Source organism: Copadichromis virginalis, linkage group LG3, assembly GCF_057382275.1.
Source record: "Copadichromis virginalis isolate Kocher_CV1m ecotype Utaka linkage group LG3, C_Virginalis_male_GT1.1, whole genome shotgun sequence".
Classification (NCBI taxonomy): Eukaryota; Metazoa; Chordata; class Actinopteri; order Cichliformes; family Cichlidae; genus Copadichromis; species Copadichromis virginalis.
In genome coordinates this window covers 52,908,051-52,976,821 of record NC_140620.1, presented here as the reverse complement: position 1 = coordinate 52,976,821, position 68,771 = coordinate 52,908,051, and the positions used below count along the sequence as shown (strand labels likewise).

At 39.5% G+C, this 68,771-nt stretch overlaps 7 protein-coding genes and 1 pseudogene across 14 annotated transcripts; 1 reads left to right on the top strand and 7 right to left on the bottom strand.

Annotated features, from left to right (window-relative positions):
- Window positions 1-5,454: 5,454 nt before the first annotated feature.
- On the bottom strand, window positions 5,455-7,226 carry LOC146715234 (uncharacterized). The gene is made up of 5 exons (XM_085451656.1): window positions 7,157-7,226; window positions 6,355-7,062; window positions 6,051-6,176; window positions 5,921-5,964; window positions 5,455-5,824 (listed from the first exon to the last, which is right to left on the bottom strand). Exons 1-5 carry the CDS (start codon window positions 7,209-7,211, stop codon window positions 5,705-5,707), a joined length of 1,053 nt encoding a protein of 350 aa, XP_085307782.1. The 5' UTR covers window positions 7,212-7,226; the 3' UTR covers window positions 5,455-5,704.
- A 3,030-nt stretch (window positions 7,227-10,256) lies between these two features.
- Window positions 10,257-12,696, bottom strand: LOC146715233 (uncharacterized). Its single transcript, XM_085452805.1, has 5 exons — window positions 12,639-12,696; window positions 11,819-12,526; window positions 11,589-11,696; window positions 11,324-11,361; window positions 10,257-11,203 (listed from the first exon to the last, which is right to left on the bottom strand). The coding sequence occupies exons 1-5, from the start codon at window positions 12,685-12,687 to the stop codon at window positions 11,078-11,080; spliced, it is 1,029 nt and encodes a 342-aa protein (XP_085308931.1). The 5' UTR covers window positions 12,688-12,696; the 3' UTR covers window positions 10,257-11,077.
- Window positions 12,697-14,729: 2,033 nt separating this feature from the next.
- LOC146715232 (uncharacterized) lies at window positions 14,730-17,460 on the bottom strand. Its single transcript, XM_085452804.1, has 5 exons — window positions 17,402-17,460; window positions 16,600-17,310; window positions 16,385-16,507; window positions 16,250-16,293; window positions 14,730-15,574 (listed from the first exon to the last, which is right to left on the bottom strand). The coding sequence occupies exons 1-5, from the start codon at window positions 17,454-17,456 to the stop codon at window positions 15,455-15,457; spliced, it is 1,053 nt and encodes a 350-aa protein (XP_085308930.1). The 5' UTR covers window positions 17,457-17,460; the 3' UTR covers window positions 14,730-15,454.
- A 1,601-nt stretch (window positions 17,461-19,061) lies between these two features.
- LOC146715231 (uncharacterized) lies at window positions 19,062-21,287 on the bottom strand. Of its 2 annotated transcripts, none has more exons than XM_085451654.1 (5): window positions 21,224-21,287; window positions 20,414-21,112; window positions 20,193-20,318; window positions 19,609-19,652; window positions 19,062-19,318 (listed from the first exon to the last, which is right to left on the bottom strand). In XM_085451654.1, the coding sequence occupies exons 1-5, from the start codon at window positions 21,276-21,278 to the stop codon at window positions 19,199-19,201; spliced, it is 1,044 nt and encodes a 347-aa protein (XP_085307780.1). In that variant the 5' UTR covers window positions 21,279-21,287; the 3' UTR covers window positions 19,062-19,198. The 2 variants fall into 2 exon arrangements, with proteins under 2 accessions (XP_085307780.1, XP_085307781.1); XM_085451655.1 differs by having other exon boundaries at window positions 20,193-20,315.
- Window positions 21,288-24,527: 3,240 nt separating this feature from the next.
- LOC146715230 (protein amalgam-like) lies at window positions 24,528-26,038 on the bottom strand. 2 transcript variants are annotated; one of them, XM_085452801.1, is made up of 5 exons: window positions 25,986-26,038; window positions 25,176-25,874; window positions 24,966-25,082; window positions 24,845-24,888; window positions 24,528-24,717 (listed from the first exon to the last, which is right to left on the bottom strand). In XM_085452801.1, the coding sequence occupies exons 1-5, from the start codon at window positions 26,026-26,028 to the stop codon at window positions 24,592-24,594; spliced, it is 1,029 nt and encodes a 342-aa protein (XP_085308927.1). In that variant the 5' UTR covers window positions 26,029-26,038; the 3' UTR covers window positions 24,528-24,591. The 2 variants fall into 2 exon arrangements, with proteins under 2 accessions (XP_085308927.1, XP_085308928.1); XM_085452802.1 differs by having other exon boundaries at window positions 24,845-24,885.
- Window positions 26,039-49,362: 23,324 nt separating this feature from the next.
- LOC146715228 (G protein-coupled receptor 4) lies at window positions 49,363-58,609 on the bottom strand. 4 transcript variants are annotated; one of them, XR_014918936.1, is made up of 5 exons: window positions 56,997-58,609; window positions 56,055-56,920; window positions 53,030-55,907; window positions 52,892-52,947; window positions 49,363-52,696 (listed from the first exon to the last, which is right to left on the bottom strand). XR_014918936.1 is itself a non-coding variant. In XM_085451653.1 (3 exons), exons 2-3 carry the CDS (start codon window positions 56,633-56,635, stop codon window positions 55,484-55,486), a joined length of 1,005 nt encoding a protein of 334 aa, XP_085307779.1. In that variant the 5' UTR covers window positions 56,636-56,920; window positions 56,997-58,609; the 3' UTR covers window positions 49,363-55,483. The 4 variants fall into 4 exon arrangements, 1 of the variants encoding a protein (XP_085307779.1); XR_014918937.1 differs by having other exon boundaries at window positions 52,892-55,673; window positions 55,761-55,907; XR_014918935.1 differs by having other exon boundaries at window positions 52,892-55,907.
- On the top strand, window positions 51,679-52,768 carry LOC146715229 (prostaglandin D2 receptor 2-like). The gene has a single exon (XM_085451652.1). The coding sequence runs from the start codon at window positions 51,679-51,681 to the stop codon at window positions 52,762-52,764; it is 1,086 nt and encodes a 361-aa protein (XP_085307778.1). The 3' UTR covers window positions 52,765-52,768.
- Window positions 58,610-60,228: 1,619 nt separating the features above from the next.
- On the bottom strand, window positions 60,229-67,547 carry LOC146715227 (UDP-glucuronosyltransferase 2C1 pseudogene; annotated as a pseudogene). 2 transcript variants are annotated; one of them, XR_014918933.1, is made up of 2 exons: window positions 67,469-67,547; window positions 60,229-63,044 (listed from the first exon to the last, which is right to left on the bottom strand). The product of XR_014918933.1 is annotated as a UDP-glucuronosyltransferase 2C1 pseudogene, transcript variant X1 (transcript). The 2 variants fall into 2 exon arrangements; XR_014918934.1 differs by lacking the exon at window positions 67,469-67,547 and adding an exon at window positions 65,023-65,053.
- Between the last annotated feature and the right edge of the window lie 1,224 nt (window positions 67,548-68,771).

The window sequence follows — 68,771 nt, the reverse complement described above, 5'->3', positions numbered from 1 at the left end:
TCAAATGAAAAGAATCTTGATGCTTTCTCCACTCTGAAGACCCAAGACTGATCTTGATTGGCCAGTCTACAGTGACACTGTACGTCCTACTGTGGAAACATAATCACATGTTCACAACCACCTATGGTGTAAAGTTCATAATATCATGAGTATATATGAAAAGCATTGAGGCTCTTGACTAGTGCAGTATATGTTCACTAAGGAAAATTACATTAATGTCATTAGTTTACAGCTTAGAGACTGGTGCCACCTTAGAGTGGATTCTGCTCAGTATTTGTCACTGAAACATGAATGTTTAGAGTGTGCATTGTAATTGTCCAAACGGCTTATTAAAGCAGAAAGACCAACATATTTGAAAATTTTAAATCACAAATTGAAATCATTGCATCCCAAATACTTTTCAAATTAATCTTTTATTTCACTTTTAAATTTTATGTGAAATTCAATAATTTTTATAGAAATGCTTTTTTTGAAATGTGTTGTTTTTTCTTTGCTTTGAGCAGCAGGGAACAAAAAGCTGTGTTAGGGTAGTAAGATAGTGGTACAAACACAACCCACACACAAAACCTCCAAATGTGCATAGGTATAATGGCAGTAGTCGTAATGGTAATGCAATTCAAGTGATGTGATTTCATCAGCTGAATAGTTTTAAATTATCTGCCAAGGAACTTGGATGTTATGTTCGATTTATTTTTGTTGGTTTTTTATTTTATTTTTGCTCATTGGAACACAAATACCCCTGTTCAACTAGTCTGTTCTCTTCACTGATGTAAATATTACTCTAAATATTTCACCCAAGTAGTATTACGATACCTGAAAATCCACCACTTTTGGTGGCATGTTTAAAGGTGCTAATGGTGTATTTATGTGGGTGTGGAACTACCTTTACATCCTGCACAAAAACCACACGAGCTGCTGCACAAACAGAGACAGACTTCTTCTTTTCTGCATTCACACTGATGCAAGTCAAAGCTTGTAGCTGTAGAGCACTTGACTATTATGGCTCATCTTAAATGCTATCCAAATTGAATGAGTAGATTTTATCTTGTGTTTCCTCAGCCCAGCAGCCAGAGCTGTGTGCCTTTGTTTGTCAGATTCTAGAGATTTAGTTATGGACACTTTGTTCTACTTCTTAAACACAGAGGATCCGTCTCTCATGAAACCCTTCTGCAGCCAGTAAACATCGTCCTGGGCTTCCAACCTTCTTTTTGAATGGAAGGTTCTCTTTACATGCTTTTTTAATCGTATACCCAAATGTTAATAGTATTAAGGTGCGACAGTGGCACGCTCAATGGTTTCTGTCATACTGGTACTGGGGATGGTGAGTAGAGCTGTGTTAATGTCTGCAAGATTTTCTTCTGGTAGAAGTTTGTCAGTGAGACAGTTAAGTCTTGGACATTTCTGTAGAAGAAGCGTTATTTATAAGAGGTGGTTGGGTTTCATCTATATCAGGGGTCTCAAACTCAATTTAGCTGGCCCGCTGAAGGCACAGTCAGCTTGAGGCTGTGTTGCACAAGGTTTTCCACAAGAAAACTATTGTTAAAAAATTCCCATAGTCTCAAATCTATTATCTATAACACAAAAATAAATGAACAAATTAAGAGTTAATAAGTTGTGGTTTCTTCAGTCTTCTATATTTGCTGTATTCAGATTCAAATGTCTGTATTAACAGTTCTTTAACCTTTAACCTTCTTTTGAACATGAATGGAACAGTGAAGAACATGAGCTGTTCATCTGAACGTGTCTCGCCTACTCCTTGCAGCTAGAGACCTGGCAGGGCTTCCTTTCGCATAGCCCAGCCACATTTTCAATCAATCCATCAATCACCTTTATTTATAAAACACTTTAAACCAACCACAGCTGACACAAAGCGCTGTACATTGGAACCATAAAATAAAATTACAGAACATATAAATAAAAGCCAAAGAAAACAAAGAAAAAATAATTAATTAAATAACTAATTTCATTTCAACTGAAAACTAAGTCTCACTGAGATTAAAAGCCAAAGAATAAAAGTGGGTTTTGAGACGCGATTTAAAAGTGGACAGTGAAGGGCTCTCTCTAACGTGCCAGGGCGAATTATTCCATAATTTTTGAGCCACGATAGAGAGTTTCCAGGATCTCAGTACCTCCAGGAGCAGCTGGTCAGCTGACCTGAGAGACCGACAGGGCCAACCAAGCTTTAATGTCATATAGGCATGTCATGAGAGGTTTGGCCTGAGGGAGGAAGCAGTTGAGATCCTCAGTATGTCTTAAAGATGTTCATCAGTAAGTCTGGTCTTGTACTTGGACTTATTGAAGTTCAAGGTGGAGAAGAGCTTTTCGCTGAAGTACGTGCTTCTAAAAAGGCACATGGGCCGCTTGAACATTCAGGAAAGCCGAAGGAAGCTAGGGGTCAGTTCTCTCAAAAAATGCCCAAGCTAGTCGGCTTTTCCACTCACCTCCCTGATCTTCACTTTGAGTTGCACTGCAGTTTAATGAGCTTCATCTGAAGCACACAAGGGGCATCATCATCAAAGGAGATGGGGCTAGCAAAAATTTGAAATGTGACTCTGTGCGTCTTGAAGTCTGCAAATCTGTGATCAAAACCTCTTGTAGCCTCAAAATGACATCAACATACTTCTCACCACTGAATGGTGTGCCTGCATCCACAAGTGCCTTGCAATGCTGGGAAATGTCAGGAACGTCTGAGAGAGCTGGGTTTTCCAAAACACACGTTTTGTGGAGAATGCTTTCTTGTTGTCATAGGCAGCACTGACAAGTTGCCCCTGGCCTTGTAAGTTCTTGTTCAGTGCATTAAGCTTATATCTGATATCAACAAGAAAAGCTAAGTCCATGAGCCATTTGGGATCACTTAGCACAGGAAAAGCCACTCCATCTTTCTCCGTGAAGGCTTTCACTTCTGCTATCAACTCCAAAAAATCTTTTCAATACGTTTCCCCTGCTAAGCCAATGTGCTTCAGTGAAGTAGAGCACATCCTATATTGTGACTCCACTTCCTCTAAAAAAGCATGGAACCCTTCAGTGCTTTAAGCTCCTGGATCTGATTTGGTTGATGCATTTTGAAATGTTTACATCACTTTGTCAAACTTCAGGTGTTTGCTGCAAAGGACCTGATGATGGATAATGCAGTGCAGAGCAATAGCCTCCTCCACACCCTCCTTACCAGTCCATTTTTCCTCCCCGTCATTGATGGCGTTCCATCAGTTGTTATTCCAACAAACCTCTTCCATGGCATCACACAGCTTGTGACATATCTCCTGAGCGGTGGTCTGGCCATGCATTGGAATTGCTGTAAGTAAGTACTCCATCACCTCAAAGCAGTCAACAACACCTCGGACATACACTGCGAGCTGAGCAGTATCGGTGATATCTGTGGCCTCATCAAGAGCAACTGAAACACTGAAACATTTGGCTTTCTCGCACAGTTGCTCTTAAATGTCACTTGACAGGTCAGAAATGCTGATGTTGGCAGAAAGGCTGATGTTGCTAAACTGACCTTTCTTTTCTGGACAGACTATATTTACAGCCTGCAATATGCACTTTTTGACAAATTCACCTTTGTGAATGGCTTTCCTGCTTTAGCAATCATCTCACTAACCACATAGCTAGCTTTCACTGCTGCATTATTCTTTTTGGTTGCTTTCTTGAAGAAATCTTGTAGCCTCAGTAGATGTTTTAAGATTGGCAACCTGGTTGGCTTTCTCGTCTCCCTGGTATTTTGCATACACCGCAGCATGTCTAGTTGTGTAATGACGATTCAAATTGTATTTCTTGTGCACTGCAACTTTCTCTGTGCAAATATGACACGCTGCTGTGCTCAACAAAGAAATATTGCATTTCTCACTTTTCCTGATATTGTCTGTGCTCATCACCAACCTTTTTCTTCACTGCAGGCTTTGAAAAAGAAATGTTTGGGGCTATGCAATATGTACGTAATTCTACTTGGTGTCATTGTCGCATTGAAGTTTCAATCCAATGTTTAGCCAAAGCACAGGAACGTCTAAATGCATAGAGAATGTAATTTCAGCGTCTTTTTCTTGTAACCGCAGCATGGCGATCGGCGGATTAAAGCCCGGTAGCAGTCTCCTTTGTTTTTACCCTCGATGTTCATATCTTTCAGGATGACATTAACACCATGGCAGTTGTAGATGGTAGAATGTAGAGGGTTAGCGAGAACAAAAAGGCGACTGTTCACGGACTGTTATCTGTCGTGCTGTTGTTACAGGGAAAAAAAGCAGAAATGACACCGTGCTGTTGTTGATGTCATTTTTTTTGACTACTTTTACAATATATATAAATATATGTAATGTACATTGTATGAGGACTTGTACCTATGCCACCGGCATGTTGGTTAGCACTGTTGCTTCACAGCTAGAAAGTCCTGAGTTCAATTCCACCATCAGACCAGGGTCTTTCTGTGTGGAGTTTGCATGTTCTCCTTGTGTTTGTGTGGGTTCTCTCTGGGTACTCCAGCTTTCTCCCACAGTCCTACAACTTAAGTAAGCTCCAAGACTCACAAAGAGCAATAGCTTGAAGCAAATGCTTTCTGTATCAGTCTCTCACACTGTTGTAGAGAAATTTTAGCTAACTCTTCCTTACAATTTTGCTTTAGTTCATCATAGTTTGGGGTATTTGGGCATGCACTTCTCTCTTGCAAAACCTTGATTCTTTTATCATTTAGCGGTTCCGCTGTAGATTTGCTATGTTTGGGTCACTGTCCTGTTGCATAATACAGTTAAAGCCAAGCTTTAGCTGTTGGACACGCCTGACATTGACACCCCCCCCCCCCCCCCCTCCTCAAATAATCAACACCCCTTCGACTTGACAATTATTGCCAGGTGTTTTGTGCTGATGCTATGTTTGGTTTTCAATGACAGTGGTGTTGTGCCAAACATATCCATTTTGATTTACTCTGTCTAATAGACATTATTGAACAAGACATGTTGTTTATTCTAATGCAACTTCCCAAAAAATATCCCACGCTGATGGGTTCCTTTTAAAAAGGACTTTTTTCCTGGCAACCCTTCAAAAAACCTAAACTTGGTCTGTTTTTTGTGATCATGTTCTCAAGAACATTTCGTATGCTAACTGAAAGTTTTTGGCTTTGTAGAGGTGGTCACACTTACTGATCACCTAATGAAGTGTGTTTCACTGTCAGCACCTGGCAGCTACTTCCCCTTAGTTCCTATGAAGGCAAAATCCGAGACTAGTGATAATAACCTATAGAGAAAGTAAATCTCAACAACACACTTTTAATGTTTAAACTACATGCCCAGTATTTAGAGTTATTAAAGTGTCAAAATAATTATTGGCAGCTTTTCTGGTCACAGCCACCTCCTAATTCCACTGCTGGTCTGGGATAAGTGAGGACTGTCACATGTACTGTACGATACACAGGGAGCAACCAGATACCCAAAAGAAGTAAACACGCATTCGCTCAAGTTCTTCATAATGACATTTACTTTATTTTGTGATTAAACACATGGCAAGAATTCCAGAGCATTAAACGAAATGCATCAAAATCAAGAAATATGTGATATATTTCATCTGTCAAGTCTATAAATCACTATAAAGGAATAATATTAGGATATCCATCATGAAATTCCAAACAAAAACAAACAAAAAAGACCCAGAAACCGTTTTTAAAATCAAAATTGTACAAGTACTTCTCTGTAACAACTATAAAGAAAGCAAAAGACAGTCATTGCTTTACACTGGAGTACACACATTCACTCATGGTGTCATCCTTAAGTCTTCTTGATTGTTTTCTCTGGTTTACACGTAAAGCGGCATAATGCAGGCTGTCTGCATCGTAACCCTGCTAACAAAATAATATATTAATACATTGTAACTGCTTCTCATGTGCATTGTACTGGAAGATTTGTGCTTGTGAAAGTTACACTCCAGTGATATTTACCTCTGCATTGGTTGTGTGAGGAGATGACTGTCCTACATGAGACTCTGAAGGTAAAAGTTGAAGAAAAAGTTATTTTTTTACCAAAAAAGAAAATACAGATTAAGCTTTTAACAATGAAAATACACTGTACCTGAATATTGGCTGCAGTTTCTCCCATTCATCTTGCATATCAGGAAAGCCAGAAAGCCAGAAAGAATCATGACGAATATCAAAGCACCACCCAAAAAATACACCAAACCCAGTGAGTCCACGTCCCCTGTAAAACGTGAAAACAAGTTCACAACTTTTTTTACAAAGTTAAAATAAATACTATTGAGTAAAAACAGACCATTCCTGGTAGAAAATCTGCTCACTTTGAAAGTCCAACTTTGTCCCATTCCCTGTTGGGGAGGATCTACAGTATTTTTAGTAAGCTTAGCCTTGACGTTACTCACGTTCAAAGTCCAGTTTTGTCCCCTTTCCAAACAGTATGTGTCCACATGAGGCAACAGCACAGTAGTAGGTCCCAGCATGAGACAGATTCAGACCGTTCATCGGCAGGGTGTAGACGCAGGTGTTAGTTTGTGTTTTAGTTTTTCTCTCGCACTGATCATTCCCACCTCCATGGGTGTAAATAAGTCCTGTTTGTTGAGATTCTTCTGTTTTTCTGAACCAGTAAATGCTGCGTTCTCCATCACAGGTCCCAGTGTGTACTGTACAGTTTAGAGTCACAGAGCCTCCAGGCTGGATGGTTTCAGAAGCAGACTGCTGGACTAGAGCTTTGATGCTCAAACCTTGACTCTTTACAATGACTTTGGTACCCTCTCCAAATTCAAACACAAATGAAAGACCACTTGCACAGAAGTAAGTTGCTGTATCTATGATTTGTACGTTGGAAATTTGTAAGTGATTTATACCCACATCAGTTTCCAATGTAAAGCGTGGATTGTCCTTGAACTCATCATAAAAAGTTCCATTTTTGTCAAATTTATAGGTATTGGAAATAAGCTGTAGCTTCTGTCCCAGTAGTTGCTTGTACCAGTAATACTTTGCAGCATCACTGTCATGAAAACATCGCAAAATCAACGAGTCTCCAACATTAGGAGATATCAATCCTTTCTCTTGATGTAAATTTCTGGGTTGTTTTAAATGATTCATCTGAGCTAAATGGGGTAAAGAGCAGAATTATTTTTAACCAGAATGATACATTTAAAACATAAATAGTTGTTCTTGTTTTTTAAATAAAATGCAACTTACTAAATTCCACCAAGAAGAGGCATGTCAGATAGAAGACAAGCTTCGGAGGTGTCATCTTGTTGAAATTGCCGTGTTGAGTGAAAAGCACTGCTCTACATCCTCACTCTCTTCAGAGACAAGACTGTTTTGATTGGCCAGGAGGGTAGATGATCACATCCACCTACAGAGGCAATCTTAGCTCTATGAGAAGAATCAGTTGGGTGAAACTATTTGACGTACTTTAAGGCTTCTGACACTTTTTCAAATCACTTATAAATAATTGAGCTTTATGCAACATATTAGAATAGAAAGCAGAGTTCTTTGGCACTAGAATTAACATCATATTTTTCTACAGAATAACTGCAGTCAGTAATTATATACATGGCTTATCCTGTGAAAGTATATTTCCGGACATCAGCAACACATTGAAAGGCATCAAACAACCCGTCTGTAAAAGTGAACTAAAAAAAACACAGTTTCCAGTTTTTCATAGATTTTATGTAAAATATTGATTTAGCTAGCGTGACATTATCCATTAGATAGCAAAGTCCTATTGTAAATTCTCAAGTTAAGTCTTCTAAACACACACAACTGAGCCAAGAATTCTCCAGACTTCATGTAACAATGTAAACAATGGCTAGTTAGCTATCTTAGTTCTCACCAATTCCAAAACAAATTCACTAAACCAGCGGCAAAAGAAAACCACAAATGTGCTAAGACAGAAATTTGCTTACCAGACTGGTTTCCTCCGCTGTAACCAATAGCCGCTGTAGTTCTGGATAATGGCTGTGGTAACCAGTGTTGGTCAAGTTACTTGAAAAAAGTAATCAGTAACTAATTACTGATTACTTCCCCCAAAAGTAATCCCGTTACTTTACTGATTACTTAATTTCAAAAGTAATTAATTACTTAGTTACTTAGTTACTTTTTAAAAACACGATTTACAACCTGAAGAGGTGATAAAGCGATAGATCTTTCAGCCCAATTCTACTTTTTCTGCATAATCCATCATATAAAATGTAATCAAATGGAAAAGTCTCTTTTTTTAACTTGTTTTATCAGTTTTAATCTTTTAACTTTATGCATCAAGCAAAAATTTAATTATATGCAACATTCTCTGACTTGAATAAATTAGTTTAACATTTAAACCTATTTTCTACACATTCCAGCACATAAAATAAAATATTTTTTGTGTTTACACTCACTCTTTCAAATAGATGCAAGTAAAACACAGCAGAAAATGAATAAAGTCAAAGACTCAGCGGTCCTGTTGCTCTATTTTCACCTGTAAAGCAGGACTGTGGTAGGCGGAGGTTTACCCTGGTGCAGGTGTGCCGCGGTCAATGGAAGAATCCGCGAGTTTCTCTGTGAATTTCCCATTACGTCATAGCTACTCGGTGCTTGCTCGGAAGTTTAGGGGTTTTTTCGCTGTAAAACGAAGTTTTCTTCCCACACACAACGGACGCTAATGTTTTTGTCACTTTTTATGGTATCAAACTCAAAGTAAGGTCAGTACTTCCACGCTTTAAACGCTGCACGCTCATACTCTCTCCCGCACTCGATATGTGATCCATTGTTGATCTGCACACAGCTGTTGTCACTAACGGCGCACTCGCAGTAACGCAGCGTTCCTACGGGAAAGTAACGGTAATCTAATTACCGTTTTTGCAATAGTAATCCCTTACTTTACTCGTTACTTGAAAAAAGTAATCAGATTACAGTAACGCATTACTGCCCATCTCTGGTGGTAACACAATGCATCAGAGCAACTTCCATCAATAATCGCCATCTTAGGCCCAGTTAAGGACACGTGACTGGACAGATGTCATAAATTTGGGGTCACGTGGGGTCTGGTCTTGCAACTTCTGGCATCATCAAAAGGTGTAAATCAAACAAATCGTCCAATAGAAGCCGAAGCTACAGCTCCTCAGAGTTTAAAGCACCAGAGGCTGTTTAACCTTCACATGTACAACGTTTTAAAAAACAGTTTCATGGTACAAAACACTGCATTTTTTTCTCCTTAGATAATTTGCTGCTTTATAATAACTATATGGGGAAGACATTTGCTTACTTTTTAGGCCTAAAGTTTGGACAGATGCCCTAAGAGTGGCCAACAGGCCTCTGTAGTCTATACAAGGTCTCATCTCCACGTTTGTCAAAGAACTGCAAAGAATTCTATTGGCTGACATTTGACATAATGCCTTCTCTCTTTGGATTGTTTTATGGTCTATAAAGGTTTATTGGTTATTTGCATGTGGTCTTTAGGGCTTGCATTTTAACACCTCAGAGGTAAATTAGATAATATACCCACAAAGTCCATTTACTTTGTGGTTTAATGCAGTTTTCTTTAAGACTGACTCCCCACTAAAGTACTTACACCTCTTCATTCTTCTGAAACCCACAAAGACCACTACAGTTTAACTTGGCTAACATAAGTCTCACTGAAATGATTGCTTGAGTTTGACCTTGTGTTTACAGAAGAAACTATGACGGGGTGGAATTTTTTGTGAACACATTTTCTTAAGCATAATAAATCTATGCACATGTGTATGCATAAAAAGAGGTGTGACTATATTGAGTGACAGGTATTTATAGTTTTTTCTTGTTTAATGTTTACTTCAAGATTTTGGGTATTCAGTTTGTTCAACCCCTTAGACTTACTAAGCTGGTAACTCCGAAGCTCTACTCTCTGGTCCAAATATGTGTTTTGATGTTTTAAAAAACATGGCAACATCCAAAATACCAAAGTAATCCACACAAACCAGTGGGTAACATCACTGTAACACACAATCACTGCTTCTTAAACCAAGAAGTCTTGAGTTCTATGTCTTTGTTATACAAGATAAGATTTGTAAGTTATGTAGAATTTAAAAAAGACCATTTTGGTGTGTTTATGAGGACAGGCAGCTAATGGGGAAAAACAAAGATTTAAGACTTACCAAGTCTTGTATATCAGTTATTTCAGTCATATCAGGGTGGAGTGCTGAATTGCCAGCTAATGTTAGCAAGCTGTATTCATAAATTGTACAGGTGCAACACAAAGACACAGCTATCTTCCAAACAGTCAGCAGGAAAGAAAATAACCCAAATAAGCATCTTGTATGGTGTGTAATATATTTTATTTGTCAGAAAATTCCATTAAAACCGTGCAAAATACACCAGCACAGCAAGAAGGCCCTTCATAGAGCTCATGCAACTTTTGGCAGATCATTTATTCACAAGTAGGTAGCTCCATTTTAATTTTTTCTAACTTTTGCAATTTCAGAGAAATACTCCATTCATCTCTCCTCCTGGAATCGAACCGGAAATCTTTCACCCGTTGAACACGTAAACCACTACACTATGGAAAAATAGCCGTGCTGCAAACTTTCAGCAGAGTTAGTTCAAAAGTGCTAATTGCATTAACCTTGTTGTTTTAGCCAGTATACGGCTGCAATGGTGGAAAAGTAGTGGAGGCTTCCTGTTTGCAACTACACAGACACAAAAACAAAAGAGCAGATGGTTTGTTTTTGTTGTTTGTTTTATCTTTGAATCACCCAGACATATAGAGATTTAACTTTATGACTTTTTTTAAACTTCAGACCTTAATCTAAGCTATAAAAAGATTCCTAAATATGTAACCACAATATGAAAAGATAAACAGATATTCCCCAGTAGAGAGCACTCATTACATTGTACATTGTATTTCTTGTGACATAAACTGGCTTATATTTATGGTGATGTGGCACAGTGTGTTATGCACATGTTCAGAAAGGTTGGCTTCGTAAAGTAACATGTTTTCTCACTGTTTTTCTTACCCCTGAGAATCAACAAGTATACTGATAATGGAAATGTAGCACCTTTGTAACCAAGGCTTTGTACTGATTATCTTCACAACAGATCTCAAAACACACGCTAACAAAACCACATCTTACGCTGAAACAAAGTCTAGATGAAACAGGTTCAAATCTGCTGCCTTACACTGGAGTACACACAGTGATTCATGGTGTCATTCATCTGCCTCCTTTGCCGGTTGGACTTTTGTGTCTGTACGGCAGCATAGTGAAGGTTGTCTGCATCTTGGTATCCCTGGTACAAAAATACACGAGTCAATAAATGTTACAGAAAAAAAATCAAGTGCTACAGTGTAATATATGTATTGGTAGCTGTTCAAAAGATAATTTGATATATATCAAAAAATATAGTCACCTCTGCATTAGCTGCATCTGAACATCTTGCTTGTGACTCTATTGTGAAACACAAAAAATATAAAAGCCTTTGTCTGTAAATACACGCTGTTCAAGAAAACAATATTATAGTTTGGTACTTATATAATGTGTATCCAGTCTTACTAACAAATCAAAGCACTTTACACTGTAAGCCGCATGTGCCCTTTCATACACCCTTGCAACTGTTTTTTGTGCACTATATCTAACCATGTTTGGACTGACTGCAAGTGTAAGTGACTGGTTACCTTTATTCATCTTCCACACTAGAAAACCCATTAAAAGACTCAAAGTGGTGGTGAATGCCAAGACTCCACTTAAAACATGCACAAGAAAGTCAGGAAAGGTCACCTCATCTGTAGAGAACCAAACATCCATCAACCATCAGTGTTGTTAATATGTTTCCATTAAAAGCTGAATGAGAGAGTATTAAAGACTGTTTAGCAAATGTGAGACAGGCTACTAGAATGCCACTTACCCTCCGAGCCCAGCTTGGTCCCATTACCAAACAGTATGTGTCCACAAGAGGCAACAGCACAGTAATACATCCCATTATCAGACAAATTCAAGCTCTTTATTGGCAAATTGTAGACACACGTGTTTGTTTGTGTGTTAGCTTTCCTCTCGCAGCGATTGTTCCTGCCTCCATGGGTGTAAATGAGTCCTGGATGGGATTTTTCTGAGCTTTTGAACCAGTAAACACTGTGTTCTTCATCACAAGTCCCAGTGTGGACTGTACAGTTCAGAGTCAAAGAGGCTCCTAGCTGGACGGTTGCAGAAGACAGCTGATGGACTGAAGTTTGAAGGTTCAAATCCGAACCCTTCACATGGATTGTGGTGCCCTCTGCAAATTCAAACTTGTAAGCATAGCAGCTTATGCAGTAATACATTGCTGAGTCAGACATTTGTAAATTCCAGATTGTCAAGTGGTTCTTTCCATTTTTACTGTCCAAAGAAAATCTTGGATTGTTCTTGAAATCCTCGCTAAAAGTGCCATTTTTGTCATGTTTGTAGAAGCTAGAGATGAGCTTTGGCTTTTGTCCCAGGGTTTGTTTGTACCAGTAAAACATAGCTGCAACATCACCTTCGTAGAAACATCGCAAAGTTACATTGTCCCCAACATTAGCTGATATAAAGCCGCTCTCTTGACGAACATTTGAGGAGAGCTGAATATTAGTTACCCGGTCTGTAAAGAGAACACCATGAATGTTTGCACTTAAAATCACAATAAAAGCCTAATCACTCTATAAGTGAGATTTAATTTATATTTTTAAGAATTTAAGGTATTCCCAACTTACCAATTTTCCAGAAGACCAGGCAAATCAAAGCAAAATTCAGAGATGTCATTGTGATCAAAAGGTCTTGACCAATGTAGAAAACCTCCATACGTCCTCTAGTCTTAGAGACAAGGCTCCGTTTGATTGGCTAACCAAAAGTGACTCTGAACTACTTTTGAAACAGGGTACAAAAGTTTAACGCCCCCTTCATTATGAATTTTGGTTCTCGCAGCAAGAGATGTGGAAAACAATACCAGAGTTATAGTATTACATTATTTTAACCATTAAAACCCCAAAAATCAATAATGTGAGTGAGAGCAAACTTGGCCAAGGTTAGGATGTTTCCGGTTAGTGTGAAAAGTAATTTAGCGCTACTTATTGTCTTAAGAACAGTGAAATGAACCAAGATCTGATTGAAAGACGCCACAGACATTAGTTATTGTAGTGGTTGTGTGTATGCCATATCTGGTGATGCAAGTTTTCTTACTTCAGTGAGCCATATCCTTTTTAAATGCTCTATGAAGAGATCATATTTCTTATTTTTAACTTCCCGTCATTCATACATTTGGATATGTTTCAGTGTTTCTCTTGCTGGTCCCACCTTCACATTTCTAATTGTCTAGCATGCTTAGAGAGAAATGCATCAAAATTCGATTTTCTAGGCTTCTGTTCTGTTAGTAGTTTATATACATCTTTTCATTGTCTTTTCGGTTGCAATAATATGAGTGGCCACTGGGGAAAATTAGGGCAATAATCGTAAATGGACGGGTTCTTATATAGCGCTTTTCTACTCTTCTGGGCACTCAAAGTGCTTTACACAACTTGTGCATTCACACCCATATTCGCACAAGCACATTTTCCTAGGTGCTTTCTAAGTAACATTCACACACACACTCATACTCTGATGCATGCAATTTGGTGTTAGTATCTTGCTCAAGGATATTTGGCATGCAGACTAGGGGAAGCCTTCTGATCAGTAGATGACCTGCTCTACCGCCTGAGCTACAGCCACCCCCACATGAGGGCATCATGTGACTTACTCACAATACAACCATCAATGTCCACCCAATGGGGGCCATAAATGGACTTGCTGCAATCGTTGAGATATATGAATCTGAATCAAAGTGGTGCGTTTGGTGATAAAAAAAACTTAAATAACATGAAAAATCCAGAAAATTAATGGAAAATCTGTGAAAATCCAATTGCCCAGACCTGAAACTTGCTGTTTAAACATTAACAGCAATGTCATGAAAGCGACGCTATCCCACACTGAGAGCCATGAGTTGAAGCTTGCATGTTGACTAGATGTAAATTAAATAATATCAAGCGTATATTCCTTGAAAAGACTCAAGGACTGAACATTACGCGATAAAAAATTGAATTTTGAGTATAGGAGAGAAGGAAGTACTGCAGCTGCAAACAGATCAGCTTTCATCCCCATCACTGACTTTTCCACCCTGTTGACACGTGTAACGACCTGCATCTTCATAGCTGTTTTCTACCAGAGTCTAGCAATGGAGGTACAACTAGAAAGGTGATGTTACAAAATTTTACAAAGACGATTTAATTGAGGCGTCATCACATTGGTAGGTGTAGTGGTTGGTAGTTCACTCTTGTTGTCTCTCACACAGCTGCCTCCTACAGCTACTGTCACTTTTATTGAACTCTCACTCACTAAGTCTCAGTCATTTATGTTAATTGGGTTCATACTGGATCTCAATACAGTTCTTTTGGTTAAGGAGGTCAAAAACGTCCTGCATTCGTATTCACTGTCCTCTAGTAAAGGCTAAAAGCCAAAAAAAAAGGATATTAAAAAAGCAGTGGGGCCATGGACATAACGGTTTTTGATATTTGGTTCATGTTTTAGCCATAAGGAAATGTTTATATTGCACCAAATTACATTTATTTTTATTTACATTTCATTTACATTTATTTTATTTTTCATGTCTGTCATAGAATTGTGTTAGTTAAAATGTGTGTGAACCTTATTGACTGAAAGGCCACAAGAGCTTGGGCTTCACTGGTTTTGTGTGGGTAAGAAGCAATATAGTTATAGAGTGCATCCTATTTGAATAAAATGAATAAAACAAAGACAATGTGATTGATTGCATTTTGATTTATTTTAATATTTTGATGTAGTCTACTGAAGAAACTTGAGCATCATTAATACTGCATGGCTGCAGTCCATAAACACACTGCAGACACTTCCTGTCTGAAACCAGAAAGACAAAGTGAGCTGGGTGTTCTTCAAAGCACTTTGAAAGTCAGTCATTTGACTGTTGACCACACAGAAGCTACATACAGAGTCTCACTTCTCTGGTTTCAGGTGTGCAAACAACACCAAATGGAACAACATTCTGCAAATGCAGTTGTGAAAGATGTATGACATGTCTTAAATTATCAGAAGATTATCACTGATAAATTGTTTCCTGTCATGTTCAGCGTAACTGCATATTTAGAAGTTAAGTGCCTGCTTACCACAACACTGCTATGAGAAGGCACAGGCCTGCTGTTTCTGTGCGTGCAGTCTCATCTCTGAAGGCCACACTTAGAGACTGCAGAGACGTTCTGTTTATGACCCTTTCGCATTACTGAGTTTGTAATATTTGTAATATGAGCTTGCTAGCTTATGTTCCTCACAGTTCTACTGGCTTTTATGTAGCAATCTTTCTCTTTTACCTTTCTTTATCTCTGGCTTGTAGTTCTCTTCTTACCATACACAATATATTACAACAATGCTTCAACAATCAACAAATCGAAAAAACAAACAAAAAACAAATGCTTTAAAGACACAGTTCTTCTTACAGGACAACATGGCTACAAATGAAATTCCAGGTTTACTGTTTGACACTGGAGTACACACATTCGGTGTTTGTGTTGTCTCTTTGTCTCTTGGATCGGTTGACCTTGTGGTCCCTCAAAGCAGCATAATGGAGGTTGTCTGAATCTTGGTTACCCTGATAATAACATAAGAATTTAAAATTAGTACTTTATTAATCTTTATTGCCACTACAACATAATGGCACATTGCTAAGGACATCTACACACCTGGAAGAATAAATGCATCATCAAATGCTCTGCTTTGCATTCAGTAGCAGGCAGGTGCAGTTGATGGTGGGAATCTCACAGTTCATACCAGACTTCATTTGCAATATATATACATTTATATTGTGTCTCACGTCTCCTTGTACCACAGAAATGTGTCAAAGTTGCCAACTCTCTGCTGACCTAATAACTGCAGAGTTTCAAACCTCCTCTGGTATTTACATCAACACAAAAACTGCACCGGGAGCTTCATGGCATGTTTTGTTATAGCCGAGCAACTCTTCTGGTTCTAATGTTTAGATGGCCCAGTACTTTTGTCCATATACAGTATTACTGATATCTTCCACTTTGTCAAACTTGATAACTTCCAATGGTTGGTCATTATGTTGATGGAAGCCATAACTGTATCTACCAATGTTTCCTCTTATTTGTTTTTAAAGATTATTTTTAGTAAACATAGGTCCAAACATAATTTTCTGTTGCTTAAGATAGTAGAAATGCAAAGATTGCAACATCACAAACTAGAAAACTGGTGTACCCTACTTCTGTCTATCTACATACAGTTAGACTGGCAGATTAGTACTCACTTCTGTATTTGGAGTTGAGGCATTTGCAGATCTTGCTTGAGAGTCTGGTTATGAAGGTTGGAGACAAAGTTGCTTTTTAAGTCTTTATGACTGTATATGCTACCTAAACATGGGTGAAAAGTAACCACAGCCTACCTGAACTTTGGCGTTTCATTTTGATATTAATTCTCAGTGCTGCATATGACAGCATAAGCAGCAGGATAATGGTAAATATCAACGCTCCACTCAGGAAATACACCAAGACAACAGAGTGCTCATCTGCAAGTTAAGATGAGTAAAGCAAACATTTTTGAACATGCTTTGTGTGTAAAACAGTCACAGTCATGCAAATATTTTGTATTGCTACTTACGCTCTAAGTGGAGCTCTTCCCGGTCTCCAAACAGTATGTGTCCACATGAGGCAACAGCACAGTAGCTCGAAGCATCAGAGAGATTAGGACTTTTCATGGGCAAGTTGTAGAAGCAGGTGTGTGTTTGTGTCGTAGGCCTCTTCTCATACTCATCACTCCTGACTCCGTTGGCATAAATGAGTCCAGGATGAGATTCGACAGAATCCTGGAACCAGTAAACTCTGTGGCCTCCATCATAGGTATGTTTGTGTATAATACAGTTCAGAGCAGAGCCTCCAGGCTGAATGGTTTCGGATGGAACCATCGTCTCAGACTGATGGAGCAAAGTTTGGATGTTTATCCCTGAACCCTCTACACTGACAGTAACACCTTCAGAAAATTCAAAATCGTATACATAGATACCAATGCAGTAATAAGTAGCTGAGTCCGAAATCTGTAGATCTGAAATGATCAAGTGATTGTTACCATTTCCAGTGTCTAGTGAGAAACGAGAATTGTTTTCAAACTCACTGTAAAACGTGCCATTTTTTTCATGTTTATAAAATTTAGACACAAGCTTTGGATTCTGTCCCAGAGATTGTTTATACCAGTAAAACATCACTGCGTCTTCTTCGTAGAAACATTGCAAAGTCACTTTGTCACCAACGCTAGGCGACACAAAACCACTTTCTTGACGCACATAAACTGAGGATTTCAGGTTAGTCTTCTGAGCTGATGAGGAAAAAAACACTGATTTTAAAAGATTGTGTATATCAGTATATATATGCGTTCTATACAGCTGTATTTAGAAGAGACAACTTACCTACACTACCCAGTCCCAGGCATGTTAGACACAAAGCAAACTTTAAAGGCATCATCGTGTCCACATCGTATCCTGTTGAATGTACTGACTCTCACCAAGCTCTTTATTCCTCTGAGTGGACTGCATTTGATTGGCTAACGAGAAGTAACGCCTAGGAGCATCAAGACTTGTGATGTTCCACACCGATTTCTGTCCCTTTAATTTCAACTTAAATGTAATCAGGTACACTATGACATTGCTTTAACTATTGTTACTCTCATTACTTGATGTTCTGTAAATTGCTGTTTTTGATCACAACATATCAGAAAATGACAAACTGTAACAATGAATGGTACGTTAACTATTTTCATGTATTGCACCTCTGCATAATTATACCCCTGCATTATCTTCTCCAGTAACAAAAAAAGTCTTGGTCCATAAAGAAAAATCTGATTTTATATTAAATGTATTAGCAACAGCTGGGTGTGTCTATGTTAGCTAATTGTGGGCAACACTTTCTTTTAATACTCTGCACAAGTGCCAGCGCTAACACAGACAGAAAACCTGAAGAGGTAACCAATGAGTCCTAGAAGAATATGGTAATATGAATATGAAAACCGTTATGTCAAGATAACATTAGTAAATATATAAAATATATATTTTTTACATTGTGCAAATTTTACAGGGGTATTCACTGCTTCATATATGAAGGACTCATGTTTAAGAGCTGATATATGGGGCGGAGCACAAATAGATTTGCTGGGAGTCATTAAAAGAAGCTCAGGCTAATCTCTAAATAGCTGATATTTGCAGTTGGTGGTAATGTTTACTTATATTATACATGCACAGAGTGTGCAGTATGCACAAATGTTAGCTATTAAAATGACTATTAATAATATTAGCTATTTTATTAGTACAGGGCACTTGCTCATCAGGGAAACTGCAAACAAACTATTGTAATTACCAGATTGTTGTCTTTTTTTAACTACCTAAAAGAGTAATTGGTAAGCCGAGTTAAACTGTGTGGCTGCAATGTACAAAAACAATGCAGAGACTTCCTGTTTGAGACCACAAAGAGTGCAAAGGGTCCTACAGGAGTGCATGGCTGAAGTATACTGACAGCTATGTTTTTGCCTATCAACCACACAGACGCTGAAAAAAGACTCCCTCAGCTCTGCTGTGCGCAGACGACACATTTAGAGTAAACAACCTGCAAAGGCTTTCAGATGCCATCGATACATTTAGGGCAGATAATCTGGAAGATTTGTGTATGTCACATAATCATTTTAGACTTTGCAATAAGGCGGGATTTGTTGTTGTGAAATGGTTGCCGCTTTGTGTGAGCAACCTACCACACCTGGAAGAAGACTGTGTTGTATGCGTCACATCTGCAGTGCCATGCCGGTTGTTTCCTCCTGACTCAGATTGTGTTAATGAGAGTGTTTCATTCAAAAATAGATCTAGAATCAAATAATGTGTGTTGAACTAGAGGGTGAAGTGCTAATTATGCGCAGGCTTTGTGAAATATAGAGGGCTGTTCAGATCTTAAGCTCTGCAACACAAAGGTGCATTGTGTGCATACACACAACTGTGTGTATGTCGCTCGCTGTACATCGTGAATGCAATGTAAGTACAGCGACAATGGAAATATCACACCTGTGACAAAAGAACCTGGCTCAGCTGCAGTTAAGCAAACATGTCTGTTTATTTTGTAAGGCACAGATTTACATTTAGTTTAGGAGGAGAAAACCACACAAACAAAAAAGCAAAAAATGTGTCATTTTTCTCACAGAGACTACAAAGAAAACATGTCCAACTTTATTGCTTCACACTAGAATAAACACATTGGCTAAGGGTGTCCTCTTGCTGCCTTCTTGATCTGGTGGCCTTGTTTACCTTCAAAGCAGCATAATGGAGATGGTCTGCATCTTGAGATGCCTGTTTAGAAAAAAAGAAAGAAAAATGTTACCCTCGAACCAGCGAGCATAACCACTGGATGGCACATTAAAAGAAAACCTCACTTATAATAAAATTAATTTCAAAACAACAGAACTCCAAGTGAAAACTGGACATTGTGACCTTCGCAAGAATATGTAATACTGCAATGCATTGAATTGTTAAGGTGCTCTTCATTCTGTGTTTTTTTCCTTCCATTGTGAGGTCTCGAAAAACAGTTAATTTATTCACTGATATTTTTTTAAAAATTAGAACATTACACAAAACCTTACGTCTCCATTTGGATCCGAGGTCCCTGAAGACTCCGCGCGAGGGTCTGTTTATAAAAAAGAAAGAAAAAAATGATCCTTCTTTTAACTCAGTTGGCGCAGTCACGACAAAATGACTCTCCATATGTAGTCAACACAGAATTGCAGAGGACACTTTAATATACTGAACAACTGAAGCACTAAGATTGTTTCAGTAAACCACCGATGACTTAATAATAAATTAGGTATGTCCTGAGCTAATTCATTTCATTCCAGTAAACAAAATAAATAAATAACTACATTTAAGATTTTTTTTTTACATCTTTGCAATTGACAGTAAGACAAAGTACAAATTGCATTTATGTAGTAAACATATTTATGAAATGACTTTGTTAAAAAGAAAAATGAAAGAAAGAAATGTACTTGTTGTACACATTATCTGGACTTTAAGCGAGTCGACCAAAAATTTCAACCAAGTGTGCTGAAGAAACACCAGTTGATGTCTTCAGTTAATGTAACAATGAGCATTATGACTACTTAACAACTTATTAATGTCTTTCTTCCTTGTTATCACATTCAGTTAAATGTAAAGAAGTCAGTTAACCCACCTGTGCATTTGCAGTTTTTTCTCTTGTACAAGGTATAGGCTGCATAAGCCAGGAAAACCAACAGACTTGAGTTGAACGCCAAAGCTCCGCTCAAGGCGTACACATAGATAAAAGATTCCCCCTCTTCTGTAGAGAACCAGACATTAAAAGACACCACATACATCATATTTGATTAGAAACTATTGTTACTGTTTAACAAAAGAGGCAGGAGCGGTAGCTACCCTCAATGTTCAGCTTGGCCCCATTTCCAAACAGTATATGTCCACATGAAGCCACGGCACAGTAGTAGGTCCCAGCATGAGACCGATTGAGACTCTCCATTCGCAGGTTGTACACACAGGTTTGGGTCTGTGAGCTGCGATTCCTCTCACATTGATCATTTCTGCCTCCGTGGGTGTAGATGAGTCCAGGGTGAGATTCTTCAGAGTTTTTGAACCAGTAAACACTGTGTTTTTCACTACAGGTTCCAGCGTGCACTGTACAGTTCAGCATCACAGAGCCTCCAGACTGGATGGTCTCAGGTGTTGATTGGTGAACTGAAGCTTGGAAAACCAAATCTGAATCCTTCACTTGGATGATAATCCCCTCCAAAAATTCATACACATATGAATAGCCACTTATGCAGTAGTAAGCAGCAGAGTCTGACATTTGTGCTTTTGAGATCTTCAAGTTGTTTTTATAGTTCATAGTTTCCAGTTCAAAGCGAGACTCATTCTTAAATTCATCAGTGAAAGTGCCATCTTTGTCATGCTTATAGAATTTCGACACCAGCTGTGGTTTCTGTCCCAGAGGTTGCTTATACCAGTAAAACATCACTGCAACAGTAGTTTGATTGAATGAACAATTTAAAGTTAAATCCTGACCAGCTTTAACAAATGTGATATTTAATGATGGTGATAGCTTCAGAGCTGCCAAATGAACTGAAAATAAAAGAAAATACACAGTGAACTTAATATAATAACTGGATAAGTATTGGAATTTATGAGAGACATTGTGTAGCTGTCAACAAAATTATTTAAGATGCTACTTACCTATTGATCCTGAGAGTAGATATGTCACATAGAAGGATAACAGCGAGGGTGTCATTTTGTTCAAATTGCTGTGGATCATTGAGAGAAGGTCTTTACGTTCTCTACTTATCAGAGACAAGACTGTTTTTGATTGGTCACTCAGAATGACTGAAAGATCACATGCTCAGTGCCCCCTGTAGGGTTCATTTAGGTCTATGAGACGATCTACAAAGGAGGTAATCAAAGCAGATTTGAAAAACTTTACTTCAAAGAGCAAGTTATGCAGATTTACTGAAGAAAATGCACATCCAGTTTACATTATGGCAGGCTCTGCCTGCACATGTGACCAATCACATGAGTACTACTGAATAATTTACTCATCACTCAATTAATGTTATTCTACCAGTAAAGGTGCTTTGCAACCTGCAGCATATGTAAATGTTCACCATTAGCATTGGCTAGTTAACATTAGCATTCTTTGAAGGTCTGAATCTATTATGCATGTTTGGTAGCCAGGTCTCACCTCTTGAGTTTGTCACCGTAATGTTTATGAACAAGAATAAACTTGCAGACGGAGCCTTCACAGACTTTACAATAAACGTATCTTTGGTCATATTGTATAATGTTTAGATTGGTGTTTTTTTTGTGATTTTTTCAGTGTTCATATGGATAAAAACTGAGAGATTTAGTGCTTTATTTTGTACAGCTTGTGTCGTTATGCAATGTCATGCAAACAAAACAGCATAAGGAGATCTATTTAATCATGGTAGAGGTGTTTTGTTTTTAATTAACACCATATGGTTCAACATGTAGAAAAGGAAGAGAAAGCATAACAGAAATGTTTCATGTGGTATTTTTAACATAGACTATATATGCATATAACCACTGTGATGTCACCCACTGTACTACCAGAAATACACTGTCACATAGCTGACTGACACAAATCTCTGTCCTACTAAGGACATGCGTATGTCCAGTCTTTTAAAATACAAACAACAACACAAAGATGCTTCATAGCAACTGTGTCTGTTATTAAACTGCAGGAACGTGCAGAAATAGAAGCTACAGTGAGACAACTCTGTTGATGACTGCACTGATTTTTTACTCTTTGAAGATCGGGCTCTGGCTCCTGGGCTGGCGTTGACATACACTCACTCTGGGTTCTTTGTTAGCTTTGTGTTAGCACGCTGTGTGTGCGGATACTTGCAAAGAGCCAGTGTAATGCCGGTGGCTGTTTCTGTTCTAGATGCAATGTACACTTTACGTAGAAACTCGTGTCCTTTTGTGCAATAAAGATAAAAGTAATATCAATATCACCACTCCTCAAACGTTAGACTGGACCACCTTTTTCTGTCTCCCTGCACATAAATGCAGGATGAAAAATACACGTTTGATGTTTTTTCCCCCCTTACTATCTATTGATTGTGCAGATAATTGAAAAACCTAATCATATCATTCTTATTGTAACTTCCTATTTCTGAATTTAGTAGAGTAATCTGCATTATAATGTATCACATTCTATTACTGTGTTAACAAAAAGTGTCATTTTTGACATAGTAACATATTATGATATGGCACATTGCCTCCAAGTCTGTATACTATATATTTTCAGTGTTAGCAGTTTGAAAATATGGATGTTTTTTAAGTGATCACAACTGACTGTATATGGCTAAACTATATTACCATGCTTGGTTCATAAATTAGCATAAACCAGTAGAACAAAGAAACGTTGTAATTAGTAACATAAATAAGACAAAATAGCATCACTCTGCTCACAAAACTGAGGCCTAGCAGACAGCTATTAGTGGTTATTGGCTAGCACACCTATCAACCTATTGCGTGAGTGAGCCTAAATGACATTCAAACATCTTATTCATTTAAAAACAGATCATTTGTAATGATGGTAACGATTACCTATAATATCTCTGACAGAAGTTAGGTATTTCAAATTAGGAGACTATGGAAATTACTTCACTTTTGAAGTGGCCATGGAAGAATTGCATTATTTTGTTCTTTTTCTAAACTATTGAAAGTTGCTGCTTTATGTGGAAATACTATTTCTGAGGAATCTTGTCACAGTAACAAGGAGGTTGCTCGGTGCATGAATGGAAGCCCCCAGCAGACGAGGCCTACTTTAGAGTAACTAAAGGAGAGTTCAGGGTTACATGTTCCAGCTATATACTTTATCAAAAAGGAACATTTTAAGCCTAACCTTGAGAACCTAAAGTAGAGAGGTTGTCCCTCTCCTGAATCCAAAGTGGGAGCTGGTTCCACAGATGAGAGGCCTGTCCCAACAGCCCCAAGTGGTCACGGCAGATCACTAGCTGTCCCTGAGCCTGGTTCTATTGCGGGTTTCTTCTCATTAAAAGGAAGTTTGAGCACTTAGCAACAACTAAGTGCTTGTTCAAAGGTGGTTGTCGTTGGGGTTTGTCTGTATTATTGCAGAGGCTTAGACCTTACAATAAAGGGCCTTGATGTGGCTGTTGTTGTGATTTGGCACTATATAAATAAAACTGAACTGATTTGAAAAAGTAAGCCTGCAGTCTGAGAGCAAACTGTTGTACTGGGTCGAGATGCTACTGTTACCCACCATTTAGTTTGAAATGTTAGAAACATAAAACATGTTTTTGTTTTGTTTTAATGAATGGATGCTCAGTTCATTGCAAATAATGCAGGGCCACAACTCTGGCTCTGGGTTTTATTTTTTAATATTTTATGTATTTTACAAAAACAACTAAGCAGCAGATAACTTTAAACTATAATGACTTTCCTAAAAAGTGAAGCTTTGGGTCAAGCTTCTGTACTTTTAGGGAACTGAAACTGTTCAGCAGTTATGGATGACTGCTGTTTTTACAAAGGAGCAGCTTCCTGTGCAGCAAGAAATGCATTCACACAGTTGAAGCTGAAGGTATGTAAAAGAAATCCATCTCCTTCAATCTTTTTTTCATAATCGTAGTTTATTGCCGATTGCTTTTAGTTTTTCACGTACACAGCAGGTCTTGTGAGAGTGGGCTTGCAAACATGAGAGGTTATGTGGCCAGGGGGCAACAGCCGGGTCTTCCTGTGTTTAAGCTCTCGTAGGACTTGTGTTTCCACCAGTGGAAACTTATACTCTGTCGCTCACATCACCTTGACCACAGAAGTGAAAGGTAAACAGTGAGAACTTACTGTAGCTGTGACCTGCATTTACGAAGGTATTAATAGATCGTGGGGGGGTTATATGCTTCTCTACACTACATTTGGGTTCAGTTTGATAGTCTATGTATAACAATGCTGAGCTATGTGATTTTGCTGAGCTCACAAAAGTCATTAGTCATCCAGCTGGTACATACAAAATATATTTTATTTTACATGATTTTACATTTGGCAGTGTGTATCTTTGCATCCATTCACACTTTTCTGCTCTTTACTCTAGAGTACACACAAATATTATCCAAGTTTTCTTCTTGACGATGTTGTTTACTGCTCCTCTTCAGACTCAGAGCTGCATAGTGGAGGCTGTCTGCATCTTGGCTCTGTTAGTGACGGACAAATGGGAGGATTGTGTTAAAATATAACTGGAAACATATCATATCTAATATAAATATAGCATCTGCTTCTATTAAAAACATGTGAGCAGATTATATAGGCTTTTTCACCTACCACTGCATCTGAGACTGTACAGGTTTGATGAGGAACAGCTCCTGCTAATCAAAGAAAGTAAATAAGCATGCTAGTCACATAGTTAGAGGATTATTATCATTAGAGATGGCAGAGACCTCACCTTTGCAGACAGAGCACAGGTTTTTCCTAAGCTTGTACATGATGAAAGCCAAGACAAAGAGCACAATAAAGGAACCTCCTAATGCCGCGCTCAGGAGATAAACTAAGACAGGGGAACCTAACACACACACAAAACAGATGTTACACAGTCGGTGTTTCACAGATTGCTTGAAACAGTAGTATGAAGTCACCCTCCTGCAGTATCACCTACCTGCAATCTCAACCTTTGTTCCATTTCCAAAAATAATCTCTCCACAGGAGGCCAAAGCACAGTAGTAGATCCCAGCATCAGCAGAGCTCACTGACTTTATTGCAAGATTTAAAGTGCAATTTCTCCTGTGAGGTGTTTCCTGTGAGATGTCTGCACACACGTGTCCCTCGCTGGGATACATGACTGTAGACTGAGAAGCTCCATGCCTGAACCAGTAAAGGTTCAGCTCTCCTGCACATGGTTCAGCTTCCACTGTACAGGTCAAGTTCAAAGAGTCCCCCAAGCGAAGCGGCTTCAACGTTGGCTGGTCTATTGCAGATCCAATGCTGGTCGCTGGTGATTTGACATGAAGGAAAACTCCTTGTCCAAATTCAATAGCGTTAAAGACTAAAACCCCACAGTAATACGTCCCTGAATCTGACAGGCTGAGGTTTGTGATTTTGAGATATTCTTTTTTACCTTCTACAAGGACTTTAAACCTGTCTTTATACTGTGCATAGATATCAGCTTCTGGGCTGTGCTTCATCCGAGTTGATATGATGTTAGGTTTGCCACCCAGGCTTTGCTGGTACCAAGAAAGGAAAGTTACAGCATCATCTTGACAAACGCATGTTATTGTTACATTCTCCCCGACTTTAGCAATCTTGATTCCACTCTCCTGAATTACACTTGAGGTCTTGTGAGCAGCTAGCACCTGACCTGGACAGAAGTGCATACAATTGTTTTAATTATATCTTTAACATCTCATCAGTCTCTTTAGAATTTACATCCTTGAAAAAAGAAACTGTGAAAAAAATGCAAAATACTCACAGATTTTATAGAGAATTGCAAGAAAAACACAAAGAGGCATCATCTCTGAAGCTCTGCAGTATGTATCGTGTGCCTTTACGGACGCACCCAACTCTTATAGGAGACGAAGACTGATCGTGATTGGCTAAGCTCAATGGTTGGTTTTCAATTCAGAACTACAGTTTGTTTCTTTCCAAAAGATCAGACTGATCAGGTGACTGGAGGTGTGATTGGGGTCAAGTCTTTTTTGGTGACATCATTGTTGCTGTGTTTGTATTTGTTCTGCAACACATCTAGGGTGTTTTTTAATATCTGATCTATAGATGTATTTTTAAGTCACAACACAATTTTTCATAGTTGCATGAATTTGTATGGGGAGGTGTGTTTAAACAGTTACGTGGGTTAAGAGGGAGTGTTAGTGGGGGGAGACAGAAAGTAACGCAGAAATCAGGTCAAGAAGTTTAAACCATCTAAAGCGAATACTGGCATGTTATGGTTAATGGCAAAATTGTCTATGCTGTGATCCAGTTAATGAGCATAAGGGCGGAATTCACATTTGTTCCTGTACTTGTAGACATTTTAAAAATCTCAGATTTATATGGTCATATGTGAAGAAATTGGTGTACAGATGTTTTCCGGATTGACAATGGTTGGAGTGTTTGGCGATAATTTGTGGACAACCTGAAAAATGAAGCTAACTTGGAAGTGACAAAAACTGCAGTTCCCCTGGGAACCATCTGAGGCTGTCTGAAAGTATTTCAAATTGAAAAGTGATTAAAAATGACTTTTAGGTTGCTCCTGGGTCTCCAACTCAGCATTTTGAGTTTGTTCTGGACTTTTCAGCTACATCGTAGTTCTTGTTATATTCTTATTTATAGTTCTTGGTTTCTTGTCTCATTATGTTAGTTCCCTTTTGTGTCCAGTTTGTGCTAGTTTCATCTCTGTGACTTGTAATCAGCGTCTCCTGTGTGAGTCAGTGTTGTCTCCATGTTTGTTACTGTTTTTAGCTCACCAGTTGTGACCCCGTGTCTGTCTGGCCTCTCTGTGCCCTGTCTTTGTGGTTGTCTGGTTTTCCCTGTTCTTTCTGTCAAGTTCATAAATATTTAATCTTGGTTCCTGTGTTAATCGCTTCCTGTTCCTGTAGTCATCTCTTTGTGTTTCGTCCTTTTGTGTCCTCTTGAAGTTTGTCATCTCTACATGTTTGTTTACATCTTGTCAGCTAGTACCTACCCTGCTCTATCAGTTTTTCTTTTCCTGTTTGTTTTCTGCCAGTTGCCAGCTAATAAAGCTGAGCTTTGAGTTTAATTCTGCCTGCTGAGACCTACATCTGGGTCTGATCTTAGTCAGCCACATGCCTGTTTCATAACACTTGGATTTGACTTGGACTTGTCTGCCCACACAAAGAAAGGTATTCCTACACTATATTGATGAAAGTATTCCCTCACCCACTCAGAACATTAAATTCAGGTGTTCCAATCACTTCCATGGCTACAGGTGTATAAAATCGAGAACCTATACATGCAAAATGTTTCTACAATCATTTATGAAAGAACTGGTCGTTCTCAGATTTCCAGCATGGTACAGTGATAGAATATCGGCAACAAGACCAGTCATGAAATGTCTTTGCTACAGTAAAGTGTTTTAAAAAAGCAGGACTGGTTGGGAATGACAGCAACTCATAAATGAAGTGTTAGGTCACATAAAACCACAGAGTTGAGTAGGCGCATAGTGCGCAAATGTCACCAACTCTCTGTAGAGTCAATCACTACAGACCTCCAAGCTCCACGTGGCCTTCAGATTAGCTCAAGAACTGTGCATAGAGAGCTTCATGGAATGGGTTTTCATGGTCAAGCTTCATCCAAGACTTACATTACAAAGCAAAACTCAAAGTGTCCGATGCAGCACTGGACTCTAGAGCACTGAAGCCGTGTTCTCATGCTTGTCTGTCTGGCAATCCAATGGGCGAGTTTGGGTTTGGTGGTTGCCAGGAGAACAGCGCTTGTCCAACTGTACTGTGCTAAGTGTAAAGCTTGGTGGAAAGGGGATTATGGTGTGGGTTGTATTTCAGGAGTTGGGCTTGGCCCCTTAGTTCCAGTGAAAGAAACTCATGGTGGTTCAGCATACCAAGACACTTTGGACAATTTCATCCTCCCAACTTTGTGGGAAGTTTGGTGTGGAAGAACTTAAGTGGGCTGAGTCCCTACCTCAACCTGATGGTTGGTTTGATTACACAGCGAGGTTTAACGTAACATTGCTTTTGCAACGCTTGTTTATTTCCTGTAGTTTCACAGGTTCTGTGCACATATGTTTGGTCAAAGATCGCACTCTGTGGGTGGACAGGGCAGTGACAACTGGAGGAGAGACAGATGCTGCTGTGTTTTTCTTTTCTTTTTCTTTTTTTTGCTGACAGATGTTGATTTCACTTCATGCCACTGCAATAAAATGAACTAGAAATTCATAGAAAATTGCAGGAAATGTGCATTATTCAACCCTCCACCCATCCATCCAATCACCCACCCGCCCACACACACACACACACACACACACCATTGTTCTCTTCTTTTTTCTGGGTTGTTTCAGTTTTGTAATGAGTGGCAATGTACTTTCAAAAGGTGACAAAATATTCTGGTCCATTCCCACAAATGTTTTGGATGTCAACGTAAATGCACATGACTGTGAAGTCCAGACATTTCACCAGTAACTGGCAAGAGTACATTGAAGGTTCACTCTGACAAAAATGACTCAGGGTGCCAGATTAGAGCCCCTGGTAAAAGATTCCAATGCACACTTACATGCACTTACATGTTTTTGGTGGTGAAAAGGGAACAATCTTGACTGTTGTCAGGTATTTTTATCCATTTTCATACTTTTAGCTAACGTAGCATTTTCATTGGCTCCTTTCAGCTTCGCACTTGTCACATTTAGTTGCATTAGAACTTCACCAGGCAGAAGTAGACTACTGCGTGTGAATCATATAAGTCTTTTTGATCTTTGTGGTCAGGTACTGTTTTAAGAAAGCTGCGGTGAAACTTCTACGACTGTTGACTCAGAACAGATGCTGCTTTACTGACCAACAGTCTTCTCACTTTAACCCACACTTCCTGAGTAGTGCAAAGTGACAGTAAGCTGTGCAATGCTCACGGCTTCTTTGACAAGCCAGAGCTACAATGGAAACATTTTGTTGTCGTTCTTTTACGAACAGTTGAGAGGAAGTCGTGTTGCAGGTTAAAAGCGACAACTTAAGGACCACTGGTAATGAAGAGAAAAGGTGTTTAGGTAATTTTGGCTTGGTGGACAAGACTTTTTCTTTCTCTCAGTTGTCATTTTATTGTCTTCTGTTCTCATGTTGAACTTCTCCAAAAAGCATGGCCAGATGACATTTTTCCACTTGGGTCATCTGGCCATGAAGTCTTTATTTTTCCAGTCAGTTCACAAAAAATCCAAAGCAGCATACTTTATTTAAATAAACTGCAAACATGTTATTATGTATTTTCCAATTCCTTTCACTTAGAGTGAGCAGGGTTAAAACAGAGATATTAAGAAGTTGCTCTTTGAAGCTATAGGTTTAGACGGCCAATGCAGTAAGAAAAAAGAAATGAGCGGATGTTTTGTGTATTTGGCTCTTCCGTGTTCAAATCATAAAAACCAAAGTGTAGCTGATGTAATTATGCTTATTCTTTGCCTTCAGTTTTAAAGGGTGCATGTAAATAGATGAACATGTGCAGTTTAAAAGCTCCAATTTTTTATTGGGACTGTGTTAAAGTAGCTTTGTGTGAATATACTTTAAAATTATTGAATACTGAGCCTTGGTGAGACCACCCTCAGTTCATCCTCTGGTAGAAACAAGCTGTTTTAGCTCCTCCCGCTTTAGGGGTACCCGCCCTTTAAACAAACTCTTCTGATTGGCAGCCTGTTGAGCAGCATGTAGGTGGTGCTTCTGCGCTTGCAGCCAGAGATGTGTGGCTGAGATGACCATATAAAGAATAATCTCTCACAGTCACTCTCACTTGCTGTACACAGATAGAAGAGTAGAAAAACACAACAGTAATGGATTGTTTCGTGACTTTAAACTTTGGCTGTGTTGAAATCCTCGTATAAGCATGTCTTGCCACTTGGTAGTTATTGTGAAACAATTTGGTATTTTTTTAAAGCCTTGAATTCTGATGGTCATTTGAATATAAAAATCATATAGCATCGTCAGTCAAACCGGATTTTAAAAAGTATTAATGACACAACAGAATATAGGGGAAAGCACCGTAGGTACATGAGGCTTGGTCAGCAAACGTATTTTGTAGTTTTTTGTTCATATATTTGCAGTACTTGCAGAGTTTCAGTAGACCCAGAGAAAGCTAGAAGCTATCGTGGTTTCCTAAAACAATATTAACTCATCATTTACCAAAATGTTTTAAAACCATCAAAAACTATGAATGTAGACTGAATCCATATTCCAAATAGGTCAAAAACACTGTGAACACCACAATGGGGAGGAGTATGTATGTTTTTCCACTGTGCTTCAAGAAGTAAATTCAGGTCACTCGGGGGCATTTCCATTATCACAGTACATATGCGTGCCTGCAGTGCTGGGCAAATATCTCATTTAGTGGCCCACACTTGAAGCACTTTGCTTAAATTAGTTTATGAAAATGGATCAAAAACAGGAATATAGTAGCAACTTAAAACCAAATGAAATGTTTTTTGCAAAATAAATTAAAATAATTATAAAAAAAACATGGTAACAGAGAACAGAAAGTAGAGCCAGGCCCCTACAAACCTTATCATATTGCTCCTCCTCCTTCCTCTATATATTCAAACAGGTTCAGCTCTGCATCACTTCACTACTGTTTTTTCTTTGTGACTTGACTGTGGGGAGGTTTTGAACTTATTAATAGACATAAGTGTCAAAGCATACGTGAGAAGGAGAAGTGACAGGTCACAACTGTTACTGTGAAGCAACTGGAACAAACAAACAGCATAAAAAAACAACCACATAGACATCCTGTCAGGACGGAGGAGCGGTGGGTTGTTTGTGTGGGGGGACTGGTGAAAAAACCGCTGGGCTTAAACTCGCTGTTAGATAGGTTGACCACAGTGGGAACTCAGTAGCGAGATGTGTTTTTGCATTTCTTATTACTCAGCCGGCTGAAAAACACATCCGTCTCAATAGGAAACAAGACCAAAGTTGAACAAACATCCACTCCTTACGACCCTCTGTTTGTTTGTTTGTTTGTTCTTTCTGGATAAATAACATGATGTCAAATGAAGTCATGACAGTCATATTTCATCATGGCACCAGGTTAAAAGCATAACTTCCTGACTTACTCACTTATGAAATTCCATAATTTCAGAAAAAAAGTAGCACTGTGCTCCAGCAGATTGCTCCACTGCTTCTTTGCTACCTTTCTTACACAATAAAGAAGAAAAGTGTTTGTTTTAAGACATCAAACGTTGTCATGATCGTGGGGTTTCGGGGGGTTGAACAAAGGGGGCAGCGAGTAGCTTTTTATGTCAGTCAACCACAACAACACATCTAAACACCTCACTGTGTGGGTGGATTGCTTTGTGTTTTGAACAAGACACGTCTCACTAACATCTTTGATATGTGGAGACAAGTATCTTGCCTTTGTGGTGAGCTTACCTGAAATAACGTATATCTCACCACTTAGCTATCTAGTGGTCACGGCCACATCTAAGCGTTGTGTGATCGCTTGAGCAAAATGTTGATCTTTTCACAAGTTTACCAAAGCATAATAATGGTGGGCTACTGCCCTCTGCTGGTCTAAAGCGTAACTGATATTAAATTGCAGGGTCCACCCAGTTTACATATTAGTTTCTATCTGATATGTAAACTTTAAACTGATCTGTACTTCCATCCATTGTTTTAACATTTATTATGTGACTTTTGTTGCCATGATGCCAGGTCTCTCTTGGAAATGAGATTTTTAATCTCAGTGAGATTTTTACCTGGATATATAAAGGACTAATAAATTAACCATTTTGTGCAAAAATAGTTTATATAGTTTTAATGGTTTAACAACTTTAATCTTTTATTATGCATTGCTGTGCTTTGATCTTAGCATATATATAGATTTAGATTCACAAATGCAAAGTTAAGTAAGGGTTAAAAGAACAAGAAAAAATAAAAAAATTTAAAAAAATTTTTAAAAATAGATAAAATAAGGATAAAAAATTAAAAATAATAATTAAAAAAGTACAAATAGGTAAGTGAAGACAAGTGTGGTATGCAGATGCCGATGTAGAGTCTGATAGCAGTGGGGACGAAGGAGTTGTTGAGTCGGGATGTTCTAGATTTCACACTTCTGAACCTTGGTCTATGAAGGTGTAACCTATGTTGGGGGTGTGTGGGTTCTTTGAGGATGGAGGCAGCTCTCCTCTGCTCTGCAGAGAGGGCAGCGGAGTCCTGATAATCTTCTCCACAGTTGTTATCACTCCCTGCAGGCGTTTGCGGTCCATAGCAGTAGTGCTGCTGTATCATGAAGTGATGCAGCTGGTCAATGTGCTCTCCACAGTGCAGCTGTAGAAGCTGCAGAGGATCTTGGCCGACATACCAAATTGCCTCAGCCTGCTAAGGAAATACAGCCGATGTTCACCTTCAAATCAAAAGGTTTGCCTTTCTACTGAAACCAACATGGTTCATAGGGTGACACTTTCACTTTGAAGGTGAAATTCACTTGTCTGGTTTCAGCTTGGTGGTAAGCTAGTGAGTGGTGTTCAGTGTCCAGGTGAGGTCCTCACTGATGTGGATTCCCAGATATCAAAAGCTGCTCACCCTTTCCACTTCACGCTCCCGGATAAACAGCGGCTGGTGAGGCCTCCTCTTCTTCCTTGTGTCCACTATCATCTCCTTTGTCTTATCAGTGTGGAGGTTAAGGTTGTTGTCCTCACACCATGACCCCAGACCGGCCACCTCTCTCTTGTAGGCCACCTTGTCCCGTCCCGTGATGCGCCCGATCACTGCAGTGTCATCAGCAAATTTCAGTATGATGTTATCTTTGTTGGAGGCGACACAGTCGTGGGTGAACAGGGTACAGAGGTTGGGGCTGAGGAGGCAACCCTGTTGGACACCAATGTTTGTGGTAACGCTGGCTGAAGTCTTGTTGCCAGCCAAGAAAGTCTAAAAATTCTTTCCACACTATGCAGGAACTGAGTCCCTGTTGTCATGAGAAGAAGGGTTGGGGCCTAAACGCAAATCTCTCAGACAGACTAGCTGAGAAAGAGGAAAACAAACCCAAGAAAGGATTTAAAATAAAGTCTTAAGGCTTCAGCAACGGTCGGCAGAGGTTTTATGTAAGACACCAACACGTCTGAAAGGACTCACTAGCTTACCACCAAGCTGAAACCAGACAAGTAGAATGTTCACCTTTAAAGTGAAAGTTTCACCCTATGAACCATGTTGGTTTCAGTAGAAAGGCAAACCTTTTGATTTGAAGGTGAACATTCTCAGTTTTCAGTTTGTGGCACACTTTTCACTCTTTCTCTACTGATTAAGAAACTAGTTGGCAAGTGTTTGCAACCAAGTCAGCGTCTACTGTGCACACTAAGAGCAACTGTTTCTGCTTGTGACCATAGGTAGGTTAAAGTGCAGCACCATATACTTCCTGGCAATCATGAGGTCACTGGCAGACTGTAAATTTGGATCTCTGTGCTTTAGAAAATGAGGTCCCAGTGACTGCCAGCAACTACATACAGGATTCCAAAACACTGAAACATGTCTTTAGGGCTTTGTAACTGGGGCCAAAGAATCAACAGGGAGCACAGGGTGAACAGGACACTCCAACATACCGAGTGCCAATCACTGGAGGTTTTGGAAGGGAAATGTGGAACATAATCAGAGTAACTAAAATCAGACAAAAAGCCCACAATAAACAAGACATGAGTGTCAATAACTAACAAAATAACCACACAAATATGCTTATAAAGTGATAAAAAGTCATAGTGAGAAGAAATGTGATCCCCTAATAATCCTCTGATAATTGTGATAATTTTGTCATTCTTTTTCTAATCCTTTATGTGTAGAGTGCTACTTAAAAAAAGTAAAAGTAAAAGAGGAAGTCCAAAAAAAGTTTAACTTAAAAAAAACAAAAACAAACTTAAAAAAAACAAAAACAAATTTAATCACTCAGATGGTCTAAAATTGAAAGTGATTCACATAAAAATAGCTGTTTCCTGTGGCACATGACGGAAACCCACATCCGTACGTGATTCTCGCCCAGAGATCATATTCAGCGAGTGTGTATTTTTTCTGTTTTTCTAACAGTCACTGTATAAAGGCCTGCATGTGTTGCGTTTAGGCAGGGGTGTCAAACATAAGGCCCGGGGGCAGGAATCAGCCTAGTAAAGACACCAATCTGTGCCACTGGATAGCTTCAGAAAATGTGAAGGCGTACACAGATTTAAAATGTCAAAACATTTTTACTAATTTAACAGCTTTATCCATATCAGTAACATTACATTCAGTGGTCGAATGTTTGTGGATGCTGGAGGCATTTCCGCTCTTTGTTTTGATCATTGCTGAGGTCATTACTCAAAACTTAAAAAGTAATGCATTACATTACTTAATTACACGCAGGAGAAAGATGTTCTTTATGCTACTCGATAAGTTGCTTTCATGTTACTGTGTAAAATTATCTGAGAGTGTAAGAACCAAGAAGCAGGATCGATATGCAGGCAGACTAAGGATTCTGGGGAATTGGACTACTGGGAACCAGTTCTCTACAAGAACCGGTTCTCGATTCCCATCTCTTTTCATACTGCATACCAAGTAATTAACTAAAACAGAAACAATTAAAAGACAGATTTATTTATTTTTATTAAAAAACAAACACATAGAAAGCACACATTTAACATGTAGTTTTACTGTTTGGGTTGCTTAATGTCAAAAATGGGCTGTATGTGGCCCACGATGTAAAATGAGTTTTACATCCCTGCATTTGGAGGACATTTGTCACATTTTTCTAATAGGGGTAATTCACAAGTACAATAAATATGGGGATTCAGCCAGTAGATAACTGACTTACCAACTTTTACTTAGCTATTATTAATATCTGGTTTTCTTCCACACTATGAATATCTCCTGTCTTCCTCTCCACACCCCAACGTGACAGATGTCTGCCACTCTTTTAGCCTGGTTCTGCTGGAGGTTTCTTCCTGTTAAAAGGGAGTTTTTCCTTCCTACTGCTGCCAAAGCGCTTGTTTATAGGGAGTTGTCTGATCGTTGGGGTTGTCTCTGTATTAATTTAGGGTCTTTACCTTCCAATATAAAGCACTTTTTCTCTTTTTGCTTGCCTGCCATTAACTCTGCTCCCTTAGCTGAACAATAATGGAAAGTTAAACTTAATATTTCCCTGACACACATATGCAATGTGGAGCAAAGCCTCACAAAGTAAAAGAACAGATAAATTTAGAATAAAAACAAAGACACAAGACAAGCACCACAAAACCCTCAAACAAAATCTCTAGACCCTGGAATCTAGTAAGGTTTGTTTCAACATCAAGACTGTTTCTCTTAGTTTAGAAAAATAAAGTTCATATATACACTACAAGTCAAAAGTTTGGACACACCTTCTCATTTAATGGTTTTTCTTTTTTCTTTTTTTCCCTTTTTTCACTGAAGGCACACTGAAGCAGCATGGCTACCACAGCATCCTGCAGCGATATGACATTTCATCTAGTTTGTGTTTAGCTGGACGATCATTTATTTTTCAACATGACAGTGATCCCAAACATACCTCCAGACTGTGTGAGGGCTATTTGACCAAGAAGGAGAGTCAGTGCTGCGTCAGATGGCCTGGTCTCCACAGTCACATGACCTAAACCCAGTTGAGATGGTTTGGGATGAGATGTGAGAATGAAGGCAAAATAGCCAACAAGTGCTCAGCATCTCTGGGAACTCCTTCAAGACTGTTGGAAAAACATTTCAGGTGACGACCTCATGAAGCTCATAGAGAGAATGACAAGTGTGCAAAGCAGTAATCAAAGCAAGGGGTGGCTATTTTAAAGAATCTAAAATACAAAACATGTTTTGAGTTATTTCAAACTTTTTTTTTTACTTGTCCAACCTCTGGTAAAAAATTAATGCACAGCTTAAATGCTCACAAACAACTCAAACCCACAGGAAAAGTTTAAGAAGTGAAATTGAGTTGGGTCACCAAATGTAGGCTCATAAATTTTAACGTATATGCTGAGTTTCAGTAGAGTTAAGAGTTGAGTTAAGCTAGATTCCACTGTGATTTCACTCAGTGTGCACAAATGAATACTGTCTGAAAGTAGTTTTGTTCCAAAGACATGAAAGAGTGTACATCAAAATGTGTTTCCTGTAATAACTTTTTTCCTCTTTAAAATAGGCCAGGAACACTGAGTTGGCTACTCGTTCACCACTTTGGGCAGCAGTGGCATTGTGTGGTGAAACTGGGCGGTTTTGTTTTGGGGGTTTTTTTCCACTGTGTTATGAAAAAGTGAATTTAGGTCACTCAGCCACAAACAGTCCTGCCCCTAATGTCTGCACTGTTGCACTGTTGATCAAATAACTCATTTAGGTGCATTGCATTGGAAACATTTTTGCAATCCACCCACCCAACCCTCCATCCATCAGTACATCTTGAAATTTATTCCACTTGGAGCCTAATCCTCTTTTTTTTTTAAATAAACAACCAAAACTAATCGAACAACCTTCTTTGAGAAGTTAATATTAACCAACATCACAGATGTAGGAGAGACAGTGGCCATAATTTTGACTTGACTGAACAAAATCACTCCACGTGAGACGTTCTAATTGCAGAGTAGATTGGGTTGTTGACTGTGTCCTTTCTTTGTCTCCTACTTGTCTCAATCTTTTTCTTGAAATTCACAGTTGCATACTGCACAACAGCACAGTCTTCATTCTGTGGGAAATACAAAAGCCATATGATAGAATTTGTCCATATACAGTGCAATGCAAAAGTCTTCATCCACCCCTCATTTTTTATATTTTACTAGGAAAATGTGAAATGTGTGGAAATACAGTTTAAAAGACAACGGCAGGCTTTGCACAGTTCCAACAAGTTTGAACATTTTTGTATGGACACTCTAACCCTGTTCAACACAGCCTTAACTCTTAATCTTTTTTTGTAATTTATTTAGTAGTCTTCAGGAATAGTTCTCCAGAACTGAAGAACACAAAGCTCTTCTTTGAACGTTGGCTGGTTTTTATTCTGTTCTCTGTCAGGATGATCGGGGCTCTGGGGCCAGTTCATGACTGATAGTGTTCTACTGTTTCTTTTTCTATACATATAGGCTTTTACTGGACTAGCAGCATGTTTGGGATCATTATTATTAAAAATGAAATGGATTAAAATCTCAATCTACCTCTTTATTCAATCAATTTTGACATAATGCGCAACATCATTGGCTAAATGCAGCCCCAAACCATGACAGAATCTCCTCTGTGGTTGATAGATGGCTGTAGACATTCACTGTCATGTTTCTATCCTGACCTCCTCCATACATACTAACGATGATGTGAACTGACATTTTCTCATTTTGATTTTTCACTCCATAAAACCTGCTGCCAGTGGTATACTTCAGGTTTTTCTCATCTGATGGATTAACTGAAAGACCGGATGCATCTCTCAGGAGCTGTGTCAGGTCTTTGCTGGTGATTTTCTTATTTCTTAAGAACACGATTCTCATTTCCTACTCATGCATGCAAATATTTATAGACACGCTGTATTGAGATATACCAAGTATTTGGCTCACAGATCCTTTTGTCTTGTTGGTGCAAAGTTGCTATTTTATTTCTGTCACGCTGTGCTATCTTTGGCATATTTGGAAGCTTCAGCTAAAGAAATAGGAAGAAATTATGTGCTGTGCCTAAAGATACAATTTAATATTAGTTCATTGTCAGTTTTGGGGAGTAACGGAAATACAAGATATGAGTAACTATTCCGTTACAGTTACCGTTTAAAAAGGTGGTATTCAGAATGCAGTTACTTTGTTGAAATAAATAGATTATACGGAGGTCTTTTCCTGTTTCATATGTTAGGCTATGCTCTCTCTATTTTTGGTAATTCCACGTCGGTGGAAACCAAAACAAAACACGCATTAAGTGGCTCTAATGCTTGTGTCTCAGTCTCGCGGCCCATGTCAACTCTCGCATAATGACGTGAATAAATATTTTTAAAAAATATTATTTAAAAAAATGATTTAATATGAAGGCAATAGGTATAGTGTTACAGGCACAGCCCTAAACAGTGTAGCCTCATGGGCAGTGTAGTCCGTGCTGCTGGGAGAATGGACTGCTATACCCGTTATGTGTCTGTGAGCGAGGGAGGGAGAAAAAGGAAAACTACGAGCTGTCACCAACCAGAAAAGTGAGATGGAAGTGTGTAAATATAATGATAACCACTGCAGCCAAAAAGAGTGCCTGACGAGCCCAGTTGTAAGTAAGCTATTAAGACTCGACTGTACACTGTGTTTGTGTTTTCCTCCGAAACAACAAATTCCGTTGGTGCAGCCTTTCAACGCCACTCTCTGTCTCAAACTTGACCCAGACAACAAAGTAAAGCTAGTTTTCGGTTACGAGCCCGACACGAAACCCGACATATTAGCTAGAGGTCCCTTTACTACGGTTCGGAGCCGCAGACCTGTTTTATATACGCGCGGAATAGTTTCTATCCGGGATCGCTGCAAAAAGTTCAGCCTCATCTAATACCCACCCTACTGTCAGTGGCGGTCCTAGCCTGTTTGGCGCCCTAGGCGAACACTCCCTCTGGCGCCCCTCCCCACACACACACATAAAACCATAAAACCATACCGAACTTCACCAGAGAAATATACACACACACATATGAAGAGAGAGAGAGTATGCATAGTATGCAAACGGCTACCAAACAGCCATCATAATTCGTCATACAATGAGAACAGGAGAAATCAACAATTGACAATGACTAATTAATATTAAAATATGTAACATAATGTATTGTTTGGAGTTTAGTCTGTTACTGTTACCGTTTTTACCATTTCGTTTTGGAGCAACTGTAACCCACATTATTTCCTTAAGGATTTATAAAGTATTCTGACTCTGATTGTTTCAGGATGACCTGCCATTATCCAATGACACATCTGCTTACCTGTATCCTTTGCTCGTTTCTCCTCCTCTTCTTTTCTCTTTTTCCTAAACTGAGCACCTGATGGCTTTGAACTTTTCTTGTCCATCTTCCATTGGTTTTAATTTTGCACTCCAGTATGAACACCCATCCCCCAACTCGAGGATCACCACAACATAACCTAACAGGCCTACACCTTAGTTCACAGATTTGCTTTGTCTAAGGTGTATTTCTGGGATTTCACACAACCCAGGATTCAAATAATGAATACATAATGGTCTTGGAATTACATCATTATGAATGAAATGTGCTCTATTTGGAAGCAGCCGGCCCCCCTCCCCTTTCCACAGGTTGTGTGTGAGACTTTAAATCATCAAACTGTAAATTATAAATTGTTATTGATCCCTTTACCCCTAGTTTATTGTTTGTTTACTTGCACTGCTGTAACTGGAGCCTCGTCGTCTCGTCTCTCTAATTACTGGACTGTATGTAGCAGAGATGACAATAAAGTTTACTTTGACTTCAGCAGCAAGCAGGCGCCCCGAGGGCTCTCGCACTCACTTTACGTGTATAGAATTTCGAAAAAACATCGATGCAAATAAGTCTGCATCAGGATGTCTGGTGTTTTCGTGTTTGTTGGTTTGTTTTTATTTTGTTTTAATTTGGTTATTGGTTATTAGATGCTGCTCCAACCAGCCAGAGAATCCCCCGCCGCCCCGCCCTCTCCTCCCTGTGGAGCAAGCAGCAGGCGCACCTCGCAAACGGAGGGCGCCCTTACTCCCAGCAAATGGGTGGTAGAAAACCGATCGGTGCCTATGCCATTCCCAATATGCGCTGGCATGACGTCGGGGCAGCATGAATACGAGTAATTTTTTTTTATTTGTTTTGTTTTTTTGGGGTTGTTTTGCCGATGCCCATGATGTTGCCCCCCACCATGATGCCGCCCCAGGCAACCGCCCATGTCGCCCGTATCAAAAACCGCTACTGCCTACTGTTACTCATTTTACATTAAGATTTCAAAATCTAGTTGTTATTGGTATGGCGAGTATTCTTCAGTAATAGTAATAAATCACACAACAATAGGACATTCATGTAGTTGTAAAAAGCATGATAATATATTAAGTAATCCAAAGTATTCAGAATACGTTACTCTCATTGAGTAACGTAACGGAATACGTTACAAAATACATTTTGGGGCATGATTTCTGTAATCTGTAGTGGAATACATTTTAAAAGAGACCTTCCCAGCACTGTTCATTGTTAAGTTGCGTGTTATGTGTTGATACAGCACTGGTTCATCCCTTGATAATTATTCCCCACAGTGATCAGGCACTGGACTGAAAATGACTGAAAAAGCCATTCAAGTCCAAAGAAAAACTCTTGAGAAAGCCTGAAGAACTATTGCTCAAGACCATTTAACAAATGACCACAAAGTCTAGCTGCTTTGAAAATGTAATGTGAAAATGTAAGAAATCAGAGGTGTTTCAAGACTTACTGTACTGTGCTTTTTCTCATTTACTAACCTCACAGTTCGCAGTGTATTCTGAAGTATTAGGCTGTTGAAGTGACCCTTATGAAAGAAATAGAAAGGAAAGAGAAATTTAACTGCTGACATGTTTTATAGTCATCAGAGTGCTTTTATGATAGGCAATAGTTACCTTTAGAAGGACACTTTTTTCTCTGGACTATTTTGCAGAGGGTACCACAGAAGATTACATTGAAAATAACTGAGACAACCAGAGCTGCAACCACAGTCTTAACCAAGACGGGGACAGCTTTGTCCTGTTTCACTGCAAAGACATAGAAAGCAACGTAGAGTAAGCAAAAGAGGAAAATAAGAGGGTGAAAGAAACTATAATAGGTTTCAGTTTTAACACATATATTCCTCACCTACGACATCCAGCCTCGTGCCTTTCCCAACAAGCACCTCGCTGCATGAAGCCACAGCACAGTAGTACGTCCCGACATCAGACCGGCTCACGTTCTTCTTTGTGAAGCTATAAACGCATCTCTGTGCAGAGCACCTGGACTCAGACCTCTTCGCACACTGGCTGCTGCTATTTGTGTGGCTGTACATGATTCCCAAGTGAGAATCTACTGTATCCTTTTTGAACCAGTAAACGTTGTCTTCTTCGGCACTGGATCCTTTGAGCAGCGTGCAGTTCAGTGTCACCGAGTCTCCTTGTTGCACAGAGTTTGATTCTGGCTGCTTTAGGAAAGTCCTGTGACTGGGCTCTGAAAAAGTGTTAAAACACATGTTAAAATAGGAAGTGCAAGAAAAAAAAGCAGATTTGTTTTTATACTGTTAATATTCCCAAATCTTAAAAACTTTCCACATTACCTCTCAGGACCAAAAACGTTCCGTCGTCAAATTTAGTGACTGAGATGCTGGTCTGTCCACAGTAGTACATGGCCGAGTCAGAATCCTGAACATTAAAAATGTTCAGACGATAGAAATCTTCTCCACTATCAACTGAAATGCGTTGATTGTTTTTAAACCCGGGGTGGAAGCTGTTGGAGTTGAGTAAATGTTTGTAGAAAGAGGATATGACTCGAGGTGACTCTCCTATGACTTGCTTGTACCAGGAGAGATATTTGGCCCTGGAGGCAAAGGAGCAATGAAAAGTCACATTATCTCCAAGGTTAGCGTAGAGGAGCGCACCATCTGGAACACAAATCAAGATTAGTTAGAGACTCCACAAACACAAGATAGAGAGATTTAAGGCAATTGCAACTCATTTACAGCATAAATGAATAAAAAGTGAGTGTGAAGGACTTACAGGCTCTAAAGAGAGGAACCAGGAGCACGTAAAACCTGAGCATCCTTTACTCTCACTTCACTGTTCAACCTCTTCCAGCACGAGTGCAGTTTGAACAAAGGAGCCACAGAGAGAAGTTACAACCTCAGCAGAAAAGGTGTAGACGTAACAGAGGTGTGGGTGTCAGTGCTCATCCACAGAAGGAAGTCAAAAACTCTGAGCTGACCTTTTTCTTAATGAGAAATAAAAGTACATGCATATATCCATATGCGTTGTGTACATACTTAATTCACACATCCTGAATCCAAACTGCACTTTTATCAGCTTCTCCATCAAACACCTGCTTCTGCTTGAACTGCGTTGCTGTCTTTATGGTGTAGATGGTTTTTCACAGCTATAGAAGCACACAAAGCCCACTGCAGTGACGTTTGTGTGCTTTGACTTTGCATCCCCGTGTGATGCATTTGATGCTTCTTCTTCCTTTGATGACTGCTCTGCATTTGACCTGAAGAGGGCAGCAAAGAACTGTATTATCCTCACTGCTGATGTTTCCCCCCCCACACACATGATCTAAGATTTCTTGATGAGTCACTTTGTTTGTATTCTGGTTCTCAAACTTTTAAGTGGTTCACAAAGTGAAACAGTGATTCAAAGCAAAAAATATCTAACTCTCAAGATTAGTTAGAGGTTGAGAGAAAGTGCACAACGTTTCAAACATTCCTAAATGCATTTTATTTGCATTTTACAGATGTGGAATATCAGCATTATATTTGTTTTCATTTCTAAGTCCCCCTGAGATGTAAGTCATCTAATTTTTAGTGTTTTAAAGCAGCGGTCCCCAACCCCCAGAAAAAAAAAAGGTTGGAAGCTGCTGTTTTAAAGAACGAAAAAGGATTATTAATTATTATTGCATATTTTATTTATGTTGATGACTGACTCAGATTACCTATTTTAAAGAAAACTGTATTTATTATAGTGAGTGACAATAAGGGAGCAATGTAACAGATTGATATTACACCCACACACAGCAGTAGTAAAACTGTTGCTGTCAGAGCACAGATCCTGAACAAAAAGAGGTCAGAGCAGGTCTGGAGCTTTGGGGGGGATTCCACTGGTCTTTTTCCTTGGTTGCACAGATCAGACAAGAGGAAGCAGTCTGCTTTCAAAAAGAGGAAGGTGAGCATGCATTTGCATTGGGGCATTAGATATGTACATGTAAATGTATGTGGAGATAAGCGCAGATGTGCTATTTTGGGTAAATGTCAGGTCATCAAGTGTGTTATACTGACAGATAATGCAAACATAGTAAACAAAGCAGTTTTCTCTGATCAGAGAGCTTTCTTGGGTGTTTTATGATTTGACAGATGAATCTTGGTTGATGTCATATGCTAGTATTTTATATTTTAAGATTTAGCGCTGTTCAGAACTACTTCAGTAAATGTGTTGCTCAGTCGGGTGTGGTCAGGGTGGTATGGCTATAAGCTAGGCTTACTGGTTCCCTCAGCTGGTGTCTCATCTAAGTACTAACCAGATCTGACACTGCTTAGCTGGAAAGATCACATGAAACCAGGCGAGTCAGACTGTCAATCAGTCCATGTAAGTGGTGTGAAGAATCTGTCTGTCTGATCAGTTGTAAACTCTTATCTGATTCAGATTTGGTGTATTGCAGAAGACCTCAATAAATGCAGTCTCAGGTTGTTTGTTGCATGAGCAGCTATGGTATTTTGTCTAAAGTCACATCTGTGGGTGACTATGCCCGGTCCACTCCCCGGGTGGGGAGGATTGCACAAACACACACATAGAGTAGTTTGGCTATCTTTGTGAGGACACTGATGAATTTAAAAGCCTCTTTCTAATAATTAATCCTTAACCCAGCCTCATCATACCAGAAGGCTTCAATCATTCACTCATGTTCTTTGGATAAGTGGTTCTGGAGAAGACTGCAACCCCACACCCTGTTACTGTTTAAAATGCAGTGAGTGTGTGCTTGTAGCTGTCATCGTTTCCCACAGTAACCTAATAACTGCTATGTTTACTCAACACCTCTAAATTATAGTCTCTCGCAAACAGGAAGCATACCAATCATTTGAATACAGAGATGAAGCTGTCTTAAATGAATTCAAATCTATTTATTTTGTCTTTTGAACAAGCTCCAGAGAAACTTGTGTGACAAATGACTAACCTCAGAAAAGGTTTGCCAAGATGTTATTTGCTGAAGCAAGCATGCAGAGGAAAGTACAACAACAGCTCTAGAGATTCACACTTCACTGCAGAGTGAGGGAAAACAATCGTAGTTGTAAATGACTTGTCAGCGACGTGCAGTCAACTATTTTTTTTTCTGTCTTGTCACTGTATAATTTTCACGTCAAGAAACGTAGACCATGCCCTGTGCTCTCTCCTTATCACCCACCAAATATAGAAAGACAAAAAGCAGAAGTTATAACTCAGCACTTCATTCGTCACCATATTAAAAACATGTTTGCTTTGTAATTGAGAAAACTCCCTGTGATAAAGTCTGTAATTAGGAAATTTGTATTATGTTCCCGATCAGTTATCATGCATAGGTTTGATAAAATTGAGCAACTTTAAGGGGCTTTCTTGGAGGGACGACATTATCATTGGCCAGCAGGTGTCAGTGTAGACCCAGTGCACTTATAGAGGAGGGCTGGATTCACACTTTGAGGTACTTTGTACTTGGTGACAGTGGGGCAAACGAACTCCCTTCTGTCAAAGGCCTCGTCTGGTTAAGGAGAGAGCAGAAGGTGAGCAGTAAGAAAAACAGCACACAGTAATAACGAGAGGTTGGTTGCACAAGTGAGATGTTCAAGTCCAGAGCTAGAGAGAGAGACAGAGAGAAGGCACTGAGGACAAAACACAATATATGGGTGAGAGAAACGATCCAAATTTAACAGCATGCATGAGACTCGGTGTTAACCAAACAGGATGTTTACCAGAACTGGCTGAAATGCTCTCATTTTCTCCAATGTTTTCATCCCCAAGATCTGAGTCTACGATTAACACGGGCTCATCAAAACTGGACAAAAAATGTCACTCGGTCTGATGAGTCTCATGTTCTGCTGAAACATTTGGTTGGTAGGGTGAGAATTTGTGATAAATGACATGAAAGCATGGATCCATCCTGCCTTGTATTGAAACTCAAGCGGATCGTGGTGTAACGGCGTGGGGGATATTTGCGTGGCACGTTCTGTGTCCCTTAGTACCAACTGAGCACCGTTTAAACACCACGGTCTACCTGAGTACTGTTGTTGCTCATGTCCGTTCCTTCATGACTACAGTGTACCATCTTCTGATGGCTACAATAATGCACCAGGCCAAAAAGCTTGAATCGTCTCAAACTGGTTTCTTGAACATGACAGTGACTGTACTCAAATTGAGTCACCAGATTTCAGTCTAATAGAGCACCTCTGAATAGTGGTGTAACGCGAGATTTGAATCACAGATAGGCAGTCGACGATTCTGCACCAATTGTGTGATGTTATCTTCTCAACTCTGCGCTAACAAAATGTACTTGATATAGTGGCCAGTTGGTATTTATATATTTTAAAACAGTGACCAGTGACTTTTTGAACATTTTAGCAGATAAAAATACGTGAGATTACAGGATATATATCACACAGGAAATGCATTAAAAGCAGATTCTGTGTGATATCGTGTCAGTTATTTGAGTCTTCAACAGCTGTAATGTCTGCAAAAATGAAAGCAATGCTGTGTGAATGCTTGTAGATGTCAGTGATAGCGTCTGGCCTTTTTCCTGTAACTCAAATGATACTGTGGTAGTCTATACTGACTTTATATACTGGCAGTGTATCAATCTAAAAATGACTATCTTCATTTAGTTACAGACTGGTGACTTTATGTGTCTGAACAGCTTGGGCCTCTTTAGAAACTGGTGTCTGGTTTGACACTTGGCTATAGTCTACTTCAATCTTGTGAAGACTTTAGGTTGATTCTGAGGTTTGTGACTTCCTACTTCACAGTACTTATACATCCATGAGGCTAGTGCTGTCTAGTGTCATCTAGTAACACAGCACGACAGAGACCACATCAGACCTGCTGCAGACAAAACAGAAACAAAACGAACCGGTAAGAATTTTGTTGTTGCATTTTGTGAATCCATTGTCCAGTTTCACTTTCAAAGAGCAGGTTTTGATGACTCAGATCCATATTCACTGGAATCATGAAATGTACTGGAAATGGGTAATATCTTGCCAGTTTAATATGAGCATGAATGATGTGGCTTGTAATATATCTTTCAGATAAAGACTTACTTTAATAAAAGCTGCAAAACTACTTTTGATAGAATTTTTAGAAGATTTTGGCACAGTTTCCATCAGCAGCAACACAGTAACCAAATAAATTAATGAATGACAAAATATATATATTCCAAATTGTTCATGCCAGTCCTCCTTCCTAATTTAGTGCTTTTAGGTGTTATAGCTGTCTTTGTTGTGATGTAATAATGTTAGCCGTTGAGTTAATTAATGTCATATTTAATTCATTGTATATGTGTGTGCTACATCATTAGGTCATCTTACACATCTGCAGTTGAAGTTGTGTATAGAGGATGTGGGGAACAAGAGCAATAAGTGTGAAAGACAAAGAGATGCAGAGATACTGCCAACAAAATTATTCAGCTTTCAGCTATCAAGCTGCTTTCAAATAATGCTGTTTTGTTCTGCAGTGTCACTCTAAATATGCATGCTGGAGGTGCAGAATAAAAGCGTTGTTCTTCTTCTTCTTCTTCTTCTTCTTTTTTTTTGGGGGGGGGGGCAGTAGTGTTGATGACCACTAACTGTGAAAACTCACACAGGCAGGCTGACCAGAATGACAAACAAAAGAAAGAGAAGAAAAGAATAGAAAAGGCAGCAATAAGAGCAGCCAGTTTGGCAAAGACAAACAGAAACGCTGTTGACAGAACCATAATTAACATGACTATTTACATCACTGTTTACAAGTTTATACCAATGTGGTTTCTTAAAATAGGACTTTATGGCAAGCCTGGAAGTTTCCCACACAAATGTACATGTGTGTGTAGTGTATCTGTATGCAACTGCTGACATTTCTTCTTTTCTTGTTTTTATGATATTATTGTAGAGTATCTACCTTAAAATGTAAAGTGCTTTGAGGTGACTGGTGTTGAATTAAACTCACTTGAATTGAAATGGATTGAATTATAGTTTATATCACCAGATGCCCTGGTTACAAGTGTTTGGCCTAATTCATACTTTAAATCCAGAGTTTTTGTGCAGCTATTTTCCTGCCCTCATAAGTTGAGCCCTTTTTTTCTCCACGTTGACATATGCACTGTTGCGTCTTGTGAGTTTACATAAATGTATGACGACTGCCGCAGTGTGTAACAGTCTTCTGTATGAGTGAGAGTAGCTGTGCCCTGTAAACTCTAATGATGTGGATTCTGCTTTTTTAGCCTGTAATTTCACTCTTTTGCGACTGAGTGTGTTTATCTCTTTTTCCCTCCTTTCATCACTGTGTTCTCCAGTCAGACAGGCTTTATCGCAGGTGGGTATCAAATGTAATAGTGCATTATAGACCAAATATGGTGCGTGTGAACTGTTGTCTGTTTTATCTTCTGGACTCTGATAGGGACTAAATGCCTTCATTGTTTTTGTTTGTCCCTGTTGTTGTACCTCGTTCCCTACTAGTCTCCACTTGCCCATTACTATGGGCAGAAACTCCTCTTGGTCCTTTGTCAGAGCATCTGTGATTCTCCCCTAATGTACTCTCAGTTTTCCCCGGATTTCTCTGATTCCTGATGCCTGGATTACGAAGCTAACTTCAGGATAAACACTGGGTTTGCTGAACTACAGAAGTGATTCACTTCTTAAAGGAACATATCACCATGGTAACTTGTGCCGTGAAGCAGATTAGATATCAACAGGTATGAAATCAATACTTCAGAAAATAGCGTCGCCATTCCTGGTTCTTTACTTTTTTTTGTTTGTTTGCTTTCTGTGGTCAGTGAAAGAACTTTACAGCAGTGTTATTATTCTAAACATTATTCTCTGCAGACACTGCAGTTTAATTTTTACTCTCAAACCCTTAAACTGCACCGAGTTTGCAGCTCAGAGAAGAACAGGGAGCAGCTGATGTTTCAAAGTTTAGTTTAAAAACGCCACATTTTTTTGTTCAGCATTATTAAAGTGCATTACTGATTCTCTGCTGGGTCAACGCGTTTCATAGGTGCAAGTTGTTAAAGCGAACGTACTAAAACCACTGACTGAAGCGCAAACTATGCATCACATTCTTACAGGAATTACACACATTCAGTTGGTGATGCAGAAAGTGTGCAAATGTTGCACGCTTGATTCTAATCTGCTGATAGGTCTCTTTTACACTACTGGAACTGCAAAAACTAGAACATAGAGCACACTCTTAGACTACCTGTTCAGTCAGGGGAATAACTTCACTTGATCTGCAGACAGACTGCAGCAGCTCCTTGACCATGGTGCATGGGCATAAGCTTTAATGCATAAGTTTATAGTTTTTTTTTCCTTAGAAAAGTTCAATTTTTTGTCTTCTTCTTTTATGTTGATAACCATTTTATCAGCATCTGATAGAGTCTCTCGAGTAGGTGACGCTCATAGAGAGTCGTGTGACCAGTGAACCGGTCAGATGATACCCAAACCATGCCTACTTCCTGTGAACATGCAGGGGAAAACCCTGGTTTAATTTAGCAAGTTTGTAACCAGCTTCGTATGACTGCTAATCCTGACTGTCAGCGGTCTGACGGACAGATGGCCTGAGTATGCTCAACTCGCGTCGTAGTGCAGGGCCCTGCAGTTCGAGCTTACTCTCTTCACCTTCACCTTAAGCTGAAAGCGCCCATGTAAACACAGGCACAGTTACAACCCCTTAGATTGCAGTCTTGTGTACACTTTTTTGTTGTTGTTGTTTTGTTTTGTTTTGTTAAAAACACTGTCTGTGATTGACACAGGAAACTGACTTAAGGGTGTAACAGCTGTTGAAAAAACTAAACGAGGAACAAGGTAGGCCTACTTTAGAAAGTTTAACTTGTTTGGTGTCATACTATCAGAAACGAATATTCTGAGACACAACAACCTGTGGAGAAGCTGACAGCAATCTATGTTGACATATATTCCACTTCTTTTTTTTTTTTGCTGGGGAGGGGGGGGGGGGGGGGGTGATTGTGAAATTATTTCAATTGCCCTTCATTCTGTCTATTGAACCATTTACTCACTATTAGGCCAACCATAAGCCAAATCATACTGCTAAGCCTAGATCAGGGATGTCAAACATAAGGCCCAGGGGCCAGAATCGGCACAGCAGAGAGACCCAATCTAGCCCGCTGGACAGCTTTGGAAAATATGATGGAAGGCATACAGTTTTGGCATTTTAAATGAATGTATTATTTATTTATAGCTTTTCAGCTTATTAAACTCCCCAAAGCCAGTTACACTACACTAAAGTAGTTAAGTATGTCAAGGCTGCGGCAGCAGTCGTGTGATGTGTGGGAAAGTGGACTCAAATGCAGGCACTTACTAAGATGCAAGTGAGGTTTATTGTAAATAACAGAACACAAGGCAGGGATGGCAAAAACAAAACTAAAGAAAACCTGAACTGGGAAAAACTATTGCATTTTTTAAATCTTATATTAACATATGCCAGGGATTAAATGTGTAGTTAAATGTCCTTACACTGAAATTATTCCAAAGGTTCTTCAGTTATCTGCGTGCTGGGCGGAGACAAACAAACAAACAAACAACAAATGCAACTCAGTCCTACAGCAAAGTGTGAAATAGGCACTCCTGTCCACTGTGTTCATCATGCTTTTCTCCTTCCTAGTGTAAAATGGGCACACATGTAGAAGCTGCATCACCAGCAGGAGGAGACTTTTAAAGCCGCGAAGTCACTAGTGAGAGGCAAACGTGAAATGGACACAGTGGACCGGCGTGTCTATTACATGATACTGGGTTGAAAAACGTGTCTTTTTCTTTCGGCACATTTGTGCTACAATCAACTGACTGTAGTTCATATGCATGGAGAGGGACAATGGTGGAGGTGTATACAACTTCTGAGAAGTGGAGATAAGAATACTCCAATGGCCCAAAACAACAAGGTAAATTGGTCAAGTGCAAAGTTTAGGACAGAAGTAAGTACAAATGATTAACATGACATCAACTCTTTGCAAGCATCTCCACAAGCATGCTAACACAATGTGAAGAACCCAGACTGATGTTAAACCTGAGTGTGCAGTCAGTCTCGCAGCCAAGGTTTCTTCCTGTGTGGTTTTACAGTATAATCACTGTGGCAATCACTTTGAAGTCTCTTTGAACCAGTTTTCAGTGTTGTCCACTTCGTGTTAATAATTAAACACTAAAAGAATGATGACTTCTACTCACGTGTGGCAAAAGATTTATACTGTTAACTGGTAATTGGCAGCGGAGTTTAAGTAATAATTTAGTTTCTCTGTGGGGGTACTCAAGTACTGTTCAGCATTACAGCATTAAGAAATGTAACAAGTAACAAACCCAATATTGACCAGTTTCTGGGCAATGTCTTTGTAAGCCACTTGAAATGTACAGTACCTATGGAATCATCCCTAACTCCCTAACTGTGTGCACATAACAGAAAACGTATTAAAGAACTCATTTTCCTTCACAAAAGTATAGAATTTTTTCCCATTTCAAATAACTACTTCAGCAACTATCAAATATAACACAGTTTGAGAGGCATAAAATGGTATTTTTGCACCAACAATGTGATTCCTAATGAGTCATTAGTCAAAAAATGGCATATCTCAGGATGGTGTGCAGTGTGTCCTTAAAGAAAACTGGGCCAAATTGATAAGTGAACGACAAAAGCAGTGGCAGACCAAGATAAAAATGATCTGCAGCAGATGAAAAGTATCTCCAAGTCATGATCAGAAAATGGTCTCAGCGGTTGTGTATTTTGGCATATATCAGCTCCATCCTGAAGAATGCCTTTTTTCACAAGTACTGGACTGAAAAGAAGTGACAACATGTCCTATAAAGTGATAAATCCAAATTTGAAATCATCATCAGCACACAGCAGCTTGCCCAACCTCAGCATTACCGAAGCAGTTTGAAATTATAACAGACAATGGAATAAAAACCAATCAACATCCAAAGAAAAGCTTTGATTGTCCCCCAGGAACCCTGGAGAACTGTTGAAGTTGAAGACTACTCAAAGAAATGACAAGAAAGCTTACCTAAGAGAGTTCAGACTGTGAAAAATAAGGATACCAAATAAAATAAATGTACCAGATCTGTATTTCCAATTTTACTAGAAAACAAGAAAGAAATAAGGGGTGGTTCAACACTTTCATACAGTGGCTGTAGCTCAGGAGGTAGAGCAGGTTGTCTACTGATCGGAAAGTTGGTGGTTGGTGGCTCACCCTAGTTTGCATGCAAAATATCCTTGTGGCAGGATATCTCTGATGCATCCATCGGAGTGTGAATGGTAGTTAGAAAGCACTTCAAAGCATAGAATGTGTGTGAATCTGGCATGTTGAATATAGCGTAGAAATATACGAATCACTCCATTTACTGTAGCTATACTAAATAGACCAGTAGCCATATACTATTACTGAACAAGAACAGACAAATCAGATTTGTGCTGAGCCATTCCTCGTAAAGTAACCACATTTAAACAATAACAACAAAATGTTTTCTTAAAAAAAAAAAAAAAATTAGATATGACTTTTCTCTTTCATAACAGATTCCACTAACTGAACTGTTTGATTTTACATGTTATCATCTCTTTCTCTTTCAGCTGTGAAGCACGTCATCTGAACTGCAACCACCCGACACGACGACAAGAAATCTTTCATCCAAGATGACTGAAAATAGCAACCATAATGTATCCAGCCACCCTGTAGGGTCCCATTCTTTGAATGTTTTTACCATTACCCTCCATGGCATTTTCTCTACAATTGGCATCGTGGAAAACCTCCTCATCGTTGCAGTGGTGGGCTTCCATGTCCGTCGCTCCATCATTAGCATCTGGATCCTGAACCTCGCAGTCTCTGACCTTCTAGCCACTTCTTCACTGCCCTTCTTCACCCTGTACATGGCCCGGGGCAAAACCTGGACACTGGGGACAACTTTCTGCCGCATCCATTCCTCCATCTTTTTTCTCAACATGTTCGTCAGTGGCTTCCTACTGGCGGCCATTTCTCTGGACCGCTGCTTGGTGGTGCTGAAACCTGTCTGGGCCCAAAACCACAGAAACATCCAACTAGTTAAGAAGATATGTGGGGTAATCTGGGCCATGGCTCTGATCTGCACTATCCCCTTCTTCCTGTTTCGTGACGTCATCCCTGTAGAACATGGCCGGAATCTCTGTTACTATGATTATGCACGATTCCTGCCTGAACCAAAGAATCAGACAAATAATAAACCTATAATTAAACAACGGAAAGAAGGACTGGCAATAATGAAGCTGTTTTTTGCCTTCTTAATCCCTTTGGTCATCATCATAGTGAGCTATGCTGTTGTACACTCCATAATAGCAAACAGATGTAACCGTCGCCCTTTCCGTTTTGTTCGGCTTGTAGTGTCTGTGGTGGTGAGCTTTGTACTCTGCTGGGCACCCTACCACATATTCATCGTCATGGAAGTGATGGCTCCAAACTCTCAGTCTGTTCAGGATTTTATAAGACAGGCCCTCCCAGTTGCAGCGACGATTGGCTTCCTCAACAGCGTCCTCAATCCTGTTCTGTATGTGTTCAGCTGCCCTGACCTGTGCAATAAGATCCGACATTCTCTCGGTGCAGTGATGGAGTCTGTTCTGGCTGAGGATCTTGCAGAGTTCGCCCGGCGCCGCAGCACAGCTCGGAGCTCTATCGGCAACTCTGAGATAATGACGAGAAAGAAGCATTCCCTTGCAACTCAGGAAGAAAGTATGAGTACTTCAGTTTAGAAGTAAAACATACCATCTCTTCTTTAGTAAGTGCAAAGAAGGTTTTATTTACCTCAACTGCACATAAAAAAGTTCCCTGTTGTCTAACACATATCACTCAGGCAATACTTTTTCACAAGAAGCTTACCTGTTTTGCTATAGCATTGTATTCTCCATCCATCAATCAAGTTATTAGTGCCCCATCTAGGATTAAGAATATGTTTTAGTATAAATGAACATCATCGGGAGTTCATGTTTGGAACATGTGGATAGACTAAAATCCAACCTTAATCCTGACACTGGATGGAGCACTTGTGACCTGATGGATATTATGAGGTTTCTGTTGTTTTCATATGCTTCTTCTTTGTTTTGTTTTGTTTTTTTTTGTTTTTGTTTTTTTTGCCTGTCCCGTTTGGCTCTTTTGCCATCAGAATTGTTGTCTAAAGGCAAAGAAAGATGCCCAACGGATTTACTTTACCAAATTGACCATCCCAGCCTTGCCGTAATGGTCCATTTGATTCACCTTTTATTGTTTATTTTATTTTCACTTACTGAATACGGGACAGACTTGACTGGGGGAAAGAAGGGGAGAAAGAAAGAGGGAAAGAGAAACAGCTGAGAAGAGGGACGGGGGAGAAGGGCAAAAAACAAAAACCAACAGAACGGGCAGAGAAAAAAAAATGCATATATCAATCACCTGGATCACCTGCTGAGAAAGAAAAAAGAAAACAAGCAGAAGAGAACAAGAGTAATAGAATAAACAACATCACAATGATATATGGGAATATGACAGTAAATACTAAATATTAAACATTATTGTGCAGCACATAAGATCAACAGAACACAGTGTGCTTTGAGGTAGGAGCCAAAAAGGGTGTAGTTTGTGGGTGTGATCACCCGTGTGTACACCTGTGAGCATGGACGCACTTGTTTTTTTGTTTTTTTTGTTTTTTTTAAAAGGTTCCTTCATGTAATGATCTGCTAGAGGGTGTGGGAGGGCCACAGCCCCGTCCTCCAGGGCATGAAGCAGGTATGGAGGAGATCAAAACTCCAGACATCCAGAGGCCCCCAGAACACAAGAGACCAAGGAAGACCAACAGAGGGGCAGCCGCGTCACTGTCCCAGAGAGAGCTGAGGAGAGTCCCAGATGAGGGCTCACTCAGCAGCCGCGGAGCAGAAGCCAGGGGGAGTTGCAGTGACGCGCCCATGAGTTCCGCTGGCAGCCAGCCGTGCCTGAGTGACCAAGCCCCAGGCCGAGAGGCCGGGGGCACCCCACCTCCGAAGTGGCCCGAGCGAGCCCCAGGCTCCAGGCCCCGATAAGCGGCCGCCAAGGAGTGAGCCGGTGTGTACCTGGACGCCCACCCCCAGACACAAAGAACCACCAACGCACCGATGTCTGAGGGAGTCCGCCACTGGCAGGGTTTCATATGCTTCTTCATGTATTTAGACAATGACAGCAGACATTTGTCTTCAAAATAATTAAATTTTAGAAATGGCCTTTCTTTTTCATAACACAAAGAGCAAAGTTCACTCCATGTCCTTTTACAAACTTTCTTTGCTTCTTAATGGTATCTTTTCAGATTAAAGACATCCAGTAATTGGTCTAATCTGCTGCAGACGTGTAATCTAAAACTTTTGCATATTCTTAGTGAAATTATGTGTGGGGATGATTGTGAAATAAGTATTGCAATGCCAATACAACACTTGTTACAAAATATCCATCCGTCCCTGTTTCAGTAAAAATATCTATCAGTGCTTCCCTGTGCTTGACATAGAGATATTGCATAAAAATAGAGAAAGATAGCTTTATCATTTAATTTTAGCTTTTCAGTACAAAGTCCTAGACTCATTTGTATTCCTTATATTTAGCGAATTATATGTGATGTAATTTCTGTACTCTAGCAAGAAAAAACAGTTTAGTTAGCATTATTATACAGTCATGTGCAGTATGTCACTAAATTTGCAAAAACTTCCCCATTCTATGTACCTCTCTTGTTTTGAGGGTGTTTGATGAAAATGTCAATTTAGTTTAAAGTAATACACGCTTTTTTGCTTTGTAAATAACCGAGCCTTAGACTTTTTAAGAAATGTGTAATGTGTTTCTCACTAGATGTTATCACCAGCTGTAAGTGCCTACACCAGCGTTCTTTTTTCAGATGCAAAACATTCGGTTTCCTTTTATGATGAAATTGCTCAAGCTGTTTATGAGAAAAAGTGTATTGCACGTTTACTTTAGCGCTCACTCATATGCTGTCAATACCTTTTAGCAGTAAAATGACATTTTAGAAAATGAATAAAAGAAAAGAAAAGCATTCCTGGCACCTTCGTATGACTAGTTGCTTACCGTTATATAACCACAATCTTGTGTTTCCATAGTGATTCACACCTTCTCTATTTTTAAAATTACTGACAGCACACGTGTGATTAAATGCAGTTTTTAATGATCGTAAACTGAGCAGCAGAAAACAATTGCTTCATAAACTCACAGTAGTTATGGATGTGCGCTTTTGACAAATATGAAACTGAATTTCCATATTTCAGCTGAGTTACATGTAAGCTGAAGTCACTGTTTGCGCAAAAATATCTTTTTTCTCTCCTACCTTTAAGCAGTATCTAGATGAGAAACTGTGAATGCCCAAATAATTCTTTAGATGAAAAGGTGGAAACACTGCGAGGCATAAACTCAACATATGTCTTCCCACTGGGTGGTGCAATTGCTTTGATTGTGGTCAAGTCCAAACTATATTGCTAGAAGGTTACTCTGTCTATTTTCACTCACCCTCTTGGTGTCTGGGTGAGCTCTGGTACTAAGAGTCATGCTTTTGCTTGGGTTTTGCCCTCTTCCCAAACAGGGCAGGGACCTTTGCAGCTCTAGCCGAGCATCAGGGCAGAGGAAGATGTAGAAGAGGGGATCCAGCAAAGTGTTCAGACTGGTCAAACCATAGCACAGGCGATAGATGAGGAAAAGTGAATGCTCCAGTTCACATGGATCATCAGTCAGCAGCAAGGATACAAACCTGTATCCACCTACTAGGTGGTAGGGTCCAAAGACAACAATGAAGTTGACAGTAATCACGACCAGAATTCCTACGATTTTGTGCCGTTCATGGGCGGAGAGGGATGGAGATTGCCTGAGTGTCACCCCAATGTGGGCTGAGGTGTAGCTGAGGGAGGAAACAGATTTGGAGATCAGAAACCAGCCTTTAATCTAATATACAAAACGTTCCAAAAGAACAGGGAAATATCCGATTTATCTAGAAAACATTAAATCAGAAACATATGTGCACATGTAGATTTTGGTATTAACTCACCCTAGGATGGCACATGGCAACAAGAAGCCTAGAACCACAGTGGCAATCTTAAATTGAGCATATCGGCGGCTGACGGGGTACTGCTCCAAGCACAGCAGTCTGTCAGAGTTGAACACAGATGGCAGCAGCCCACTCAGACAGAACAGGAAGGTTAGGATCCACACCGCTACACCTGACACTGCTGCTACTCTGACTGTTCGCACCCTGCGGCTGCTGAATGGGTAAACAATAGCCAGGCAGCGGTCTGTAGCTATCAGACACAGGAACATGACACTTGCATAGACGTTCACGTAAAACACGTAGCCAACTAGCTCACAGGTTAGCTGGCCATAGGGCCACTGGTGTGGACCCTGGAGGTAAAGAATCCATAAGGGCAGTGTGAGCAGTTGGAGGAAGTCTGACAGCAGCAGGTTGAGGATGTAGACCAGCTGACAGCCTCCGCCACCTGAGCGCCCCAGGTGGTACAATCCCCAAAGAGACAGCAGGTTGCTGGGGAGACCCAGAGTGAAGATGAGGCCATAAATACAGGTCAGTCCAAATATGTCCGTGTCTAAGGGGAGGTTGCAGGTATCGTTGGACATGTCTCTGAGGGTAAAACACGTCACATGGGAAACTTGAGGTGATCTCAATCAGACGTTGATTCACACTCACAGAACAGTGAGTTAATGTAGGAAAGCCTATCCATTCACTCAAGGCAGAGAGGAAGAAAGGAAGACTCTGTTCTCAGGTGCATTCTTCCTAATCACACGTGTCCACTCTGCAAGATTCATAAAGCCACTCTGCTGTGGAAAAAATCACCCTCATTTTTGAAGCTGTCACTCAACCAGGCTTCAGAGCATCCCAGATCCATTGGTGGAAATGAAAACCTGCAAAACAGATGCCATGAGTTTTTAAGTGCATGAAGACTGAACCCATAAAAAAGCTTAAATCCTTTGTACTCACCCCTCAGAGCTTTGAGACTGACTTTATTCCACAAATAGTGTGCAGCCCAGTCTGCAGCCGGGTGACCTGTGCTCAAGCAATGTTGGGAACACGTTGCCTCGACCCAGCCTTGTCTATTCTGTGATCGTTTCCTCCACAGGAAACCCACTTCTTCAGCTTTAAAGGCAACATCCTGAGGCAGGAGAACGCCTTTCTGTCCCAGAACAAAAACAAGCTCCCACTTTTTCTGAGCCTCTGTCTTTCTTGCTTCTACAGCAGCCACAAAGATTAGGCATGGACAGGCACAGTGAGTGCAGGGATCGATGTGTCCGCTGATGGGAATTCCCAAAGAATTCTTTAGATTGTAGCTGGTCTCCAGCTACAATCCATCAATCATGTTAACCCATATGCTGTGATACCTCTAAACATGCTGTTAAACAACACCGAACGAACTATTAGGTATGTCGTGTGGAATTGTATTCATTAGCTACAGTTCTTTTTCATGCCTTAAAAGAGTTAAACTCTTCTCTTATCAAAGCACCACGTTTTGTGGTTTTAGATAACGTTTAGGGTGATTTTAGATCATTTATAACTGATCAGTTAAGGAAATTTTGGTTGAGGTTAGTGTTTATCTAAGTCTTCAGGAAATGAATGAAAGCCAACATATGTCCTCTAAAGACATGAAAATATAACTGTGCGTGTATGAACTTACTTCTGCTATTGTGAGGGCCAGAACGTTTTAAACTAGAGACGATATCTAAGCTCTCATTTTTGGACTCACTTTTAAAAGGTTAATTAAGTGTTAAGACTTGATGTGATGTCTAAGACTGGAATTACTATAGGGCTGGAATAGAAATAGGAATAGAAAGTTAGAGTGAAGAGAAATGTTCTCACAAATATAGTCAAAACAGTAAGTGTGCGTAGGTTTGTGTATTCTGTGTAGGTTAGAGAGAGAAGGTTGAAACCACAGCAAAAAAGGTGCAGATAGACAAACCTACCAAACCAAACACAATACTGTGGTAAAATTTATTGCAGGGTAAAAGAAGAATAAGCTTCTTCCCCAACTGATTTAATTAATAATTTGTAGTCAGTAAATGTTTTACACTTTGGCTCCGAGGAACTTTTTTCATACAGTGCAGACCGAAAAAAAAGAGTACACAATTGAAATTGTTTGACTGAAGAATGGGCGTATTGAAACAATAGGTATTACTTGGTATTTTTACCACATGGGTTCAGAGGGAGGGGAGCCTAATCACTCACTTTTGTTTCTTTTAAATGTCACAAAACTTTGATTCATCAGATAACACAAGTTTGTTATTTATAAATTAGAAAGTACATAGGTTCTCCAGAGCTCCAAATAAAGATCTTCATATTTCTTTGTACATGACTGGCCATAAAGACAGATGGGAGCCATGTACTGTACAGATTGTAAGTCAGAAGCAGTCACTCTAAATAGTCCTCCATAAACCCTGGTAGGCTGTGTATTTCTGCCAATCAGAGCACTCAAAGTGCTTTTTGATACAATTTGTCACATTCACCTATTCACACACACACACACATGAACACACATAGTATGGTCTTGCTATCCTTGTGGGGACATCTCATTGACATAATGCTTTCCCTAGCTGCTTATCCTAACCATCAAAAATGAATGCTTAACCCTAACCGTTACCCTAAACCTAACCATAACCCAATTGTAACCCTGACACTAAAACCACATTCTGAGTGTGAAAAATGCCTTCAACCCCATGGGGACCTGGATTTTGGTCCCCACAAGGGCTGTTGGTCCCCACCAGTATAGTAAATTTCAGATTTTGTTCCCCACCAAGATAGGAAGAACCAGAACACACACACACACACACACACACACACACACACACACACACACACATATTAATATTGTGTTTTAATCTTTGGTTTTCAGGTATTTTTATCACGTATACACTTACATGCCACTGCATGCATTAGGGGAGATTGTTTGCTCAGTAGCTTGCCTGAGAATACTTGGACATTAGGGCCGGAGAAGAGAAGCCACTGATCTTCCAACTAACAGAGTATCTCTGGGCAAGATACTTATACCAGGTTGCTCCTGATGTGGTGATCAGCATGTGAATGTCAGATAGATCACTTAGTCATTGTATGAATGTGTCTGAATGGGTGAATGATGCGCGTTGTATAAATTGGTTTAAGTGGTGAAGTAGAGTACAAAATAACTACCGTAACTGTCGGGCTATAAGCCGCTACTTTTTGCACAAGCTTTGAACCCTGCGGCTTTTAGTAAGGTGCGGCTTTTCTATGGATTGTCCATGATTTTTGTCATATCGTAAGACGATTTGTTTTATTTGTTCCGCTGTTGTACAGCTCTGTGGTGGCCATCTTGTTTTCCCAGTAAAGAGGAGGCCTGCCTCAATTGCAGCTCTTTTATAGGCCAGTCTGTATTAAGAAGGCGTGTCTTTAGAGTATTTAAAGGGAGCAGGAAATGGATTGGGAGTCATTTTGAGAAGTTGCTGTCTGTATGTGCATGATGTTGGCAAGAGACAATAAAACAATTACTTCAATTAAGATTGAGTGAAGTCTGATGTTTCCCTCACCGCTCCTCGCGGCATAACAATTGGTATAAGTACAGTAGAGGCCCATAAAGTGTTGCAGAACAGTTTAACAGCATATGTTGGAACATGTTCTCCTCTATCGAGCAGTGTCTCTACCTGACTTGGTCTGAGGGTATTTCCAAATTTAGAATCTCAAAGAAAAAACTCAACAGACATTGATACAGTTGTCTCACTGAAAAAAACAATACTACAAGTACTATACTACAATCTGATTACGTATAATATAAGTGTAGTATTTTGACTGTTAATATAAGTTGCTTACATTTGTCAACATGATGATGGCGTTATGATAGTGTAACTCATATTGAATCTGAAACCCTGCCTGTGTGTCTGCATTTGTCTGAGATGTGACTCAAAGAGAGAGTATGAATTTCACACCAACTGCTGCCACATGTAACGCTCTCACGTACACTGCAGTTTGCAGTCCTCTAAACTTCAGCCTAAAACTATGCAAAGAGCACAACTATGTCAAAAAGCTCCTTTTCACAAAAGCTTAAAGCTTGGAAAGAGTTCATCTTGTTTGCTTTCATTGTTTAACCCTTTAAGACCTACCATAGAACCAAGTCCGCCAGAGCTTATCTTTATATTTTTACATGCTGTAGTGCCATTTTTGGGAGCATTTCAAGTTGCTATACATCAATACAACCGTTATAGCCCAAATTTTAATAATATCTATGCATTAAGTCCATAGAAACTACATAAATTGCAAAAAAAGTGCAATAAACTACAAAAAAATTGAAAATCTTTTTTTTTTTTCACATATATTTCTAGTTAGAGAAATTTAAGAGGTTTATCCCTCAAAACTGTAAATACAGAAAAGTTGCAGAAAATAGTTTCCAACCACAGGAAATTGATTTTGAGTGTCTCCATAGTTTCATTTTTATATACTGCAGGAAAAACAAAAATAAATATTATAATGCAAATTTGCAAAAAAACAGCATGTGAATCAAAATAAACTATTACCAGCAGTGCAATTTGAGTTCTAAGCATCCCAGAAACTATTCAGAAAAGCATAAAGTCAAACATGACTTTTAAAAACACCAGTATAGGCTTATAAGGCCCTGAAGGTAAAAAAAAAAAAAAATACATTTTCCGCAAAAATGACGTCATTTCTGGTTTCGGCCAGGTAATGGCAGACATACAATAGTTCGCACTGACGTCTATTCCAGCGTGGGAAGTGTGGTGAACAGCTGATCGGATCGGCAAAGCGTGTTTCTGGAATATTATTTTTTTTGTTGCTGCAAGTGCTTTTTATGCAATTTTTGCAAAGCTATATGTGGAAGGAAACGGTGACCGAGGACAAGCTAATGGCATAACATGTAAGTACAACTCCTCCGGTTTATATGCAAAAAAATGATTGCGCTAGCTTACGTGGTTCCAGTTCAACAGGGATTCAAAAATAGTTACGCAAAACGGAGCGTGCTGCTCTGACCGGTTTTAAAGGGTTAAACCCTCTGTTTATGAGGGGCAGCCAATCAGAATGAATTTGGCCTAAAGGGAGTGAAAGAAAGACAAGAGTCAAGTTAGTGAGTGGCACCCTTGAAAAATTTGCCAAATTTCCTCTGCTGGTCAATCAAGATGTATTGAGAAGTTTAGGTTTAGGGAGGTTTAGGTCCCCTTTAAGTTTTGAGGATATCTGTTGATATAAAAAGATATCCTATGATGTAAAGTAAAAGTATTCACCCTAAATGACAAATTTCCGTGGGGGTAATTCAAATCTTCGCTGTTCTAAACTGTTTGTAAATTTCTGGCAAATGCAGTTTTAGTCAAAGCAAAAATTTAAGGGAGAAATTATTGTAAAGACTAATCATGTGACACTGACTCTGTAAAGCTAAACGTTGCAAAGACTGCATCATGTTTGGCTCATTTACTCTGGTTTCATTTTTCTCTTTGACCTCCGGCAGCAGAGGAGCCTACAGACAAAGACCAAAGCCCAGATGAAAATTCCAGTTATGGCTATGGTTAAAGCAGCCACATCCAGACAGAAGTAGGAATACCAAGGCAGATGAAAACCTGCTGACTGTAGGCGAGGTGCTCCTTTGTTCCTGATGACATATTCAATCCAAAAGATGGCAGTGTCCATTGGAGTCATTGGTTTGTCACGGTGTAGCTGGGACAGATGCTGCATGTTAGTGTGGAAAGAGGGATTCTCAAGAACATCCTTGAGAGCGCCCAGGAAGTCTTCTTTGGTCAGTGAGTAGGCCTCCACAACCCGAGCTGCACCACGCACCTTCAGCCGGAGTAAGTTGTCAAACTGGTCAAAGAGGAGGGGGAGGCCCACAACAGGAACACTGTGGTAGATGGCTTCATACAAGCCATTGGTGCCTCCATGGGCCACAAAGGCACGAGTCTTGGGGTGTCCCAGGAGGTCGCTCTGAGGTAGCCACTCCAACAGCAGGGTGTTGTTTCCGAGAGATGAAGGTTTTTCACCCACAAAACGCCAAATCACCTTCTGAGGGAGCTCAGCAAAAGCAGCAGCGATGGCCTCTGTGACCTTCCGAGGTAGGGCTGATATAAATGTCCCCAGAGACATGAAAACCACCCCGTGATCTCCGGAGCTTTGCATGAATGCTTCCAGCTTAGCGGGGAGTGGCTGGGCCTTTTTGCAGTGGAAGCCCCCTATATATACTACATTTGGTATTGTGGGCCGAGGGAACTCAAAGACAAAATCTGCCCCGAACAGCCAGATATCAGCTGTACGCTGTAAAGACAGCAAATCAGTACCTGGAGGGAAGTGTCGTTGGAGCAGGTCTGAGTAGGCAGGATTTATGATCAAGTGCTGTTCAATGACATTATAAAGATAATGCAGCATATTTTTGATTCTTTCCAGAAAGTCCATCTGATCATGGAGCTCACTTCCTGGCACAGGGACATATGAGATAGGAGAGGGAGCTATGGTGAAAAGACCTTCTCCAGTATTAATACAGCGCACATTAAAAACTATAGGCAGCTCGAGGTAAGTTGCAAGAAGTACCCCTATTGTCATACCAGGGTCAGTTAACATTAAGTCAAACTTGGTATCCTGTAGCTTCTGAATAAATACTGTGTCTTCTATTATTGTAGCAACTGATCTGGCCAAGATCTTGTGAACCTGATCAAACAAGGGTGTGATCAAGTACTGTTGGCAGAGCGTACGTATAAATGTAGGATAAGTGCGACATTCCATAACAGCTGGTAACATTTTGCTGTAGTAGTTAATGTCTGTCTCATCCACAACCGTGCTTATATTAATAGAAGTATAAATGGAAGAGTTATTAGGGATGTACCAGCTCTTTGCAGAGCGCAGAACTGTGATGTTGTGGCCTCTGGAGTGTAACTGTTCAAGGATAAGTTTCATGTTTATCCAGTGGCTACCATCGACAGGGACTACCAGAATGTTGCTGCTGCTACATGGAGGGGGGCTGAGAAGCAGGAAGCAGAGCACTGTCACAAACAGAGGGATGGAAAGACCGGACATTTCCTGGAAGAAATAATAGAAACAAAGAATCAGACTTGTGACCTCAGTAACTTATAACCTTTTAGCATTCACTAAAAGGTTATTTATCCATCTGATAACCAGCAGACACCTGGATGAAGGAGAAGAAAAACAATAATATGTGACATATTTAAAGCACAACCACAGAACTCAGAGTTACCTCTCGTCTCCATACTGACTTGACCTGGCCTGTCTGTTTAAAAGGTACAGGAAAAAACTGAGTCACTGGTGAAGGACCTAAGATTCAGACTGGTTTTTGTTTGAACCCCACATTCAATAAGCAAATGTTCGTAAAGTAATTAGAAGCTGATTATCCGCTCAGTTTACCTATAGTGCAATATAATATAATTATATAATTACTCCAAGAGTCTATCCAGGTCCCAGTTAAGGTTCATGACTTACCAAGTCACTGGTGAAGCATCTAAGATTCAAAATGGGTTTTTTGTTGTTGTTTTTTAGCAATATGCTAAATAAGCATATGTTCAGAAACTAACTAGGGCCAATAATTGAAACTTTGTCATGTCCTTTAATAGGCTGTTCATGCTCAAAAGCCATCCAATGTGGCTGAATTAAAACAGTTTGGTAGAAATGGGTTTGCTACTTTAGCAATTTACCATTATTATGCCATTTTTGTTGCATCCAGGGTCCTCAGTTTAAAAAGAACTCTGCAGGAGACCCAGGTGGAAGCTTTAGAATCCTTTACTTTGGCAGAGTCACCATAGGCCAGTAGAGGTCATATTATTATAGTAATTCTGAAGCAACTCTTTTACTCTCAGGATTTTTATACTTAAGATAAATATTCTGTTCATCCCTGCACTCACGTAAGATACTTAGTCATATTTTGCCTATTACTCAGCTTTCTGACTTTCTCATGGATGAAGAAACAATAAACAGACATACATGTCAGTGACAGGCTCTGAAGCTACTCGTCATGTTACAGATCAGAGTTTCTGAGTTTGGGGCTGTTGGGATCTTTCCAAGACAAAAGAAAATATTGTATGTAAAAAAAAAAAAAAGATAGATCAATGCAACTTTCTCCTCAGAAGTTGTTCCATTTTCCAACTTCGTCAGAAGTGGCTCATGTGAGCTTTTTGCTACACAAGTGTGCAGCGTAAAGGCACCTTTGATTTTTTTTTTTCATGCAGATAATTGAGGAGCTTACTCTGTGTAAAACAAGTAACACATTATTAGTTACCTGTGATCAGTAATGCATTAGATTACAGCGGTACAGAAAAAGTTCCTGCAAGTAGTTTGAGATGTGTTACATCAAGGGATGGGAATCAAGACCAGGTTTGCAGTAGTCCAGTTCCTTGGAACTGTAAGCCTGCCTGTCTGCTGATCGGACATATTGGTCCCCCTTGTATTTTTGCTACAATCAGATTTCAGTTTGTGTACTTAGGAGGAAAGTAATGACAGAGTCTGCAGCATGGATATTACTTTTGTTTTTGCCCGTGTATTCTGTGTTCCTTTATAATCTGAATCATAGTTTAGTTTAGCATTTTGTACAACTCAGGCTTGTTAGAGTACAGCCAAAAAGCTGCCTTCCTGTGTTACGCCTCGCCTCTAGAGCTCTGAATTTTGAGTCCATTGCCTACCACACAGCAGCATCATGAAATCTTTTCAAATCCCATTCCTAGTTATTCCTGACACTAATGTCCATATAGCAAAATGAGTATTCAATCATATAAGACATTAATATTAAACAGTTTATTAAAGGCGCTATTAGGGGGCTATACAAATATATAGTCCCTCAGACTTCACTTTTCCAACAGTCTATAATCGGTGGCTGGAATTCTTCACACATCCACCCTCTAATCTTTAAATATATTTCAAATAGTTGCGTTCACCTTTGTGCATTACACTGTATAAAATCCCCACTGACAGTGACATGTAAAGCGCTAAAATAATACACAAATAAAGTTGTATTATGGCTGACATATTGTTAAATTATAATAGAACTTACCTATTTCTTCCAAAAGTTTGACTTCCAAAAAGTGTTACTCAAACCGAGATACTGTGTGATATATTTTTTCCTGTACCTTTTAAACAGACAGGCCAGGTCAAGCCAGTATATAGCCGAGAGGTAACTCGGAGTTCTGTGGTTGTGCTTTAAATATGTCACATATTATCGTTTTTCTTCTCCTTCATCCAGGTGTCTGCTGGTTATCAGATGGAATTTTGTTTGGTTTAGTACAAAATTACCCCTCACCTTCTCTCCTGATTTGCTCAACATTATTAATCATTTTCTAGAGGACGGTTTAGTGACAGTCTTATCCATGTGAGAGCCCAATTCAACAGGTTTCTATTCTGATTCTCAAAGTCTACTGAGCAAAATTAACTTTTTGTACAAAACTCTAGTCACTTATGAGACAGGAGTTAGGTCAGTAGCAAGACATTTTTTTAACTGTCCTAATGGAATTGGGTTGCCATTTAATTAGTGCATTCTGAACTTACTGACCAGTCAAAACACTGGCAAAAAGCTTTGCTCTTCAAATCACACAGAGAGTTGGGGAAACCTGCAACAACCCTTATAAACAGTACATTTGCACTGAATGAATGTTTGAACCCCACATTCAATAACAACCACAGAACTCAGAGTTACCTCTCGTCTCCATACTGACTTGACCTGGCCTGTCTGTTTAAAAGGTACAGGAAAAAACTGAGTCACTGGTGAAGGACCTAAGATTCAGACTGGTTTTTGTTTGAACCCCACATTCAATAAGCAAATGTTCGTAAAGTAATTAGAAGCTGATTATCCGCTCAGCTTACCTATAGTGCAATATAATATAATTATATAATTACTCCAAGAGTCTATCCAGGTCCCAGTTAAGGTTCATGACTTACCAAGTCACTGGTGAAGCATCTAAGATTCAAAATGGGTTTTTTGTTGTTGTTTTTTAGCAATATGCTAAATAAGCATATGTTCAGAAACTAACTAGGGCCAATAATTGAAACTTTGTCATGTCCTTTAATAGGCTGTTCATGCTCAAAAGCCATCCAATGTGGCTGAATTAAAACAGTTTGGTAGAAATGGGTTTGCTACTTTAGCAATTTACCATTATTATGCCATTTTTGTTGCATCCAGGGTCCTCAGTTTAAAAAGAACTCTGCAGGAGACCCAGGTGGAAGCTTTAGAATCCTTTACTTTGGCAGAGTCACCATAGGCCAGTAGAGGTCATATTATTATAGTAATTCTGAAGCAACTCTTTTACTCTCAGGATTTTTATACTTAAGATAAATATTCTGTTCATCCCTGCACTCACGTAAGATACTTAGTCATATTTTGCCTATTACTCAGCTTTCTGACTTTCTCATGGATGAAGAAACAATAAACAGACATACATGTCAGTGACAGGCTCTGAAGCTACTCGTCATGTTACAGATCAGAGTTTCTGAGTTTGGGGCTGTTGGGATCTTTCCAAGACAAAAGAAAATATTGTATGTAAAAAAAAAAAAAAAAAGATAGATCAATGCAACTTTCTCCTCAGAAGTTGTTCCATTTTCCAACTTCGTCAGAAGTGGCTCATGTGAGCTTTTTGCTACACAAGTGTGCAGCGTAAAGGCACCTTTGATTTTTTTTTTTTCATGCAGATAATTGAGGAGCTTACTCTGTGTAAAACAAGTAACACATTATTAGTTACCTGTGATCAGTAATGCATTAGATTACAGCGGTACAGAAAAAGTTCCTGCAAGTAGTTTGAGATGTGTTACATCAAGGGATGGGAATCAAGACCAGGTTTGCAGTAGTCCAGTTCCTTGGAACTGTAAGCCTGCCTGTCTGCTGATCGGACATATTGGTCCCCCTTGTATTTTTGCTACAATCAGATTTCAGTTTGTGTACTTAGGAGGAAAGTAATGACAGAGTCTGCAGCATGGATATTACTTTTGTTTTTGCCCGTGTATTCTGTGTTCCTTTATAATCTGAATCATAGTTTAGTTTAGCATTTTGTACAACTCAGGCTTGTTAGAGTACAGCCAAAAAGCTGCCTTCCTGTGTTACGCCTCGCCTCTAGAGCTCTGAATTTTGAGTCCATTGCCTACCACACAGCAGCATCATGAAATCTTTTCAAATCCCATTCCTAGTTATTCCTGACACTAATGTCCATATAGCAAAATGAGTATTCAATCATATAAGACATTAATATTAAACAGTTTATTAAAGGCGCTATTAGGGGGCTATACAAATATATAGTCCCTCAGACTTCACTTTTCCAACAGTCTATAATCGGTGGCTGGAATTCTTCACACATCCACCCTCTAATCTTTAAACATATTTCAAATAGTTGCGTTCACCTTTGTGCATTACACTGTATAAAATCCCCACTGACAGTGACATGTAAAGCGCTAAAATAATACACAAATAAAGTTGTATTATGGCTGACATATTGTTAAATTATAATAGAACTTACCTATTTCTTCCAAAAGTTTGACTTCCAAAAACACGTTGTACCTTTTAAACAAACAGGCCAGGTCAATTCAGTATATAGCCGAGAGGTAACTCGGAGTTCTGTGGTTGTGCTTTAAATATGTCACATATTATCATTTTTCTTCTCCTTCATCCAGGTGTCTGCTGGTTATCAGATGGAATTTTGTTTGGTTTAGTACAAAATTACCCCTCACCTTCTCTCCTGATTTGCTCAACATTATTAATCATTTTCTAGAGGACGGTTTAGTGACAGTCTTATCCATGTGAGAGCCCAATTCAACAGGTTTCTATTCTGATTCTCAAAGTCTACTGAGCAAAATTAACTTTTTGTACAAAACTCTAGTCACTTATGAGACAGGAGTTAGGTCAGTAGTAAGACATTTTTTTAACTGTCCTAATGGAATTGGGTTGCCATTTAATTAGTGCATTCTGAACTTACTGACCAGTCAAAACACTGGCAAAAAGCTTTGCTCTTCAAATCACACAGAGAGTTGGGGAAACCTGCAACAAACCTTATAAACAGTACATTTGCACAATCACTGAATGAATGCTCAATGGTCAATGGTAACTTTATTGTCTCTAACGGGAAACTGATTTGCAGTATGTCCATACAGAAATATAAAAAACACAAACAAACAAACACATCACATACACACAAAAAAATAATATAAGCCCTGAGAAAATAACCTAAATTTTATCATCAAAAAAGTGCAATGTGCAATGGCAACAACACTTACGGTTTAGTGCTATTAACCATGATAATAGCAGTAGGGGCTTTAATCAATGTTTGTTTTTACAGTGCCATGACCGTATGATGAAACTCTATATAATGAAACTATAGACCAGTTTTTTTTTAAATTGTATTGACTTACCAAGTAAAACAAGGGTTATGATAAATAATTTACGTGATGCATTTTCCTGAATACTGTTAGGCAAGTAAACAGTTTTTAATGGTGAAAGAAAGAAAAAGAAAGCAATAAAGAAAAAAATCAAAAGTGGTCAAAAATGGCCAATTATATCCTGGAACCCAGAGGTTTACAGTGCACTAACTGTCACGGTCTGGCTGTCAGACCGTGGGGATATGGGGGAACAGTGCACTTTATTTACAGTGAAGGCTGTAAACACAATAACTCCCCGTTGCACCCTTGAATCCCGTGTGTGTGTGCTCCCCGCTGTTGTGTTCTAGCACACCTTGTGCGTGCTGCTGTTCTGGTCCACTCTTCCACTTGGGGGGAAAACCACAAAAACAGCCATCAACACCAACTCTGGCGGGCATACACAAACTG

What these genes read in the sequence shown, in the direction of transcription:
- LOC146715234 (XM_085451656.1), bottom strand. Translation starts at nt 7,211, where the DNA reads ATGACACCTCCGAAGCTTGTCTTCTATCTGACATGCCTCTTCTTGGTG. An exon ending in CCTCTTCTTGGTGGAATTTA is followed by an intron (nt 7,063 to 7,156) that starts GTAAGTTGCATT and finishes TACCCCATTTAG; the next exon opens with CTCAGATGAATCATTTAAAA. An exon ending in AAACTGCAGCCAATATTCAG is followed by an intron (nt 5,965 to 6,050) that starts GTACAGTGTATT and finishes TTTTACCTTCAG; the next exon opens with AGTCTCATGTAGGACAGTCA.
- LOC146715230 (XM_085452801.1), bottom strand. Translation starts at nt 26,028, where the DNA reads ATGATGCCTCTTTGTGTTTTTCTTGCAATTCTCTATAAAATCT. An exon ending in TGCAATTCTCTATAAAATCT is followed by an intron (nt 25,875 to 25,985) that starts GTGAGTATTTTG and finishes ACTTCTGTCCAG; the next exon opens with GTCAGGTGCTAGCTGCTCAC. An exon ending in CCTGTGCTCTGTCTGCAAAG is followed by an intron (nt 24,889 to 24,965) that starts GTGAGGTCTCTG and finishes TTCTTTGATTAG; the next exon opens with CAGGAGCTGTTCCTCATCAA.
- LOC146715233 (XM_085452805.1), bottom strand. Translation starts at nt 12,687, where the DNA reads ATGACATCTCTGAATTTTGCTTTGATTTGCCTGGTCTTCTGGAAAATT. An exon ending in GACCAAGCTGGGCTCGGAGG is followed by an intron (nt 11,697 to 11,818) that starts GTAAGTGGCATT and finishes GGTTCTCTACAG; the next exon opens with ATGAGGTGACCTTTCCTGAC. An exon ending in AGTGTGGAAGATGAATAAAG is followed by an intron (nt 11,362 to 11,588) that starts GTAACCAGTCAC and finishes GTTTCACAATAG; the next exon opens with AGTCACAAGCAAGATGTTCA.
- LOC146715232 (XM_085452804.1), bottom strand. Translation starts at nt 17,456, where the DNA reads ATGATGCCTTTAAAGTTTGCTTTGTGTCTAACATGCCTGGGACTGGGT. An exon ending in CCTGGGACTGGGTAGTGTAG is followed by an intron (nt 17,311 to 17,401) that starts GTAAGTTGTCTC and finishes TTTCCTCATCAG; the next exon opens with CTCAGAAGACTAACCTGAAA. An exon ending in CCTCAACTCCAAATACAGAA is followed by an intron (nt 15,575 to 16,249) that starts GTGAGTACTAAT and finishes TGTTATTATCAG; the next exon opens with GGTAACCAAGATTCAGACAA.
- LOC146715229 (XM_085451652.1), top strand. Translation starts at nt 51,679, where the DNA reads ATGACTGAAAATAGCAACCATAATGTATCCAGCCACCCTGTAGGGTCC.
- LOC146715228 (XM_085451653.1), bottom strand. Translation starts at nt 56,635, where the DNA reads ATGTCCAACGATACCTGCAACCTCCCCTTAGACACGGACATATTTGGA. An exon ending in TTGCCATGTGCCATCCTAGG is followed by an intron (nt 55,908 to 56,054) that starts GTGAGTTAATAC and finishes TTCCTCCCTCAG; the next exon opens with CTACACCTCAGCCCACATTG.
- LOC146715231 (XM_085451654.1), bottom strand. Translation starts at nt 21,278, where the DNA reads ATGACACCCTCGCTGTTATCCTTCTATGTGACATATCTACTCTCAGGA. An exon ending in TCTACTCTCAGGATCAATAG is followed by an intron (nt 21,113 to 21,223) that starts GTAAGTAGCATC and finishes TTTTATTTTCAG; the next exon opens with TTCATTTGGCAGCTCTGAAG. An exon ending in GGCCAAGCTGAACATTGAGG is followed by an intron (nt 20,319 to 20,413) that starts GTAGCTACCGCT and finishes GGTTCTCTACAG; the next exon opens with AAGAGGGGGAATCTTTTATC.